General features: G+C 37.6%; 3 protein-coding genes across 3 annotated transcripts in view; 1 reads left to right on the plus strand and 2 right to left on the minus strand.

Annotated features, from left to right (window-relative positions):
- The first annotated feature begins 7016 nt into the window (after window positions 1-7016).
- On the plus strand, window positions 7017-33033 carry LOC140150895 (hephaestin-like protein). The gene is made up of 16 exons (XM_072173057.1): window positions 7017-7225; window positions 10624-10868; window positions 17564-17779; window positions 18466-18606; window positions 20481-20647; window positions 21781-21904; window positions 22609-22783; window positions 24233-24513; window positions 24685-24896; window positions 25675-25825; window positions 26399-26623; window positions 26978-27218; window positions 28003-28613; window positions 29007-29189; window positions 29767-29892; window positions 31336-33033. Exons 1-16 carry the CDS (start codon window positions 7032-7034, stop codon window positions 31410-31412), a joined length of 3369 nt encoding a protein of 1122 aa, XP_072029158.1. The 5' UTR covers window positions 7017-7031; the 3' UTR covers window positions 31413-33033.
- A 2024-nt stretch (window positions 33034-35057) lies between these two features.
- LOC140150191 (hephaestin-like protein) lies at window positions 35058-54037 on the minus strand. Its single transcript, XM_072172196.1, has 17 exons — window positions 53853-54037; window positions 50935-51179; window positions 50196-50408; window positions 49347-49487; window positions 48662-48828; window positions 47496-47619; window positions 46159-46336; window positions 45004-45284; window positions 44361-44554; window positions 43406-43547; window positions 42040-42255; window positions 41545-41758; window positions 40740-41039; window positions 39326-39585; window positions 37776-37958; window positions 36059-36184; window positions 35058-35167 (listed from the first exon to the last, which is right to left on the minus strand). Exons 1-17 carry the CDS (start codon window positions 54035-54037, stop codon window positions 35058-35060), a joined length of 3279 nt encoding a protein of 1092 aa, XP_072028297.1.
- Window positions 54038-56944: 2907 nt separating this feature from the next.
- Window positions 56945-72089, minus strand: part of LOC140150882 (hephaestin-like protein) — a 17177-nt gene continuing 2032 nt past the window's right edge. Inside the window, exons 2-16 of the mRNA XM_072173041.1 lie at window positions 70476-70723; window positions 69918-70130; window positions 68579-68719; window positions 67906-68072; window positions 67540-67663; window positions 66809-66983; window positions 65395-65675; window positions 64979-65190; window positions 62568-62718; window positions 62189-62404; window positions 61633-61837; window positions 59844-60454; window positions 59317-59499; window positions 58414-58539; window positions 56945-57725 (exon numbers count right to left, since the gene is read on the minus strand). Coding sequence (XP_072029142.1) covers window positions 57589-57725; window positions 58414-58539; window positions 59317-59499; window positions 59844-60454; window positions 61633-61837; window positions 62189-62404; window positions 62568-62718; window positions 64979-65190; window positions 65395-65675; window positions 66809-66983; window positions 67540-67663; window positions 67906-68072; window positions 68579-68719; window positions 69918-70130; window positions 70476-70723 — 3190 coding nt within the window. The 3' untranslated portion in view covers window positions 56945-57588. The remainder of the gene's footprint in view (window positions 57726-58413; window positions 58540-59316; window positions 59500-59843; window positions 60455-61632; window positions 61838-62188; window positions 62405-62567; window positions 62719-64978; window positions 65191-65394; window positions 65676-66808; window positions 66984-67539; window positions 67664-67905; window positions 68073-68578; window positions 68720-69917; window positions 70131-70475; window positions 70724-72089) is intronic.

Raw genomic sequence — 72089 nt, forward strand, 5'->3', positions numbered from 1 at the left:
TTGTACTTTGGGGTCAAAAGGTCAAAATGTGTAAAATTTCAAACAGTAAGGTATGGCAAATCTGAGTGCTGCATATGATAGACCTTAAAGAGACAAAACAAAAAGTCAATGGTGACGGTCAAAGTTTAGGGCTCGAAGGTCAAATTTTGAAATTGGTCAAAATTGACCCATTAACGCTATATTTATCGCCGGCGGCTTGTACTCAGAATCTATTGACTCTAGTTGTGAATGCATTCCAAAGCCCAATGCTATTATCTATACATGTCATTAAGCGTGTGTTTCGTTTTGATATTTGATGTAGCCAAACCACGTCCGTGGACAGAGTGAAAAGCGGGTACAAAGAGGGCATATCTTCAAACAATTTTGAGCCGATTTTACTTTTACTTAAAAATTCAATGGTGACGGTCAAACTTTAGAAGTCGAAGGTCAAATTTTGAAATTGGTCAAAATTGACCCATTAACGCTATATTTATCGCCGGCGGCTTGTACTCAGAATCTATTGACTCTAATGCATTCCAAAGCCCAATGCTATTATCTATACATGTCATTAAGCGTGTGTTTCGTTTTGATATTTGATGTAGCCAAACCACGTCCGTGGACAGAGTGAAAAGCGGGTACAAAGAGGGCATATCTTCAAACAATTTTGAGCCGATTGACGTCTCTAAAGATTCATATCGATAAAGTGTGACTAAAGATTCACGTCGATAAAGTATGACGTGTCTAAAAATTCATGGCCATAAAATATGACGAGTCTTAAGTTTCACGTCGAGAAAATATGACATAGGATTCACGTTGATAAAGTTTGCAGAATGAAGTCTTAAAAGATTTGAGTCCCTAGGGATAAGCGTCCCCGGAGATTCATGTCCCAGAGATTCATATCCCTAGAGATTCACGTCCGTTAGAGATTTACACCCCTAGTGGTTAGCGTCTCTCGAGAATAACGTCGCAAGAGATTAACATCTCTAGAAAATAATGTCTCTAGAGATTCATTTAACGCTGTGGTTACATTAACGTCCCTAGCTCTTTATAATGCTCAAAAGATACTTTCAGGGTCATTGGTATTCTACTAAACCAAAATGAGAAAAGCCTGCCATCATTGTACACACATGATGTGCTAAGCAACAAGTTTGCTGAATTCTTTAATGAAAAAGTTGAAAAAATTAGAAGTAGTATAAAGTGTAGTCAAAGAACTAGTGTTAAGGATAGTAGTGTTAAGGACAGTAGTGTTAAGGATAGTGGTAGTAATGTAATATTTTTTTGTCTTTCAAAGCCTGTGAGGGTCTTTATTTTTTTTTTTTTAACTCACAAACATTACATAAAATGCAAATACAATAATATCATAAAGTAATTACAATGTACCTTAATATTTCTATTTGCATACAAAATGAAATAAAAGTAGTAATGTAATTGATATTCCTCCAGGTAATGACTCAGTGTCCTCACTACATAGTGATGCTGTTATTCAAAATCATCTTGATCATTTCAGAGAATTGACTGAAGATGATGTTCATTCTATTATTATGAATTGCGCCAACAAAGCATGTAGTCTTGACAGCCTTCCCACCTGGCTGCTAAAGGAGAATATTGACACTGTTCTTCCATGTGTAACTGACATTATTATCTCTTCTTTAACAAGTAGTATTTTCCCAGGTGATCTCAAACAAGCAATTGTCACCCGTCTCAAACATCGCCTTCATAGGGAAGGTACTTGAGAAGGCTGCAATTATCCAGATCAATGACCATATGCGTGCTAATGAGCTTGATGAATTATGTCAGTCTGTCTATAAAGAAAAACATCCCAACGAGACAGCACTGCTCAAGGTGACCAATGATATTGCTTGGGCCATTGATGATAACAAGGCAGTCTTCTTAATTATGCTTGATCTTTCTGCTGCCTTTGATACCATTGACCATGACAGTTTATTCTCTCGTTATAGAGCATGGCTTTGGTATCAAAGGCACAGTCCTACACTGGTTCAAGTCTTAAAGTGGTCGTCAGTTTAGAGTATTTGTTGGAGGGGTGATGTCTGATAGGCATGTTCTTGAGTGTGGTGTACCTCAGGGCTCTATTATTGGGCCAAGAGTGTTTACAAGATACTCTCAGTATATTGCTAACATTGCTATATTGTTTACATTTTCACATATATCCCGATATTGTTCAAATCTATATGTTTTTCAATCCCAAGATTCCTGGTGATTCAGCATGTGTCATCTTCAACCTATCCATGTGTGTCAAGGACGTACGAGATTGGATACGCTGTAATATGCTCAAGTTAAATAACTCCAAAACCGAGTTTTTCATTACCGCCCCTCCACACAATATGCCCAGTCTCTCCAACATCAATATTAAGATCGGTGATGCTGAAGTAATTCCATCTGCTACCATCAGGAATCTGGGAGTTGTTTTTGATGCTACGATGAACATGTCTAACCATATAACATCTATTTGTAAAACAGTTAACTTTCTCTTGTGGAACTTGTCCAGAATTCGTAGGTATGTCACCGAAGATGCATCCAGTAATGCCATGCGGGCACTAGTGTTATCCAAAATTGATTATGCCAACGCTCTTCTGTCTGGATGCAGAAGCAAAGACGTTGCTCGCTTTATACAAAGACTACAAAACCGCACTGCCCACATTATCTTCCAAGTTCCACGCCGTCACTCATCTTCACCTCTTTTAAACTCGTTACACTGGCCTCCAATAGACAAGAGAATTTGCTTCAAAGTGCTACTCTACATTTACAAGACATTGAACGATCTGGCACCACCCTACCTCTCTGATTGTCTGACCATCCGTGTTCCAACTAAGGAAGGCCTTCGTTCAAGTCAAGATCTTACGCGCCTAGTCATTCCTAAGACCAATAGACTGATGGATCGTTCAGTGTCTTTGGACCCAGAATCTGAAACAATCTTCCTTCATCCATTAGGTCATCTCCCACAGTTACTACTTTCAAACGTAGCCTGAAACCCCATCTTTTTAACCATTACTGATGTTGTTTCTTTTGCATATTTTTGTTTTCTTGTAGTCTTTAGTTTATTTATTATTTATTTATTTATTTATTTATTAGACTTCATCACTGGTACATACATGTATAATATTATTGCACATCAAAATTTTGAAAAATATAATATAAAAGCTTTTTTAAAAAACATGTTAAAAGACCAATAAATAGGCTGGGATAAACAGGTGTAAATTCACCTCTAGAACCATCCCACCTAGGAAAAAACCTAAATAATTTGGAAAAAAGAATGGAAAGCCAGGGGCAAGACCTTAAATGGGCCTACAATTTGGGCAACGGCAAGTGGAAAACCAAGTGCAGGTATCAGAAGGAACAAATTTGGAATAAAATTGAGACTTCAAAAAATCCAGAGCTTGAAATTTGAAAGAAGAAATGGAATTGGATAATCTGGTTTCCAGAGGCAGCTGGTTCCACAAGGGAACAATGCGGTTGAAGTATGATTGTTTGTGGGATTCAGTCTTACACCTCTGAAAAGATAACATAAGAGGATCTGCAGAGAGCCTAGTTGTGGGATGGTTCTGTTGGTTTTTACTTTTAAAAACAACAAACTTATCTACATCTAAATCATATTGCCCCAACTTGCATCTATGAAAAAAGCCGAGATCACCGAGTTCCCTTCTGGATGATAGTGGAAGGAGACCAAGACTGGTTAACCGCTCTTTATAGTCCTTGTCAGGATAGTGCATAATGAATTTGGTAGCCCGTCTTTGGACACCTTCAATAAGCTGGACATTTTGTTTTGAGGTCCCGCTCCAAAGACAGCTACCATACTCAAGGTCACTCCTGACAAGGGCAGTATAAAGAGTCTTGGTCACTTTAACTGGTGCATTAAAACCAACTGTTCGCATGATCATCCCCGTTTTTCGGTTGCTCTTTTTAACCACTTCTTTTACATGAATACTCCAGTCAAGTCTGTCTGAAACATTAACACCAAGATCTTTAATGGCATCAATTTTCTCAAGGGTAATACCATTCATCTTATAGGCAAATTGAACTTGATTTATGCGTCTGGACATGGTAATAACCTGACATTTTGAGGGATGGAAGTTGAGCTCCCACATCAAACTCCAATTATACAAAGCATCCAAGTCTGATTGCAGTAGCTTTATACAATCAGAAGTACTGCTAATATTTTTGTAGCACTTGGAATCATCCGCAAAAAGAGCAACATTTGCATGATTGGCAACGCTGGGCAAGTCGTTAATAAAAAGAACAAAAAGTAAAGGTCCCAAGATCGAACCTTGGGGGACACCAGAAATGACAGGGAGCCAGTCAGAATTCACCCCGTCAACAACCACTCTCTGCTCCCGTCCAGTAAGATAAGCACTAAACCAGTTAAGGAGGTTGGAATGAATGCCAAAGGATTGTATTTTGTGCAAAAGAAGTTTGTGGGAGACGCTATCGAAAGCTTTTGAAAAAGCAAGATAAATCATATCGACTTGCCCAGCATTGTCCATAGCAGCACTAACCTCATGAAAAACGGTAAGGAGTTGAGTAGTAGTTGACCGTCCCTTAATAAAACCATGCTGAAGATCATATAACTTGGACTTTATTTCAGGGAAGATAACATTATAAATGGCCGTTTCCATTACCTTACCGCAAATACATAAAAGTGAAACTGGACGATAATTACCAACTTTTTGCTTATCAGATTTTTTGTAAACTGGAATTACATTGGCCTTCAACCAATCACTGGGTAAATTACCTGAATCAATTGACATATTAAAAATATGACAAAGGGGAGATGCAATCTGGTTAGCACATTCCTTTAGGACACGCGGAGATATGCCATCAGGTCCTACGGCTTTGGTAACATCTAGATTTTTCAAAATGTCAAGCACATTATCAGCCTGAAGTTTAATATTGCCAAGGGATTCATGTTGGAAAATTGGCACATCAGGAAGTGTAATGTTTACCTTAGGCTGGGTAAAAACAGAATAAAAATAATTGTTGAACATTGTAGCCTTGCTTGTGGCAGTAGCAGCACACTCATCACCGCTATAAATTGCTTGGGGCAGAGATTTTGATCTGGTCTTAGATCTAAAAAAGGACCAGAACCTTTTGGGTTCTCCAAGATGGTAGTCCCAAACCCGTCAATGTAATCTTCATACTTGTATGAAATCATGTTCTTTAACTGGTTGCGAAGTTTACGAAAAGTCGCCCAGTGGCTTTCAGAGTTAGTTTTTTGGCCCGCTTCCAGGCAGTGTATTTTTTGTTCCTAAGATGTCTAACATCAGAATCAATCCAAGGAGGTGTAGTACTATCCCTGATTTTAATCTTGGGGATGTGCAAGTCCAAAATACTATTAAATATGTGAATAAATGCTGCCCATGCAGAATCAACTGATATAGCATCATAAACATCACTAAATTTAGCGCACAACAACTCAGATCTAATTAGATCAAAGTTAGCTTTCTTAAAGTTATACACGTAGCGAGGAACTTTTTTGAGTCTTTCAACAGACGTTGCAATGCAAACTCAAGAAGCTTATGGTCAGTTGTGAAGATTTCATCTGACACACCCAAATTAATAACCTTGTCTGTAGATGTTGTAAAAAACAGATCGAGTATGTTATCACATTGCTTACGAGACGGAATAAAATTCAATTGAGTTAGGAAAAATGAATTGATTACATCACAGAACTCCTGCTCAGCTGTGGACAATCTATCCTGGCATGAAATGTTGCACCCTTTTATTGCGGGCAGATTAAAATCACCAACAACATGTAACTGATCATAAACCATTGCAACTTTCGCCAAGGTCGACTGAAAACTATGGACAAATGTATCCACAACACTGTCAGGTGATCTGTAGCAAATAATCAAGGCAATTTTTTTTTTTGCTGGTGGGGTCTGATTTCAATAACCATTATTTTAGAGTCATCATCAGGTTCCAAGTTAGATTTACGAAGAGACATGATGTTATTTTTAATTGCACATAAAATTCCTCCCCCTCTATCTTTCTCAACTATATCTCTGTCCTTACGATAGATACAATATTCAGGATTAGATAATTCGGCATCACTGACGTTACTGTTCAACCAGGATTCGGTAACACATATAATGTCATGTAATTTATTATATAGGATTGCACTAAAGTCTCTGAGTTTGTTAACTTTATTTCGGCGAACAGTTTTAATACTGCGAGCATTAAGATAAAGTAAATTGAGTCCGGATTTCATTTGATCAAAACGAGAATTGGATAAATCTTCACTACCACTGCCATCCACATCGCTAACACTGTCTGATGAAGAGTCGAAGTAGGATTCGCTGAACTGAGGCAACATACACGTTGGACAACACCAGGAATCGGTAGAGTTTGCAAGAGCTTCAAATTCTTCACGAGTCAAGTCAATGCATTTCAGGTGAAACCATGTATCGCAAACGTCACACTGAATTCCTCTTTGGTTTGATCGTACACAGCGAGTGCAGGTCCCACATGGATCTTTAGTAGGGCCTGGGTTCATAGATACATCACCACTTAAAACAAGTACCAGCAGTGCTAGATGATTTTGTAGCTTGATGGGGATCTTAGTCATTTTAGTCTTTGATGCAGGAGGGGAAAGCAACCCCATGTGATGAAAGTACAACATCCTAAAGTTGAGGGGTTTAGTGTAAGTTTTCTGTAAAGTGCAATGATCATTCATTTGAAATTGCGCTATATAAATGCCGTTGTATGTATGTATGTATATATAGCTCCCCAAATTCCATTGGGTTAAAGAAGTTTTTTGATAACCAAACAACTAATCACCGGATATCCCGGAGAAAATCTGCCAGAGGTTTCATGTTTTCAAAAGCGCTCGATAGTAAGCACATATGCTAACTATCGAGTTTTTACGGTATCAGATTTGATCTTCAATAAACCACAAAGTGTGCCTTTAATCCGGATCACGTGCAACAAAATAGTTTTGTCTCATGATCCCCTACGTTTTGTCTCATGATCAGGTATTATTACACACAGTCTTAACGATTCGTCGTGGCGGATCATACATGTGATTATCTCTCAGTGCAATGGCTCTAAGTATGATTTTGAATAACTTAAGCAAACAAGTTACCATGCTAATGATTATTGGATTATTTTTATTATTTCATTCGTGTCAATCGGGGATTGTGAGGAGATATTACATCGCTGCTGAAGATGTGGAATGGGACTATGCACCGACTAATATGAATGTGATTACCGGGAAAAATATAACAGAAGGAAGGTAGGTTAACTTTTATATTTGCTTTTCATTGCACAGGACAATCAATGATGTGCTGAACCAAAACACCTGTAAATCCATCCAAAAGAGGGCTTGCCGCATTATCCTGGTGCTAATTATACTCATCATACATAGATTCCCTTGATCAGTTGGAACTACAAACCTTGAATGATAGAAGACTACATCTCTGTACACAGTTTGCTCAAAAATGTGTCGAATCTGGTACTCAGAATGGTTTCCACACAATATGAGGACCCACAATATGACCCTTATAGACAGTACAATAAGTATCAGGTCCCCAGAACCAAAACAAAAAGATATGGGAACAGCTCAATACCCTATCTCACTCATCTACTTAATTAGTGCATCGCATCATGTTCATATTCAGCTGGTGTGTTTTAACTGTGATTTTATGACAGCATTTTTATCTTGATGTATTCAATTTGTCCCTTATAATTTGGCCGGTCCAATTTATGTGCAATATTTTGTTATGTTATTGATTAATTACTGCTTTATAAAATTAAATTCTTTAGAGCATCTGGGGTGTGTGTGGGGGTGTGTATGGAGGGCTGATAGTTTGGGTGTGGGTGTATGTAAGGTGTGTGTGGGGATATAGGGGTGTGTGAGCTGCATGAGTGTGAGATTTTGCTTCAACAAGTGCAATTAATTTCTTTGAGTAATTTTATGGTGATTTTATGTATATTTTATATGTTTTTTTATGTCTTTTAATGTAAACAATGCAAATGTAATTTTCATGTAATTTGGCCTACGGGCCACGAATTTGAAATAAATTTAATCTGAATGGGAATCTGAAATCTGAATTTACATTTGGCATCTTTGGGGGAACAAATTGCTTTTAAACAACTCCAACTGAAAAACGTGAAAGTAATAATAATAAAAGATTTTTTCTTGTAATAATTTTTCACCAAGGGAGCCAAAATGGGCCACACCTATTTTAACAATTTGGACAAAATGTTCATACTTCACCCACCGTAATTTCACCACTGCTCCACAATTATAATTGGCATCGGACTGTATGCCCAGGACTGTATGTAATGATCATTAAGAGCTCGGATAGCGACGTTTTTTGTGGGACCTGAGAGCTTCAAAAGGTCTTAATACTAAAACTATACCGGACAAAGAAGGTGCACATAACAACGTGTCCTACCCGCGGTAGGAGCTGGTAGGTACGCATCTGCGTCGGCGACAAGACTTGATGCTCGCATCGTGAAAATGTAACATTTTAGGCCCTAATTTATCAGACATATTATTGAACCTACAACTTTTCAAAAATATTTGCAATTAAATTGTATACTTGATTGTTGCTGTACAATACTTCAAAGCTTATAGAGAAACATTAATTCAACCCCCGAATTCAACCATGGCATTAACGTAGCCAGCAGATTTCCTTTATATTAAGTGCTATGGTAAAGGTTGCAGTTCGGGATAGAAATTACGGGGCACAGAATAATAAGAATTATTCAGTGATATTGGAAGCGGTCTCTTAAGATCTGACATATGTGACCGTACAGCACGCATGAGCCGTAAATTCCCTAAATTGTATTCTGAGTTACAGTGTAAAATGTGCATGAAGGTCATATTCATCGATACCGCTAGCTGGCGCGACATCTATCTCATTTTTATAGTCAAACACCAATCAATAATCCTATTGTTGAAGAGGATAATAAGCTTCTACCTTAGATGGCTATAGAATTATTAATAGCTCTTGTCTTTGTTCGCTTTGGCTAAATTCTGTTCAAGTGGTAGGTTACCAGGCATTGTATTTTGTATAAAGAACAATTAACAATAAGAGAACTTTCTTGAACCTTGTTGACTTGGAGATGATTTGAAATAACCGCCAATTATGACTGTTTGATATTTATTGCCAGCAATGTGGAAAAAGAGACACAATCATGTAGAAACGAAAAAAGCTACGATTTTGTTGAAGGAGCAAAGTTCCACAAACCTTAACCCCGCTTCGTTTGAAATCAAATAATATATTTTAAAGCTTATGATGTATATTTTTTCTAAACACGAAATAAAACAAAATCAACCGGGAGGAATTTACGGCTCATTCGCCGTGTACGGTCACATATTTGACTCAATTTCATTCACCATTAAGCATGTTCAAAGGTCAGACGATAGGTTCAACCATTTGTCAGTTGTTTATTTGAACATAGACAGTAACTTTGTATTTCAGACAATTTCCTTTGGGACGTATACCTAAAACACAGGCCTTCAACATAAGTAAATTAACCCGGGAGTGTTCTTTAAATTGACTTGAAAATAATTTGGAGACACCAATCTATATATTTTATTAAAATACGCTGTATCTGTGAGTCTGTCTGGGTTATGCTGGTTTCATACTTTCCTGCCACTTGCAGCTTTGCCGTTCTAAAGATGATTTTACTTCACTGCGCAGTCGCACCAAAACGCTAGCTGTGACCAGCGGCAAGCCGATATATCGATCACTCCACCGCTTTGCCGCAGCGGTAGCACCGCTGGGAGTTGAATTCAAATCAACTCGGAGCGGTGCCGCTCTGACTAGCTCTGACTTATGAGAACAAAATACGATTTTGAACATGTGCTGGGCGGCAAGAGTTGCTTTCAGAGTCATGCCGCTGCCGCTGCCGCTGAGCGGTGTGCCCCTCCCCTTGCATGATGAATTAAGCGTCACGCCGCTCAGCGGCAAGCGTCAGAAAGTATGAAACCAGCATTACGCCCTTATTCCCAGAATTGACAGGTCGCATGCCCATCAAACTTAGTGGATGACTACCCCGGAGACCCCATCCAGTATTTTGCCATGGTCAGTCTCTCTTATTAACACCAATTATTAAACTAACGTATGGTGCTTTGTGGATTGGAGTAACAAAATGAACGACCACCGGAATTTTAAAAAAATGTCAAGGTCATTGGGGATCAAATTGCCACAAATTGTCGCATGCTAATGACATTTGGTTGGAACGACCACCGAAGCTAACGAGACCAAAAATGTCAAGGTCAGTTTAGGGTCATCCGGGTTCAAATCACCACAGATTGACCCAGTACATGAAATTTGGTTAAAGCATAGATGATCTATTGATGATCTATAGCGATCTCTACCCAGTAAACACAAAATGTTTTGACAAAAGGTTATAAATTATAAAAGGCTGTCAGAAAACCTTTAAATGTCGGTATATACATGTGGTATGTAAAGAGTTACTATAAAATATTTTCACGACATTTACAAAATTTACCTAAACCAAAACCCAAAATAATGATAACTTGTTTCAAACGTTTTTAAACATATTTGTGTCTGCTGGGTACAGACAACAGGGATTCTGTTCTTACAAACCTTGAAAGCCGGGTGACCGCCTTGTCTATTATACTATCTTTCTCATTTCGTTATCCTAATATCACAGCATAGAAGGCAAATACCTGATCATCGGACCAAATCGTATAGGTAAGAAATACATGAAATCGCTATTCTTTGGCTACACAGACGAGACCTTCCAGACACGGATCCCGACCCCAGAGTCTCATGGACTACTTGGACCCATCATATATGGCGAAGTGGGAGATACTATAGAGATTCTGTTCATGAATATGGCTTCTAGACCCTACTCACTACACACACATGGAATGCTGTATGACAAAGTATCGGAAGGTTAGTAACAAATGGAGTTTTAAAGCTCTCATAGTGCTGTTTTGTCCACCGCAAATTCACCGTGACCTTTTCAGCCATAAACCCGCTTAGTGACGATTAAACCGAAATATGCAGTACTAAACCATTATAGTAATCGATTGTCCAATGCACATTTCTTACCATGTGATAATATTAATCCAATGAGCGATCGAATTGTCCGCTACGGTCGACTAATCCAGTCGATAATGACGCTATTGACATGTACGGGTGGAGCTCCACTGACTGAGTTTTGTGGATTTTTCACTGGTTTGCTATCATTTACTCATCAAGGTGCTCCACCGTTATTATAAGGACTATCATGCTAATAATTTAAAGATTGACATGTAGAAAATAAACCATACTTGTTTGACAGAAAATACTAAATTTGTACTTATTACGGTTTGGTGGCACTCCTCTTCCAAACGCGACCAAGTCAGGGCGGCCCGGTGAAGCAAAATGTGCATTGGATTAACACGGGAGTTTGGATAAGATGGTAGATTTTCCTTTCTCATACAAATGCATGCTCCCCCGTTATTAAAGCTTGTACCGGATTAAAAATTCAGATATTTGAAAAGAATAAGTAAACATAGAGCAAGAACTAAAATCAGAGCTTTTATACTTTTTGATATATGACGCTAACTAGTTCTCTCCTATACCCACAGCACAGCGCTACTAGTACGGGTCAATTACCTATGTGAGTGCCCCTGTGCTGTGTGCATACATGTAGTTAACAGTAACTGCATGATGTGTATCCACCAGAAATCTTTCTCAAGAGTAAAGACCATCACTAAATGGTCGCAAATTGCTCATCTTGAAGAATCAAGAAACGGTATAGAACTTACCTTCTAAACTGTTTACTTCACTTGTTATGTGCTATGAAAGTCAAATGCCAACAGTGGGCTATGGCCACACAATGGCCTGTGACCTTATTTGCACTCTATCTCAGTAAGTGAACACAGCAGATGGGCAACACTATTCTTTTTTCCCAAATCGGAGTAAGTTGAAATTTGTTCCCATGTACAACCAAAAAATCTGCCAATTAGCCTAAAAATGAGGTTTTTGTAGGATAACTCAACAGGTCGTGGATAACACAAACTATACAATTTGCTAGTCCTTGTCATCAGGCGAGTAATTTAATATATCTTTCAACAAGATCGAAGTATTTTTAGGCTTTTACCCCTGTGTGACCTTTCGTGACCTCTAGCGAAAAACGTACCCTATACTATTGGCGAAAACCGTACCCTATACTATTGGACTATTTGAATCCACTAGCCCCGTAAGAGTGATCTGATATTCATTTTAAAGCCATATTGTAATATTTGCTGGGGAGGACCGCCCTCTAGACTTTAGGTGCTGTAAATCTCAAATTTTTACGACCCGTGCATTGGTATTAAATCGCGATTTTCTTTGTATTGCCTCATCTGTTTGGGCCAAAATCAAGTTAAAAGAGGACATATTTAACAGTGAAAGTTAACATTTTGTGAAAAACAAACAAACAATACAATTCAATTGTGTATAGTCCGCGTAAACAATCTGATACTATATATAGTAAGTGACTTATGTCCGACCACGTGGACACGACTTATGAGACATATGCGATGTATAATGATGGAGATCATTTGATTATGAACAAGTTTATTGTCCCAGGAAAGCACAACCCATACACCTCTGACATAGGCTCCTTTCTCCACTCACCTATATAACCTCCTCTTCCCCTATCCCTCTCTTCCTCTCCAGTTTCTCCAAGGTCTGTCTCCTACTCCCCCTCTGTTCTCCTCCTACACTTGATATCGCCTCTCCTCTACACATTATTCGACTCCACTTTCGATCTCTACTCTCCCCTCCCATCCCTTCCATTTGTCCATCATCTCTCCCCCTCTCTTTCTCTTTCCCCATAACTCCCTTCCCCCATACACACACCATTCTCTCTCGCTCTCCCTCCTCTCGATTAATAAATAACTTGAATAATATATATTGGAAGTAATCTTTAATCGATCCTCCTGTATGCGATAAGCATAATGAATAGACACTCGAGTGTCTAGGTACTCGAGTGTCTAGTCTTTTGTAATTTCGGTGGAAATATTTCGATGGTCTATATTTTTCACAGGTATATAAGCTTAAGAATATTCGGTCACACGATTATATATCAAACTGAAATGAAAATCTTAACTCGGTATCGACGTCAGATAAGAGCTTACGCAGGATAATATAAAACCACGAGACCAAAACCAAATCCAATCCTGAAACTCATAACCTGAAAATACCGAGTGAATCTATTCGTTATATTTGCCAGAGTCAATTAGATAACAACCAATTTAGAATAATATTATGCACTTTCCACTGATACAAAAATCTCCAATTTGAAAGAGAAAATTTGGGATGAGGTTGTCGGCCGTCACATGTCTAGCAAGAGTGTACGTGGCTATCAACAATTTTGCTAATTGATCAAGCACAGGCTTCCAAGGCCTGCAGGCCTATGGATCAATCATACAGTCAAGCATGGGTGTTTCTTGAAGCCTTTGCGTCAGGAGACCAACGAAAATCACGCGCTCTTCATGGAAGAACGCAGTCAACCTGCACCCTTCACCCCTTCTTCAACACGCGAGTGATTGATTGACATACGATGTGTATTTAAAGGAAATTTCCTGAATTTAGCCCCTTTTTAGGGTATGGTTTAATAGATATTGGGCTATTCCAGAAAATAGGTGCACACCCCCTATAGAGGAGTAAATTTTCAATCAAAGAAATGTCCGGATTTCCAAGTTTGCTTTCTGAAAACGACTGGATTTCCAGTTGCCAATGTTACTGGAAAACGCTTGGAAATCCAATCAAATGAAGGAAAAATCACGGAAATGTTGAAAATGAGCTCTCATATTGAGGATTTCTGATTTTAAACTATTTTTCTGCCGGATTTTTTTGCCTTTGGGCACTTTAAAAGTCTGGATTTCCAACAGTCACGACTGGACAAAAAGTCCGGATATCCGAACTCCTCTATAGGGGGTGTGCATCTATTTTCTGGAATAGCCCATTTGCGAAAAGAGCTTTTATCCAAAATTTCATTTGTTATATTGGTTCGGACACTAAATTTCCTAGTTACGCATAATTTCATATGGTTCAATTATGACAGTGTCAACACTCTGAAAATACAAATTGGATGATACCCCAGCAAACACAAACGTTTTTAAAAACGTTTTAAATAAGTTATATTTTGGCTTTTGGTTTAGGTAAAAACGTTTTAATAACATTAAATGTCGGGTTATATAAAGGTCATGAAAACGTTTTAAAACGTTTTGAATGAAAACACACTACAACAATATTTTTAAATATTTTCAAAAAATGTTAGTGTAAACTATTTTTGCAAACATTTTTGCCAAATATTGTGTCAATACTGAAATAACATTATGTTAAAATATTTGAACCCAGCAAACACAGAAATGTTCTTAAAATGTTTTTTTCAAAACCTTTTAATAAAATTTAAATGTCGGGTTATATAAAGGTCATGAAAACGTTTTTAAAACGTTATTGAAAATATTTTGGGCAAACATTTTTCGCAAAATATTTTTTCAACCTCAAAATAACATTCTGTATAGAATGTTTTGTATCAAGTTTTCAAGAATGTTTTTGGAATGTTATTAAAACGTTTTTATACCATACCCTTAATATAACCCGACAGTTAAACGTTTTCTGACAACCTTTTATAACCTTTTGCGAATGATGTTGAAAACGTTTTGTGTTTGCTGGGATCTTTGTCAAACGACCGAATTTGCAAGAAATACACCCAGAAATGCTAGACCCAACTTGACTTTCTGATGGTATAAAAATCTTTTTGGGGCTAAGTTGGGAGGTGGGGATGAAGTTGTGGATCACGAAGTGGCTCTCGTCGATTTGTCATTTAACCCCGGCTTTTAACTTGGTTATTGAGGCATCATGTGAACATTAATGCTTTTACAAACAAATTAAACAGGAAAACGACATGCTCGATGACGTTTTAGAAATCCTATTTAGCGATATCCTATTCCATATACAGGGTGTCTCTGGAAGAGCTGTTACTTTCATTTTTAGGCATTTCAATGTCCGAACCAAAGAGAACTTAAATACTTTTTCATGACTATTTCAGAATCACCATGAAAAATGCGTTAAAATGAGTATAAACATGCCTAGTATTTGGTTCTTGAGATAACTCTTGATATTTCGTGAAAAAGTCTCAACATTTGGATTGCACTGAAATTCGTGAATTTCAAAAAATGAAAATTATTTGATATTAGAAAGACATTCTTCGTATTCAGAATGCAATTCGATATGTCTGATGTGCTCCCATGTCCCACAAAAAATACTGTCGAAACGCTCAAAACGCTCATTCCAGATCCCTTAAGCCTGCGGACACACTATGTAAAGCATTGAGTGATTTGAATTAGTAGATTTATAAGCAATTTCAGGGAGGTGAACTTAAATTAACATCAAAATTGAAAAGAAGGCTGCAAGTAAGAGGCATTCACCTTTAATAGAAACCTCAAGGTCTATTTACAATGCGCATGCGCGAAATGTTCTTATTCAGCCAAGAACATGAGCAATTAAGGAATGTTAGCCAGGGTGGTCTTTGCCAAAATTTCCTGAGTCCACTGAGAATGAAATTTCTACCAAAATATATCCTCAACAGATTTAACTTGCCTGACCTTGAAACTTGTAACTAGCCAACATAGGACGACTTCTATTAAGTTGTTGGATTTAACTAGATAATTGCTAACTAGCCAAATAGCCACCCCCAAACAACAATAATTAAATTCAAAATTAACACCAGAGAAAGACTAGTATTAGGTCACTTGTTTCATACAAGGATAGATTTTAAACACAAAATCAATCAATATGTATCGCCTTTTTATTGGAATTATGAACAGGACACGACAAAAAATACCTGCATCTTTTTCCAAAATTCCTGTGCTGAACTGTTACTACAGATTTTCAAAACGGGCTGTTTCAGTAAAACATGGAATCCACCATTTTAAACAATATTCTATAGAATCTCTTAATATGAAAATAGCTCAACGTCAACAGGCCTTAAAGGGACCTATTTTGCTGTGTATATTTAGGCATATATATTGTTAATAATAATTTATGCAGAACACTTAAAACAAATCCCAAGGCATTGGTAGGGTGTAGGGTCAAAGTTATTTTGAGGTGCATTTATCGTCAACCAGGTGAAGCTGTACTTTATTGGAAGGAAGGAATGTTTATTTTATTGGTTATGTTAGATCAATATTCAGTGTTATGCAACGCTCTGCAGGGTCTATTGTTCTATTGTTTCCGATTAGAGCGCTGACATATTGGAAAATGTTGCCAATCAATATTCATGAGAGTGTACATTCAACGTCCAGTTTGCGAAATTGGGTGAGTTGTGTTTGGTAGGTGTGAAATACATCTGACTGGGCGTTTTAATTACGTAACGAATAAAGGCATTGACATCGTCGAATGGCTGCCCAGTGCTGTTATGTGTTTAGTTATTATATAGGCCTAATAATTATTATTAAATGTATTCATCGTTCCTTTCTTTTCCCTTCTCTGTACTTATTCTTTCCTAGGCCTACATTTTATCACTCCCTCGCTCTCATTGTCCCCTCTCACCCTCCCTCTCTCATTCCCATCATTTTCCTTATATTTCTATTTATCTACTTGTCTTTATTATCCCTTCCTCCCGCCCTCTCTCATTCTCCATATCCCCTCCTCCCCTCTTCCTCCCTCCCCCCTCCCAAGACTTCTCACAGAGGTGAATCTGTCCTTCCCCAACCCCCTCCCCTCTTTGGGTACGCCACTATTTCTATACCAATTTCCTTCTTAAAATAAAATTAAATGGACATTTCTTAAAAACAACCTTTATAGGCCTATACTTATACTTACATGTATACGTATAACGATTACCATTATAGTGTAATATAGATATATGGACTGGAAATGGCAGCCTTCATACATTCTAATGTGTAATCGATCACCAAGAGCATTCAATTTATTTAAATGAAACACCTATCGTCAGGTGGGTGGTAAAGATGATTGCATCGACAGCTAAAGCCTCCTAAGTTATAGTCTTCAGACCCACACAAGCACACATTTGGGATACATTGAGTACAATGGTACCACTTTACACATGACTGCCCTTACACATGACTGTAGTGTGGTCACTTATTGATACTCGCCTGTTGTGTAGAGCGTTAATATGATGCCGGATCAGTGACCAATTTAATGGCGGAACCCTTTATTCGAAACAATGGTACCACTTTTATGAATAGCCTGTCGCAACTTCTAATCGGCATCAAACGAACAAAAGATTATATAATCTATTGCGACTCTATTTCTATTTAAAAGCTCTTTGGTGTTATGTACGTTCAGACACTGTTCTCACATGGCCCAGTTTCAGCCAAACTGGCCATGAAGTCTTTGTCATCCACTCAATTAACACATTTAATCCAGTAGTGGAGAGAGCGAATATTTTATTGCGATTGCTTCTTCCTCAACCCGGAATGGACACGAGAATTCTTGCATCAGAGCCAATCTTTGCTATATGCTGCTCTCTATTTAGAAATGTAGAAATGCGTTTGACTTGATAATGTCCAATCGCTGCCATTTGTTTGTTGTTTTGTATCTTCTACGTATGATTTACAAACATGCTTTGCATTGTTTTCATACAGGTGCTAAATATGCCGACGGTACATCAGGCAGAGACAAAGCCGATGACAGCGTAGACTCTGGTTCCAATCACACTTATGAATGGCGTGTTGAAGACATATCAGGACCTACTGATGAAGAAGAGGAAAACTGTATCGCATGGCCTTATCACAGTCACATAGTAACTGTCCATGACACAAATACCGGGGTTGTTGGTGCTTCCATTATTTGCAGACCAGGTTAGAAATAGTCGTTTTACGCGATACAAGATACATACCGTATTCGACATATTAAAATACGTATAGGCTCACCCTTAATTCTGCTTTACGCATCATTGATTTGTTATGAAGAAAATAGTAAGAATGGGAAAATGATAGCAATTATGTTTTCTGAATAACAGATCAAACCGTACGCTATTGTGTCAGTCATTCTCGGCGGTAATCAGGGACATCGAATATTAAGAACAAAATGGGCCCAGAATATAGCCGCGAGAATGGCTATGGCACTGTTGTACTAGATTAAGATTGCGTTAGTCGGAGAGCTATAACCAAAAATAATAATTTATTTATAGTAGCAGATAACACGTTTAGTGAGCAAGATAAGTAACATACCGTTAAAAACTCGATAGTTAGCATATTTGCTTACTATCGAGCGCTTTTAATAAATGCAAACATGAAGTGCCCCATCCACAAAAGTTTAAAGGGTTTTGAGAATCATCGATACACATAGCCTACTTACGAACAAGTAAACCTGCAAATTTGTGTCTCAACCCCATTAGTTCAATTGGTAAAGCGCCGGACTTTGGTACATTTTTAATGTTTTCAAAAGCGCTCGATAGTAAGCACATTATGTTAACTATCGAGTTCTTACGGTATTGCTGTTATTCCGTGTAATTGCATAAACTGTATTGTTTCTTCTGCTTCAGGTATCCTTAACAACGCTGGTAAACGACAAGATGTAGATAGAGATATAGTTTTATTAGTTACTGTCATAGATGAAAATATCAGCTACTATATCGATAGGAATATCAACGAGTACTGCACGGAACCAGAGAGTGTGGATCCAGGTTAGTGTCATACAATATAGTTGGGAAAATGCCGAATGCATTTGCGACTAAAACCAAGACTGCGTTATCGTCGATGCGTACATTTGGCGCAGTGACGTTTAGACTGACGTCATGCATCTCTCGTCAAAGTTCGCTCTTAGTATAACACAGATTGATTTTAATGCCAAAAAATGTGTGGTGCTTCAGGTCAAAACTCGTAAACGTCACCATGTTGATCCTGTTGATTATAAACTTGGTAACCACAATTTACTTTCTGTTACTAGTCAAAACGATCTTGGTATCATGGTCACTAATAATTTGAATTGGAAAATGCATATTAATCATATGATTTGCAAAGCTAACCGTATTTTGGGCTTGATCCGTCACACTTGCAATGATGTAAAAGGCCCCCTTACTCGTAAAATTCTTTATTTGGCTCATGTCAGACCTATTTTGGAATACGGGTCAGAAATTTGGAATCCATCTACAAAGGGTCTCATTACTGCCATTGAAAGAGTTCAAAGGCGTGCTACCAGATTTATCCTTCAAAGTTCTGCCCCCTATGAAGAGCGTCTTACAGAACTCAACCTTTCTAGTCTTGAGGACCGTCGCAAGTTTAAAGATAACATCCTGCTCTTCAAGGGTTTACATGGCATGTCTTTTATCTCATTGCAAGATAGAGTGAATTTCCGTGGCACTGAATCCATTTCTTTAAGATCTTCTGACTCACCTACAATTATCCCAAATAAGTGCAATACCAATATTTTCAAGCAGACATTTTTTAACCGTGTGTACAACTCCTGGAACAACCTCCCTGCTGACGTTAGGAACGTTCAAATTTTCAAATATTTCAAATCCGAGATCCTAAATTACTACATCTCAAATTCACCTGTCAGTATTCATAAATAATGTCATCGGGTTTGTTCATAATTCACAATTTGCAAATGTTTCTTCTGTACATGTCCGGAAATGCTTCGGTATGGAGGTCTTAGGCATGCCTCGGTGGCGTTCAGAGGAGGAGTGTGAGTGTGATCAGTCAATTTGATATGGTGCTACGGTGTGGTGCGGAGCGTCATTGGGGTGTGTAGGGGATCTTTGTGCCGAGGTGTTCTTGGATTTGTGCGGGGGAACATTTGCAAATTGTGAACTTGTCAGTTTACCTACCTTGTGCAATTTCACTAATGTTTATTGAATTATGCGATGTCTTTACGCTATATTAGGCAACTCAATCTTAGTATTATATTGTATTTTTAATGTATTTTATAGTGTTTTTTAAATATGCTTATAATTATGTACTGTGTAATTTTAGTTCTTTTATTTTGGTGTGTGTATAAGGGCCCCCATCCAGTGGGCCTGCGTGCCTGTTCGGGGTTGCCCTTTTGCACCACACACCGCATTTTGATATTTTGTGCAATAAAGATATTAAACTAAACTAAACTAAGATAACATGCGCAATTAGTAGACGCGCAAGGTTTCAGTCTACGTACCCTGTTGTCACACTTTTCACACGATTAAGTTCACAATGTTAGGGTTAGGGGTTAGGCTTAGGGTTAGGATTAGCGATTAAGATTTACACCTTAATTTCCCCTGTAATTTCGCTATTCTTCAGGTCATGTCCTCTATCGTGTTTTTAAAGCTTGATGGATATTCAACAATAATGTGATTACTATTGGTTTTTTTACGCCGGGATAATTGCTCGCACTTATTTACAATTTTACAATCACGGGCTAACACATGGCTAAAAATGATTCACAGGGCAATATGTATTATGTATTATTTGTTTTATTCATTAAATTTATTTATGATTAATATTTGTTTATTAATTTCATTTTGTTAATTACTATTTTACTACTTATTAATTAATTTATATTTTTCGCCTTTCTATCTACTAACAGAGGACGATGATTTTCGCAACAGTAATTTGATGCACAGTATAAACGGTTATGTATTTGGCAATCTTCCTGGTCTCGATATGTGTCTCGCAGACCGTGTATCGTGGCATATATTCAGCTTAGGATCAGAAATGGATTTACATACATTGTATTTCCATGGAAACATATTGGTAAGATTTTCACTGTCAATCCATTATTTATTAATGTCGGATTCGTAATCATAAAAAGCCTCGCAGTCTATTTTTGGATGTGCATTGTCCTCAATGCTTGCACAAAGTAATAGCGATATAAAAATCAATACAATGCTTCCTACATATTTAAGATTAACTACAGAATAAGTATTACACTCTCACACTTTATACTTAACTTAACCCTAACCCTAACTCTAACCATAACCCCAACCAGGGCCTAACCATACTAATCGTAACATAACCCTAATCACCAGTAAGCTTCGACTATATTTATAAAAACGTATTTATAAATCCGCACGTAGACAGTAAGTCTCGAAGTGACCTTCTACAGAGCGGGTGGTCTTCCTGTACATTTCAATACAAAGGCGGTAAACATACGATACTACTGTAGAGATAAATTGTCTATTTTGTTCAACTCTCTGATTATATTATAAACGTTTCCGTCGATAGATATTTTGTGTAATAAATTTGCTATTCAATTTAATGATGTTTATCTACGGAGTTCCTATCCTTTTCTGCATAGTCCTCAATGGCATGTGGATTTGGTCACGCTTGCTGGTCTTGGTATGCCGTGCTCATGGGTCACGTGCGTATTTATAAATACGTATTTATAAATATAGTCGAAGTGTACTGATTACAAGGTGTGAATGTAGTTATTCCCGACGAAATCGCAATGACTTACTACTTAATTGTAGTGATTCAGCTTACCGACAAATACCAGGTTATACCGCCCCAATAAAACAAGCGAAGTGCCTTTGGCGATTAGACGGAGTACGCAGTAGCGTAGCGTCATAGGTACACGTGCCCCAAATCGATCTCAAATTTCAAAAAAATTGCCCCCCAATCATGGTCGGTGCCCCCATATGATGACCCACGCTACGCCACTGGGAGTTCGAGTACATGTAGCGAATTGGGCAATAATGGCGTTGCGTGTAAAATGAATTCGAGAACTTCGTCGTACTTTGTAGTTATTAATGATAATGACATCCGGGTTCGTATGTATGCGAGAATCACGTCGAATTATAAACTGATGTAAATGTGTTTGTTACTGAAGATGCTACTAAGCAATAACAGACGTGATAAGAATTTCCCGGAAAAATGTCATTTTTCAGAACATCCGTGGTAACCCTCGTGATGCTTTCAGTACTTCACCAGCCTTTTTCCTCTCAGGCGAAATGGATGCTAACAATCCTGGCACGTGGTTATTAACGTCAGAGGTCTTCACACATAGACTTGGTAAGGAAAGGATTTTATTTCACTTTGCTCAGAAGAAATACCGCGCCCTGAAATTTGGCATTTTAATGCTAAATGGGCCAAAAACGTTTTAATTTTGGGTCTAAAATATACCAAACAGAGACTGCATATCGTAAATATTTTCCCTATAGTTTTGTCGACTGAGCATGGGCGAAGTCCAGGGGCCCTGGGGCCCTGAGGGTCCAGGGGCCCCAGGCAAAAGCGAAAAATGAAGTGGGTTGGGAATAGTGCTGATAAAGGAGATGTTAAAAGGGCCCCGTGGCTCTTGCTACGCCCCTGCTGACCTCGTCATTGTAGGCACGATCTGGTCCATGGAGGCCAAGGGCGGCAAATTTAGATAAAGGCAACAATACGGAGCAAAAACACAATGAAATGCATAAGAAAATATATAGAAAAACCTTCATACCTTAAGAACCAAGCATTCTAGAGATTTACCCCCTCTCTCTCAGCCAATCAATGTCAAAATGTCATATTAATCTTACACCTCTCTTTCTCCCTCCCCTCTCTTTCCCCTGTCTCCTCTTTCCCCCGCTCTTTTCCTTTTCCCTCTCATTCTCTCTCTTCCTTCTTTCTCTTTTTCCCTTCCTTGTGGATCTCCAGGGGGTGTCACACTTCCTACAGCCGCCCATGGCGACGACCCTTATTGACCATTCCATTTTTACGGTATGATATGTTCATTACAACAGCTGGAACGCAAGCACTTTACAATGTTCGAGAAGATTGCTATAATTGGGCCTATGTGATTGACACTACTATTACAAATACATGGCAATATTACATCAAAGCTGAGGAGGTGATATGGAATTATGCGCCTAGTGGTTTGGATGGATTTGATCAAACATCGCTTACCGAACCAGACAGGTAAGTGTTACTGAACATGAATATTCATCAGGACTGTTATTGAAAAAAAAGGAGACGAATTTCATAGTTCTAGTCCAAAACAGCACTTACTGTGGACGTTTCGAAATTTGTCAGATTTCTTTATCAACACTGATGTTGTTGTGACGACCTTCTGTATACAACTTGTTCTTGCTTAGCAACAATTATTAATTGTGATGTGAATCTTTGCATGTAATGATATTGACAAAATAATACAGATTTTCCATTAAGTCTGATTAATTATTTGATGACGCAGTGGCGCAGTCGTACAAGCTCTGCTTCATAATCGGAGAGTTGCGGGTTCGGACCCCGGCGGTGCCATTGTGTTGTGCACTTAGACAGGGCCCTACCTCTAGGTATACCTGGGTACCGGCATGTATATAGCGCTGGTAACTAAGGTAAATTAGACTTGTTGTGCGGGAACAGCATCAACAGTCGCTCCAAAGATATGGGCGTAGTGCCTATATTAATGAGTAATTGTGCACTTCATCGTAAGGCTCCAGCACACTTTAACATATTTTCGCTGCCACTGACATTAGAATCATGCCGCTTCTGACATGGCTCAACCGTATAGTGCAGGTTCTGTCAGCACGTATATTGTACAGGTTGCGCCATTAATACACATGTTGGATAAGGCAATCCAAGTTCACAACACATCGGCGCGGCATGGAGGATTCGTACCCAAGACCTTAAATGCCGGCGATTATGAGTTGAAGGCTTCACCGCTGCTCCACCGTCCCCTCGAAAAATGTTTAAAGTATTAAAGTATAGTATAAGACCTAGACATCGGTAAACACGACAATAGATATTTAATCGTTTGTACCATCAAACTTGGTTGAAGCATATTTGTCCTGTGATCATTCAGTCCTCAATCCTACATATCACTACCAAGGCACATAAAATTATTGTTACAGTATCCTCACATGGATACCAGTAAGGGACTCTACTTAATACACTAATGATAGGTACTCTCAAGTGGTTCTCAATATATCCTTATCTCTGTGATCTTCGAGAAGTCAAAAAAGGCATTCACAAAAGCGATAGTTAGCAATTCGCCGGCGTAGTGTAACGTAGTCGATCGTTACCAGGTCAACAGACTGGTTCACAGTATCTGTGTTCTGAACCAAAATCAAAATGATCAAAACACATGGGTAGCTAAAACAGGTGTGCAAGAAACTATTGTATAGCGTATTATCTACGACGGCGAATTAGCCTATAGCAATATTAGTCCATGACTTTTGATCTTGATTGAAGGAATTCTAAATTCTTTTTTTACAGATTATCAATCGCTTATCTAAAGCAATTTTTAGTATTACTTCAGTATCGCGCTGCTCGTTCTTAATTGGCAAACTTGGCTATAAATTCTGTAAATATTTTTTGATAGTATTTAAAGTGCTTTATGCGTATAAAGTGTTTTTCTCTTTCTTAAAGCCCAGGATACCCATTCTTTGTAGACAACCAAGAACGTATCGGCGGCTCTTACAAGAAAGCTTTATTCGTCGAATACACCGACAGTACTTTCTCCACAAAAGTAGTACGAGGCCCAGAGGAAGAGCATCTTGGGTTCCTTGGTCCTGTCATTCGGGCTGAAGTCGGCGATGAAATACTGATTACGTTTTACAATAACGCGAGTAGGAGTTACAGCATTCACGCACATGGTGTGGTGTATGATAAAGCCAATGAAGGATCTGGATACAATGACGGAACAACTGGTATGATCTTTTTTAATTACTTGTATCTCCATATAACATTTCTGCTAAAAAGATGATTAAATATTATCTACTGAGCTACCAAAATATGATACAATCAACTAAATGCTTCAGGCAATCGAACCGACTTTATTCTAGAAATATATTCAGAACAATGACTTATTCGCCATTTAGGAGCAGACAGAGCGGACGACTCAGTCCCACCAGGGAGTGACCACACATACAGATGGATAGTTCCCGAAAACTACGGACCAATAAACCCAGAAGATGACTGTCTGACATGGATGTATTATTCCGCAGTAGATCCCATACGAGATGTGTACTCGGGTCTTGTCGGACAACTTGTTGTTTGTAAACGGGGAACGCTGAATGATGTTGGAAGGCAGGTAAGTCAGGGAATTTAAATAACAATGGGAAGAGAAAGCGGAATGACGTAATTCCTTAATAGTATGTATCTAAACTATAGCTGCCATTTTGATGTAGGAAGGTGAGAGTTCATAGGATAATAGTTAGAATTCTCGCTTCTGGTGCTTAAGGTGCCAGGTTCGATTCCCGACGGTGGAAAACTTACTGAGGTATTGTGTAGGCAAAAAAACAACTTTGAATTTAATTAGCAACATCTGTAGATTAAAATCAGACTGCCGCTCCTCCCCATGTTGTATTTAGGGTTGAGTATATAAACTATGAGAGAATTCCGTCCTTTTGAGGGGACGATAAGGCGTCGTTCCCGTGTTCAGACGAGCCATACCTGTACACGTAGCTCGCAGTCAGTTTCGAGAAGAGTAGGATGTTAGCTCCTGACAGTTCCCAACCGGTTCCGGTGTCCAAATGGACCCATAAGGAAATAAGCTTCATAAGAGGCTTTCTTGGGTTATACAGGGTTGTAAAAACCAAATCAAATCAGTCAGTATGAGCAAACCACAAAACCACAATTATTCTATTCTATTCTATTCTATTCTATTCTATTTTATATTCGAATTTTTATTTTACTTTTGTTTCCTTTGTTCCGAGAAGATGAAGATAAAGGTTTTGTTTTAAGTTTAATTTGAGTAGGGGCCTAAGTGGAGTATAGAATGAAATGTTTATTAAATAACAAGTCAAATTAAATTTGAAATAAAGAGATAATCGTACCGAAAATTAACCTTTTAATTTTCATAACTACAGGACAACGACGTTTCTGAATTTCACCTACTGTTAATGAATGTAGATGAAAATCGAAGTTGGTATATAAATGAGAACATCCAGTCGTTCACGAATTTAAACCCAGACGATGCCTTGAATGATGAAAATTTCTTGGAATCCAATATCATGCATTGTAAGTGTTTTGATCGCTGTTTGCCGGTTTTATTTAATAATTAATTATCAGACTAAGCTACAGAGTGTCCCAAACAAAACATAATCCTCATTGAGCCCTCTTTTTCTCCTATTTTAGACAAGTTGATCAAATATATTTTGGTATGTAAAAGAAACTTTAATCGTTAGCTTTAATACACCCAAACAATGCTTTGAATCGGGTCACAACCTTGGAAGATATGCCCTTTTAAAGAAATGTACCCGTTTTTTTTTTCACTCTGTCCACGGATGAGGTTGAGGTTGGGACGGGTCATGTTGCGGAGTGGCCTGCAAGATCTCAATAAACTTCTTTAAACGGGCATTATCTTCAAAAGTTGTGAGCCGATTGAAATATTTGTTTCGGTTTGTTAAAGCTTACCATCAAAGGTTTCTTTACATACCAAAATATTTGATTAACTTGTCTGAAAACGGAGAAAAGAAGGCTATTATAGACCTGACCCTGATCCTGTCTCCTTCACATGAAAAAAGTGTAAATTACAAGTTACAATCTTTTTTCTTCCATATAATGAAAATAATCAATAATTTTATATTGCAGCTATAAATGGATATTCATTCGCCAATCTTCCCGGTCTGAACCAGACTTGTGTTTTTCAAGATCTTGAAAATGTATTGTGGCATTTAGCAAGCTTAGGAGGTGCAACGGATGAACACACAATTTACTTCCGGGGTCATCCAGTGACACATAATAATCGGCGCACTGATACAGTCATTTTGACTCCTGGTAATTCGGTAACAGTACGCATGACTCCGCAGACATCAGGTATATCGCAAGTTTGATCACGTGTTTCGTCGTTTTTTCATCTGGAATGAAAACTGTTGATAATTATTGTTACTAACTTAATAATGCTTCTACAGCTTATTATATATTTTTGTAATCACATTGTTTTAGGATGTACCTTATTTCATATAGTGATATAGTGGCTCCTTCGCTCTCGTGTCCTTCCCGCACTCGGTGAATCACGTAGGCACTTCACATGTTATGTATTAAAAGGACGGTTTATATTTAACTGTTTTAGCCAATATGCAGAAACAAGTACCGTGATTACGATATGTACCGTGGCTTAGCTTCGTCACATTTCAAATACCATTTTCATCTTCTTTATATCCCTTTAAGGTACTTGGCCTATCGAATGTATGACGGGTGCACATTTCGTGGATGGCATGAAGGCTCTTTACACAGTAGACGCTACTTGTGTACAAGAAGAAGACCCCGAAGAACATGAAGACTCCGAAGAACATGAAGAGCCACTAACAATTAACAGGACTTATTACATCGCTGCTATCGAAGGATTCTGGGACTTTGTCCCGATTAAGCTTGATCATATTAGCAATCAATCTCTGCTGAATCCAGACAGGTAAGTAATCAACATTAATCTATCATGCAAGAGGTGCTTTGGTATTTTGACATTTGTCATCCAAAATGATCTTAAGGATGGCAATATCTTTACCTTAACTTGCACTGTATATCGGTTCATATTTGCAATAAAATGTACGATTGCAAACATTAAACGCGGCACTTGAATGTTTTCTGATGTCAGGATGTCATGAAAGAATTAAAAGCACGTATATAGGAAGAAGAAGGAGAAAGAAGTCGAGAAGAAGAAGAAAATAGCTCTGTGCACAGAAGAAGAGGAACGAAAAGAAAAAAGAAAAGGAAGTTCAATAAATGTAGGCATTTATACAACGCCTTTCACGTGTATCAAAGCGCTTTACTGTAAAGTGTGCTGAGGCTTGTGGATCAACGTGTAGGCGTTGTGCCTGTGCGTAGCGCACTATAAATCACTGCGCATTTTTACTTTTATTCCGCTGTGGTTACATGTAGAATATGTCAGCTGCAACACAATGCCCAATGCATGCTCATTACTTTGAGTGGCGCTCAATTGGCAATATTCATAACAGCTCCCCATTCCGCCCTTGGGTAGAGAGAGACAAGTAAAGTAATGTGCCTTGCCCAAGTGCACAACACGATGACACCCAGGGCTCGAACTCGCAATTAACCGATTGTAAGGCCGGTACTGAGATCATAGAGATCGGAAAATAAGTATTCAAGAACATAGACATGAACACTTTGCGTAACTTCTAACGAATCACTTTAAATTACTTTTGTTTTCTATTTAACACCGTCACATTTATGTAAAGCCGTGGAAACATCTTCGTCAAGCGAGAAGGTCCATTCATCGGGAGTATGTACAAGAAAGCTGCTTTCCGACAATATACGGATGCAAGTTTTACACAACAAGTACATGAAGGGCCCATCACAGAAAGTCTAGGCATTCTAGGACCTATGATCCAGGCAGAGGTTGGTGATCAGATAATAGTTGTCTTCAAAAACAAGGCATCTCGACCTTACTCGATGCATCCGCATGGCCTAATGTACGACTCGAGTTCAGGAGAAACCAGAGATCCGGTCGTGGAACCAGGGAAGATACACACCTACAAATGGCAAGTCACTCCAGAAGTTGGCCCAACAGAAGAGGATAGAAATTGCATTCTGTACGCGTATTATTCTGACGCTGATCGTGTGAAAGACACGCATTCAGGACTTATCGGCCCTCTCGTCATATGCAAAAAAGCTGTACTGGGACCTGACGGAAAAAGAGCCGACGTTGACAGAGAGTTTGTGTTGTTGTTTAGTGTATTTGATGAAAACCAGAGTTGGTATCTTGATGAAAATATTGCAGAGTTTTCTTCAGATCCAAGTCTTGTCAACAAAGAAGATCCAGAATTTGTGGAGAGCAACCTGATGCATGGTAATAATTTGAAATGTTTCTAGTGATGCCCTCATTAAAATGCCTTTCAAAATCTTTAAGAGTGAAAACATAACAAACATCACGCTAGGATTCGCGCTTGTCATACTAACTGTTGTGCTGGACACGGAATAATTATAGTGTGCCATGTACAAATAATTTTTGCTCGATTCTTAGCGACATTTCTCAACCACAAACGATATTTAAAAGCTGAGCTTAAATGCTTTGATCTATACCACATTGGCAATTGATATTCCTAAAGTTACAAAGATTCAATATTGACATCGGCCAACCGGGGTATCTTACCAACCATCAACTGCCGATGGAGTCATTTACGGTGAAATGTTGAACATTATTCATGTCACATGTAACATATTATGTTGTATATCCCGATAGGTATTAATGGTTATGTGTTTGACAATGTAAGACATTTGGAAATGTATCTTGGTGAGACTGTGGAGTGGTACCTAATGTCAATTGGTGAAGAAGTCGATATCCATACTGTACATTTCCATGGACAACCCGTCGTCTACCAGCAATGGACCAAGCACCGGGTGGATGTTATTGAACTGTTTCCCGGTAAATCTTTATTTTCCTTTTATAAACCAAAGAAGCGTAAACATAGCACATGCACACACCCCGACCCACAACAAACACCCCACAACACTCAAGCTAACACGTAGGCTATACATTGCAGTCGCGCAGACTCCTTTCTCTTGACCCAGAGGCTGAGAGTAAATGTTCACTTGATTGTTGGGAGTGGTATTCTTTTCCTTCATCTTTATCTTTAAATCAGTTTCGCTCTTTTATTTCCACATAGGCCAACATGCTTTAGGTTTTTGTAGCCAGGCATGAGCATTTTGCTTGAACTTGGTCTCATAAGGACCTAAGTTTGTTACCGAATGAGGCGACCGTTAAAACAAAAATGACACCCCAAACACACCCCAATTATATCAGTCGGCACCCTCCTCACTGTACAATATCACTAGGAGATATTTTCACGTGACAAATCTGTGACCGTTTTAAAAATCCGTGAAAATCTGTGTTGGATTACAGATTTTTGCATTGATTTTTCAACAGATCTCGGAGTTTTTTTTTATATAGTTACATAATGCTCTTTCATTTTATTATTATTATTATAATTTATTATTTTCAGGTGTATTTTCTACGGTACAAATGAAAATAAAGGAAAAGGGTACGTGGTTACTTCATTGTCACGTGAATGATCACATGACTGCTGGGATGGAAAGTACCTACAGAGTGCTAGATCCTCTTGTTACCGGTGAGTGAATCATAGTATTGGCGTGACGAAGCTACAGAATATTGTCTGTACTCAAAAATGGGTTCAAAGGTCGATAAGATCATCTTAAAGCATTAATGTAGGATCTTTTAAAATTTTAGATTTGTCTTTTTTTTCTTCCAAAATGATAATATGCAATCATTATGAAAGTTCCCGATACATTTGGACGCGAAAAACATTGGGAATTTGCAAAGAAACAACATCATAAACTTCATCTCTATCACTCGAAATATCTCGCACTTTTTGGATTAGGACGCGAGTGCGGCCTCAGAGTTAGTCTCCTACGAAGCCAGTTTGGTTACGCTCCCTCCACATGTGGAGGGAGCGTAACCAAATTGGATTCGTAGGAGACTACGATTTACGATCGTTCAGACATATTATCATAATCTGAAAAATTATGATAATATGTCGGACAGAAAATCATCCCGTTTTACTACAAATAGGGCGAATTTGTGCAAGTATTACAAAAAAACATGTGCAAGTATTACAAATATGCCAAAAATCGGTTTTGAAAAAAATAAAGGTATATATATTCTGAAAAAAATCGTACATTAAGGCTGTAATTAAATAGTTCGTCTCAAAGCCCTTCCCAATTAAAAACCTAATACGGAATGCGGTTTGTTAGAGTTTTCTATTTTTTTCAATCTCTCAAAGAGGTTTCACTAAAATAAAATTAACATTTTTAGTTGATTCTCGTGAAAAAAAGTGTTTTACAATACAGAGAGATTAAAACAATATTACTGTGTTGTGTCATAGGTTGGTTGACAGTTTGGCACATAATCATCATCGGTAGCCTGTCCCAGTCCCCATTGCTGTCCTGAGTCTCATTGATTTCAGCTTTGGAAAGAGTTAATATACGCGTAACAGTCTATATCACTCCAGTAAGCGGCACTAACTTAAGTTCAGCGTATGCTGCGTTGATTTAGCATTACATGGTGCGTGTACATAATTTATGCTCCACTTTGATAAATGATGTTGTCTTTAATAATTATTTTATTGGTGATAATTCTGAACTTTAATATGGGACAGTGTCCGGCAGGACTGATTCGAGTTTGTCAGTTTTAGCCATTTAACTACAAAACCTAAATTCTTAATATTATTATACATTGATCGCAAAGGGATATTAGTCAAGGATGCCAATAATTGTATTTATATTTCCATAGGTCGTTTAGGTCTTGAGTTAAGGCAGAAAATATCCCCTCCCGAGAACAATCGTGGACATGGGGCAGAAATTACACCTTTTAGATACCAAACCTTGGGATCTTCTTTCTAGAACTTGAATCTTTGCTCTTGGGTGTCATCTTTGCTCGTCGCAATATCTGAGCGCAAACACCGCTAAGTTACGCTCCCGCCACCTTTTGAATGTTGTGAATATTCTGTTATACTTAGATGGTAATTCGATTTTTTAAACTTTGATCATTTCAGGAAGAAGACTCTTTGAGATGGAACAATACATACATGGAACGATGCAAGAAGTTAAAGCAATGCTTTGCCATCTCTGAAAGACGTGTTTATGTAGTGATAATCATCTAGAAAATCCCTTATTAAACAGGACAACAACCAAACACTAATTCCAACCGGCACAACCCAACTTGAAAACAAGCAAATGAATATCTGAATCCCATGCCGACACATTCTCTTGCTTTTTTTTCAAGTTGGGTTGTGTTCCGGTCGGAACTTGTGTTTATTTGTTGTCTTGTTTAATTAATCGTTCCCCATTGTTCTTGTACAGCATGCGTAGCCCCATTGCCGACTTTACATGCAATAAACACATTGATGGAAAACGGAACTGGACCAATTTTGAAAGGAAGTGTTCCCAAACCTACGAAATTAACAGCTGTCACTTAAGGGAAGGGGTATGAACGTTTGGACAGTATTTATTGTGGGACATTAGAGCACATCAGACACATCGAATTGTATTCTGAATACGAAGAATGTCCTTCTGATATCAAATAATTTTGATTTTTGAAATTCGCAATGTAATACACATTTTATGGCAAATCATTAAAAATTGATATTTTTGATATTTAACAGTACTCGAAGAAAACTTTATAAATCTGATGATTTACACTTAAAGTGTATGTAGGTGGGATGAAAAGCCGACGATCAATTGAAAATTTTGACCTTTTGTATTGAAGATATTGATTTTTTTTCCCAAAACACACAAAAAATTTGGGCTTTTTGGGAAAAAAATCCATATCTTCAATATAAAAGGTCAAAATTTTCAATTGATCGTCGGCTTTTCCTCCCAGCTACATACACTTTAAGAGTATATCATTAGATTTATAAAATTTACTTCGAGGACTGTTATATATCAAAAATGTGAAAAATATCAAATTTTAATAATTTGTCATAAAATTTGTATTATATCGTGAATTTCAAAAATGAAAATTATTTGATATCAGAAAGACACGATCCGTATTCAGAATGCAATTCGATACGTCTGAGGTGCTCTTATGTCCCACAAAAAATACTGTCGAAACGCCATAAACGCTCATTCCAGATCCCTTAAGTACTACAACCCGCCAATCCTCATAGGCTCTGTTCGGTAATATAGCTTCTCATCCTCCCTGCACAACCATAGAGTCAGCTGAATGCTTCACCGTGTTTGTATAGCCGCGTTGATTCAACTGATACCTTTAAAAGGTCTCCAGCAATCCCAACATTATGCCTTATACATTAGGAAAACTATTATCAAGCACGAATCACATGGTTTTATTTTAAACAAACTCATATTGACAAAAAAACCAGCCGTATCTCAACACGCGATATTCAAACTTCCCGAGGGCCGAAATTGTCTGTTGAATGTTGACGTCCCAGTAATACAATGAAGGCTGGAGACAGTTGAGCACAAATAAACATGACGTCATTGCCCTAGACAATTTCGGCGCGGGAATTCATGAATCTCGTGTTGAAAGACGACTGTTTTTATTGGTTTTTTATTGTCAATATGAGTTTGTTTTAAATAAAACTAGGCGATCCGTGATTGATAATTATTTTGAGGCACTTACCTATATAGATATTGCTTTTGCAACATTGCTGGTGTAGATGTAAATTAAAGCCTTAAGTATTACCATTGTGAATGGACATTGCTAAACCAACAATAAAAATAGAGCTCAATAATGCAAGTGTATGTACTTTCTGTCTTTAGGAATTTAATACAAATTAATCACGTATTGAACCAAAATGGGAATCAACATCTGTGCAAATGATATTCAAATACTGAGTTATTTAGTCTACCCTTAATTGATTTGCTTTACCCATATCCATAATGGGACCCATACAAGTACTTGAGTCCCAACTTTCGTACCCGCGTACCCATGGCCCGTACCCGTACCCATAATGGAACCCGTACCTTTGCAAGTACTCGAGTCCAAACTTCTGTACCCGTACGCGAGTTCAAATTTCTGTACCCATACCCGTACCCGTACCAGTACCCATGGCCCGGACGCGTACCTTTACTCGCACCCTTTTTGCGTTCTGACCCGTACCCATGGCTAGGGACCCGTAACTGCACCCGTAACCATGACCTGGGACACGTATCCGTACATGTACCTATGGCACGGGACCCATACCAGTCAGGGAGGTAAATAACATGTTAACTGGGTGGGAATTTGCCCACCCAGTAAATTATTTTGCCCACCCAGTAAATTAAACGTGCGCATTGCCCAAAAGTGCCTTCCTAGTAAATTATTTTGCCCACAAAAAATTTCCTACGAAGGAGTAATGGTGAGTGATAATTAGTATAAGATTTGTAAATACTTAAGGGTGGTCTGAACCCTGGAATTATGGAAACTTTCGGGCCTCATAACTGCTAAGTTATTAGGCTAAAGAATATAAAAGTATACATTTTTAGAATGGAAATGACTTGCTGAATTCATCTGTGAGGTCAATTTGGGCCAAAATGCTCATTTTGGAGAAAACCCCAAAACGGGTTTTTGGCCCAAATTTTTTCGTGCAACGTAACAAGAAAAATTGTTTGGCCAAAAAATTTTTTGTATTAATTTTTAAAAACTAGATAAAAATATCTAGGGACAGTTTTTTAATTTTTTTAAATTTTGACCAATTTTGAGAAATTGCAACAAAAAAATCATAAAAAAGCCTGATTTTCGCCCAAATTTCAAATTTTTTTGGTGAAGTTGGTCAAGATTTAAAAAAATGAAAAAACGGTCCCTAGATATTTTTATCTAGTTTTTAAAATTAATAAAAAAAAAATTTTGGCCAAACAAATTTTTGTTACGTTACGTATGAAAAAATTTGGGCCAAAAACCTGTTTTTTTTGGATTTTCTCCAAAATGAGCATTTTGGCCCAAATTGACCTCACAGATGAATTCATCAAGTCATTTCCATTCTAAAATTGTCTACTTTTATATTCTTTAGACTAATAATTTAGCAGTTATGAGGCCCGAAAGTTTTCATAATTCCAGGGTTCAGACCAACCTTAAAGTGAAATGGTCACGTTTTACATCAAAGCCAAATTGTACACATAAACAGGTCTAGATTTCTGAAAACCCAAATGCCTGGGTGCCATTAATTATCGCTGCCCACCCAGTAAATTATTTTCCATTATTTGAGGGCAAAAATAAATTAAATTGCCCACCCAGTAGATTATCCTTATTTACCTCCCTGACAGAATGTCCCCTTCTGACCACCTTTCATCTAATCAACCTTGCTTTTGGAAACGTCTGATGTTTAATTAATAGATAGTATAAAACCTCAGATTCGATTGGCCTAAGATTGCTTATTTTGTTTTTGTTTTTGTTTTTGAGATGGAATCAGTTTTTAGCGAGAATAATATTTAACTGACTAAGAATGAGAAAAAACTATATGTATTACTTGTACCGTGTGATAGACCATAGGCATGGCGAATATTTGATCATAGTATCTACTGAGTGTCGTATGGATACCAGGTGCCCTATCAACCCCCGTATCAACCCCTACAAAAATTTGGACTTGCCATTGTCTATCACATCAAAGATACTCAATACAGTATCTTTGATCACATGGTAGAGGACGTAAAAACAAATAATCCTATCGTTTATTCTCTAATAATCATCAATCAATCAATCAATCAATCAATCAATCAATCAATTAGTAGTCAGTCAAGCAATCAAACAATCAATCAATCAATTTGTGGGTTTCTGTTCTTAGAAATTGACCAATGCTATAAATAAATTGGTTAGAAGTAGTACTATGCAGTAACCTGCTGAAGAATTGCCGGCAGTTGTCCATGGCTTTTCCGTCCTTCCGATGGCTTCTGTATGATACAAAAGAAATGAAGACATCAGCATAAATAACAAAGCCGGAGAAAATGCTCTTTGTTTTATCACTCGCCTTAAGGGAACTGGAATGAGCGTTTTGAGTGTTTCGACAGTATTTTTTGTGGGACATGAGAGCACATCAGACATATCGAATTGCATTCGGAATACGAAGAATATCTTTCTGATATCAAAGAATTTTCATTTTATGAAATTTACAATATAATACAAATTTTATGACAAATTAATAAAATTTGATATTTTTCACATTTGTAAGATATAACAGTCCTCGAAGTAAATTTTATAAATTTAATGATATATTCTGAAAGTTTATGTATCTGGGAGGAAAAGCCGACGATCAATTGAAAATTTTGACCTTTCATATTGAAGATATGGGTTTTTTCCCCAAACACCAAAAAAATAGGTCTTTTTGGGAAAAAATCCATATCTTCAATATGAAAGGTCAAAATTTTCAATTGATCTTCGGCTTTTCATCCCACCTACATACACTTCAAATATAAATCATCTGATTTATAAAGTTTACTTCGAGTACTGTTAAATATCAAAAATATCAATTTTTAATGATTTGCCATAAAATGTGCATTACATTGAGAATTTCAAAAAATCAAAATTATTTGATATCAGAAGGACATTCTTCGTATTTAGAATGCAATTCGATATGTCTGAGGTGCTCTAATCTCCCACAATAAATACTGTCCAAACGTTCACACCCCTTTCCTTAACCTCGAAGAGTATAAATGCAACATAGTGGTCCCGTTTTTTTCCATTGTGTATTGTATGTTTACCAAAAGCGCTCTGAACATTTAACCAATATACTGAATCATTAGAGGCTAAATTGAGTAATTTTCTCAAGATAAAAATTCACTCACCTCCAGCAAAAGGATCTAGAACTTTGTAGGTGCCTTCCATCCCGCCAACCATGTGATCATTCACGTGACAATGAAGTAACCACGTACCCTTTTCCTTTACTTTCACTTGTACTGTAGAGAATATACCTTTAATATATTAAATGGGAAAAGTGAAAAAAATTAAACGTATCACAGTGTGGTCTCCCAAATCCCAGATGGTACAGTGTAACATGACTATACGCATATCTTATTATGACCAGGGACAGGCGATTTGAGCGGAACTTTTTTTCCGCGCAATTCCGCGCAATTGGCTATTTTTTTCCCTATGGACAGGGATACATGATTTGCACTGAAAAAAAAAGTTCCGCGCAATTCCGCGCAATTTGCTATTTTTTTCCGCGTAAATCGCCTGTCCCTGATTATGACCCATTCTGGCGTATATAACTAGACCAGCGAAGGCCCATTCACTACTAGGAGAAAAGTCCATTTCAGCTGAACGCTTTACAGTACGTAGTTGCTACCAAAATATACACCCAATATAATATTCCACAATATTCAGACAAAATAAAGAAGTTTACATCACCTATATCCATTTATAAGATCCCTGGTAGTGGCAAGCAACGCACTGAATGGTCTATTGTTCTATTGTGTCCGATTTGAGCGCTGACATATTGGAAAATGTTGCCAATCAATATTCATGGGAGTGTACATTCAACGTCCAATTTTCGAAATTGGGTGACTTGTGCTTGGCAGGTGTAAAATACATCTGACTGGGCGTTTTAAATACGTAACGCATAAAGACATTGACATCATCGAATAGCTGCCTATAGTGCTGTTAGTGTTAGGCCTATGTGTGTGTGTTTGGGGGGGGGGGGCTGTGTTTAGTTTCTATAATAATTATTATAAGGCCAAAATTTATTTGTCATTCCTTTCTTTTCCTTTCTCTGTACTTATTCTTTCCTTGCTAAAGTATCACTCCCTCTTCTTATCACCCTTCCCTTCTCCATCCCCTCTTACTTTTTGTCCCCTCTCATTCCTATCATTTTCCTTACCTTTCTATTTATTTACATCTATTTATTAATTTCTATTAATTTCTTCTTCTTTCTCTCTTCCTCCAGACCCCATCTCATTCTTCATATCCCCTCCTCCACCTCTACCTCCCTCATCCCCTCCCAAGACCTCTCACAGAAGAGCTCCCCCCTTCAGTACGCCGCTGTTTATGACATTCTCCTTCTTAAAATAAAATAAAATGTCAATTTGTGAAACAACTTTTATATAGGCCTATACCGGTATACTTATTATATGTTACAGGTATACGTAGCTATTACCATTATACAGTACTATAGACATGCAGACATGGCAGCCTTGATGTATAATCAATCAGCAAGCGCATTCAATTTATTTAAATGAAGCACCTAAATTCAGCAGGGTGACAACGAACTGTACATCAACGGCTAATGTGTGCCTTTTGTGCTTACGGCTACTCAATCACACCCTTGAGTGGTATGACAACAAAAGGTACTTTTCGTTATAGTAGGCGCTTTCACGCGACGTTCGTTTGATCACTTATTGACAGTAGTCAGCTAGGTAAAGCGTTAATACAATGTCGGGCCAGCTTACCGATTTAATAGCTTGTCAGATTTCAAATCGGCATAAGTTTACAATGCGTTACATAATCTATTGCCTCTCCATCTTTAATAGCTCCATGGTGGCAAGTATACTGGCAAAAAGTACTTACCAGGGAAAAGTTCGATGACATCCACGCTGTGCTTCATCCATTGCTGGTAGACGACGGGCTGCCCATGGAAATGTACAGTATGGATATCGACTTCTTCACCGAATCCAATCAAATTCCATTCCACTGTCTCCCCAAGATACATCTCCAAATGTTTATTATTGTCGAACAGGTAGCCGTTCATTCCTAAGTATAAACATTTAAAGCTTTTATTGAACCAAATGAGACTTTTCATCGCACACATTTCTGGCTAATCATTCTCTGGAGCATATTCCACCAGTGCATTCGAGTATTTATGGAGTCTGTTAACTGGTCATACACGACAAGTGTGACTTTCAAAAATCATTGTGCTTCAAGATTATATAATCGGTCTTAAAAGGACAATATAAATTGATTAAACCAATTGCAACTTATCATCACACATTTCTGACTAATACTCAGAAGCACTTGTCACCAGTCTAATCTCTGTAGTATATTCCTCGGTGCTCTTCCACTTCCATGGTCAGCCGATAGTGTATATAAAGAATGTAAACACATGGCGGGTTGTTAAAGGACCAAAATAGTTTGCTTAAATATCCTGCTTTTATCAGCAATATAATTGGACAGACTGCTTTGCACATTATGACCTAAATAGGGAATTGGTGAACTTGTTCAGTCCAGCTTTCCAGAATGTGACCTTCGCCTTGGTGTGTTGGTGCACATATGGTTGAATGATAGGCTCCCGGGGATAGGCTAGTTAACCAAAAATGCTGGTTTACTCTGTAACATGTTTAGGGCGAGATGGAGTGGTACCCAGGGTTACTTGGTTGGTGCCCAGCACCTTACATAACGGAACGGGATATTTTCAGAAATAATGTCAGTATTACAGCTCTATGTTTGTACGGTACACTATCGAAATGGCTAGAAATATCACTGAATAACGAGATAAGCTTATAATAAAAGCAATATTGAGGTAAGCTTATAGTGCTATGAACCGCAACTATAACTATAAGCCATAAGGGAACAAAAAATTAATTTAAAGATAATTCAATGTTTTGTTTGGTGTTTTTAAAGCCTTTATAACAACGTGTCAAAATTAGACAAGAAATAACCACAAAGTTTGCGTTTGAAATACACTAATGGATAAATCACTCTATCTTGCCCATCAGATGAAAGTTTATAGCCAATGGCTTATAAAACCAGGTCACGATTTTTTTTTCTTTACAGCTTTGTCTTAAAAAAACATGGAAAGCTTTGTATGTTTGTCCTCCCCATTCAATGTTAATGCCATGGGATACCAACCCCTTAGGAATAAGGAAGAGTGTCATTTCTGTTACAACATATGGTATTTCGTTGGTTACGGTAGTTCTTCCAAAATGTTCACAAAATGGAACAGAACAGTACCACATAACTCCGCTCCATCTCGCCTTGAGCAGTCTGCGAACTGATCAGCAGGAAAGTATTCATTCGTCAAGATTATCATATGAGTATTGAATATGTCTTAAAGTCTACAATGCAAGAAGCAAAGTTCAAGCTGGGAGGCCAAGAGGTTCAAATTTTCAGTACAAGCTTACCGTGCATCAGATTGCTCTCCTCAAAATCTGGATCTCCTTTGTCAACAAGACTTGGATCAGGAGAAAACATTGCAATATTGTCATCAAGATACCAACTCAGGTTTTCATCAGATACAGTAAATAATAGCACAAACTCTCTGTCAACATCGATTCTCTTTCCATCAAGTCCCAAGATGCCTTTCTTGCATATGATAAGAGGGCCAATCAGTCCCGAATGCGTGTCTATAACCCGATCAGCGTCAGAATAGTAGGCGTATACACTGAAAATTACAATTAGTCAAATTCGATGAAAAATTTGTCAAACAGGGGATATAAATTTGTCATGTAAGGTAATTTGTCGGTTGACTATAATCACATCTGTTTGACAAATTGTACAAACTACCAGACAAATCATTTTAATCGCGTGACGAATCAAAATTAGTGATCGACAAATTTTAATGATTGACAAATCTGCGTGTACAATATGTATTGGTCATGACGAATCCAGTTCGTCAGGAGATGAAGAATTGACAAGTTAATACACGTATGACGAATCGTACCGACAAACTTTGTTGAACACGACTAATTAAATTTTATAGCTGACAAGTTCCATTGACGAATTAGCTAGAAGCAACGGGTTTTCGAGCCTACGTGCAAGACATCGCGCCGCCATTACCAGAATACATGTACATCATGAGCATGCAGACGATACGTGAATCCCGGTTCGTGAAATTCGTCATCTGATCTATAGCTTGGACAGGTAAGAATTTGTTTTTTGCCATGTTTCAATTGTAATATTTTGCACAGTGACTTTTGTGGCTGGATTTTGGGGCCAAACCATGAAAACATTGACACGATGATTGATGTACGGCACCACACATGCACACCGTATTGCACTTAAGCTTACCATGCACAAAAGTCACTGTGCAAATTATTACAATTGAAACATGGCAAAAACAAATTCTTACCTGTCCAAGGTATAGATCAGATGACGAATTTCACGAACCGGGATTCATGAATAATCGTCTGCATGCTCATGTATCATATGCTGGTAATGGCGGCGTGGTGAGAAATCACTGTCACTAATTTGTTAAGTGACAAATTAAACAAGCAATCATGACAAGTTATTTTTTCAGCATGACAAATTAATTTTCATGCATGACAAATTAATTTTCTTGCATGACAAATTATTTCAGAAATTTGTCGTTTTAGACACTTTTGCATGACAAATCAAAATTAGTCATACGGTGCATGTGCATGACAAATTATAGTTTGTCGTGCATATGCATGACAAATTGCATGACAAATGATAGTTTGTCATTTTAGACATGCCGTATGACAAATTTTTATTTGTCAATTGACTAAAGTATATTTTCAGTGTAGAATACAATTTCTATCTCCTGCAGCTGGGCCAACTTCAGGCGTGACATCCCACGTGTATGTGTGTGTCATCCCTGGGTCTACGACTGGATCTTTGGTATCTCCGGTATTCGACTGGTACACTAAGCCGTGCGGATGCATCGAGTACGGTCGGGATGCCATGTTTTTGAAGACAACAGTGATTTGTTCATATACTTCTCCGTGGATTATAGGTCCAAGAATACCTAGGCTATCCGTGAATGGTCCTTCATGCAGTCTTTGCGTAAATGTTGCATCTGTGTATTCTCTGTAAAGAGCTTTCTTGTAAACACTTCCAATGAATGGACCTTCTTGCTTTACGAAGATGTTCCCAGGGCTTCAAATTAAATGCATAGGGTTGAAAGGAAAATAATATCATCAACATGCTCAATATACAGTATACTTCGACCATATTTATAAATATGTAAATACGCACGTGACTCATGGGCACGACATGTACCGAGACCAGCAAGCGTGACCAAACCATCATGCTATTGATAAGGGTAGGAAATCTTATATCATCAAATTTTTTGTATTAATTTAATAGCAAAATTATTACACATGGGGGATTCCAAATTTGTAATATGTTATCAAAAACAACATTTTAAACTTATTTGCTGATGGAAATCGACGGAAACGTTTGCAATATAATCACAAAGTTGAACAAAATCGACAACTTTTTCTTGTGTTGTTTACCACCTTTGCATTCAAACATGTCAAATGTATAGGAAGACCACCGGCTGCGAGACTTGATGTCTGAAGCTGTTATGGCAGCGCGGATGTGGTAAAATGCGTATTTATAAATATATATGTATATAAATGTCCTTAATTACATTACTTGCCTATTTGGATCCAACAGAGATTGATTAGTAATAGGATCAATCTTAACCGAGGCGTAGTCCCAATATATTTCTTCAGCAGCGATGTAATACGTCCTGTCGTCAGTTATGGATACGTCCTCTTCGGCTTCTTTTGCGCAGCTAGAAATAACTGAGTAAAGAGCTCTCATTCCTTCTACAAAGTGTGCACCTGTCATACATTCGATTGGCCATGTACCTGAAAAATTGAGTAAATTTGAGTTGACTAGCATCTTCATGTACTAATGCCTTCGTTGAGATTTTTGGTCCGGCTATTAGACTCTTTGGACGATGGCAAGGAAACGTTTGACCAACTGCTCAAGGACTTTAAGTTGCAGCTATTGAAAGTGGATTTCTAAAGAAATCTAAATAAAATACAGCGTTCTTGCTTTCTTCATCAACCTTTGATGCATAATACAAGATGATGAAGCCCATTTTAGTAAATATGGTAACGTACACTAAAGATCAAAAATGATGTACCTGATCTTTGTGGAGTCATAGGTACGGTAACCGAATTACCAGGAGCCAAACTGACTGTATCAGTACGCCGATTATTAAACGTCACTGGATGACCCCGGAAGTAAATTCCATGTTCATCCGCGTCACCTCCTAAGCTCGCTAAATGCCACGATACCTCTTGACCAACACAAGTCTGGTCTAATCCGGGAAGATTAGCGAACGAATATCCATTTATAGCTGCAATATTAAGACATTGATAAATGATGTTAGTATACAGTCACTTCCTTGATCCAATGTATTCTAAGAAAAATTATCCACGAATTTTACGTAATATTTCCAAGTAGAAAAAATAGTGAATATTCTCAGTCATCCAGTTGTTAGAATCACAAGATTTTGAATTAGTTCAAATACTGGAACTTTTTTTCGCAACTTGCTATGTTGTGTCTAAAACCATCATACTTCATCAGGCAACTGGCCCGCTGGGCTGGTCATGTGACACTTCAAGGCGGCTAGGGATCGTCACAATCTCATATATAGCTGGACTGTCAGAATGCGTAAAGAAACACCTCAAAGCTTTTGGGATTTCCTCGTCGTTTAAGCCAAAGTAAAGCCCAAGTAAAAGACAACCAATATTTAAAAAAAAAACCGCTGAAACTTAGTGCATGGATTAGTGTGCGGTGACGGTGAATGTTCTGCTGCCTATGTTGGCGAAACAAAACAAGTCTTGAAAGCTAGACTCAACGAACATAGAAGGCCCCGCACAAACGAGGCCCAGAACTCTGCCGTGTACCTCCACCTTAAGGGGGTGTAATACCCTGATTTTCATCAGTACCCCTCTTCTTTTTTTCTTGCAAATTTATGAAGTTCATAAATATGTTCATCACCTCATGTGTCCTGAACTTATAAAATATCTCTACCTACAAAATGCTTTTAAACCATTTTAGTATATCATTTTTGCCCTATATACATTTTTGTTTACCTGTTACTATGGGATTATATACTGCGCCAATAAAGTATCCTTACACTCAAAAAAATAGTCACAATTTCAAAACTGAACAATATTGGAGTAAATTTTCAAGAAGTAAAGTTACAAGCAATTGAATAGACGAAGGTCCAGTTTTAAAAGTGACAAACTGGCCTATACAAGGCGCAAAAGGATTCCAACAAGCGAAACAAAGAGACAGCACAGTTTCTTCAATGAAGCGTTATTTAAAGCATTCATTTCATTTTATTTGTCCGTTCTTTTGTTTTACTTTTCTTTGGTTCCTTTTGTTTTAAATTAAAGCCAAACGCATAAATTAGCCATTCACCACTCTCAAACCAGATGTCTAGTCTGTGGAGTTTTAAAACATCTCATTAGTAAACATAAAGCGATCTGAACACTTACAATGCATGACGTTGGATTCCAAAAAATCTTCATTATTCAAGGCATCGTCTGGGTTTAGATTCGTGTAAGACAGGATGTTCTCATTTATATACCAACTCCGATTTTCATCCACATTCATGAGCAGTAGATGGTAGTCAGTCACCTTGTTGGCGTGCAAATTTAAGATGAAAATGGTGATGTAACAGCATTCAATATTAAGCCTGACTTTTGTGAAACATACATCTCAATATTGATATATTTTCATGACGCATAAATCAGTTTTCAAACAAAAAAACCTTTTAAAAACTATTTTTTGGATCATATTTGAACAAAAATCTCTAAAATATGACACTTTCACCCGAAAATCTAATTTATCATATGAAGTGATGGTGTTGTCCTTGTTCATATGCCATAAAATCTCCACACCAAATATGAACTTTCTACTCTTTTTGAATGGAAAGAAATAAATAGTTTTAGGGACAAAATGAGAAAATAAATCCTTAAATACCGTGACTGTTACCATGTTACGGAATGGAACGCGAACAAAATTGCCAACATGAGAGAAAAGATTCTCCAGACTTTCATGGTCTCCCTACTGATACGCTGAATACCTGAATATAAGGTCCAAAACCCCACCCACACATCCCACACACACCCACCGGCAACTGCGTGCACCCCTCACACACCACCAAACCTCACCCACCCCAACACACCCCTGCCTTCCCCACATACACATGTATATGGATTTGGTCCATTCTTTCATACATGTACGCTTTCACACATGAACCAGAGTTTATCACACTGAATATAATACATTATGGATTGGGCCTGTTTTCTCAAGCGCACAATGAATTTAACAAAGTGACAAATCGATATTCGGTATTCTGTTTAACTCATAACCATTATGCACTGGCCCTCATCCAAATAACAGAAAATTATTACATAATGAAGTAAATTTGCAATTTTAGCTACACACCTTTGTTCCTGGTCTACACACAGCTATTTGTCCAACAAGACCCGAGTACACATCCCGTTCAGGATCCACAGCGGAATAATACACCCACGTGAGGCAGTCTTCGTCGGGATTAATTGGCCCGTAATTTGCAGGAATTAACCACCTGTATGTGTATTGACTTCCCGGTGGAACGCTGTTATCGTCTCTGTCAGCACCTAAACCAGAGAAGTGTCAGAGTTATTACATGATGTGATGTACCTAGAAAAAAAGAATTTGCTGCACTGCCTAATCATAAATTTATATTTGGCATTGTCTCTGTCGTGGGTGGGGTGGGAGTTGAACAGAAAGAACAATAACTAACTACGGTATCTTCATGTCGTGTCAGCAGATGATGAATACGGGTATTGCATTTGCATGATACACATTTTGGCCAAATATTCCAAATTGATTAATATAAACCTGTGTATAGTACATAGGACCGGTGACTTAACATGTCAAGTGTGAAAATGCAAACTTTGGCTAAGGCAAATGTACCGTAATGATAATATTTTGAGATGTCGCCAACAATATCCACAATTCGAAAAGAGGCATTATATTTCTTGTTTATATACAGAAATCTCAATGATAAAGATTGTAAAAGGTCACTTCAAAATAAAGATCCTACCTGTCGTTCCATCGTTATATCCAGATCCTTCACTAGCTTTATCATACAGCACACCATGTGCTTGAATGCTATAATTCCTACTCGCGCCATTGTAAAATGTAACCAGTATTTCATCGCCGACTTCTGCATGAATAACAGGACCTAGGAATCCTAGATGTTCTTCCTCTGGGCCTCGTACTGCTTTCGTGGTGAAAGTACTGTCGGTGTATTCGACAAATACCGCTTTCTTGTAAGAGCCGCCGATACGTTCTTGGTTGTCTACAAAGTATGGGTATCCTGGGCTTTAAAATTGAGAAATAGAAAATGGAGTACGGATAACAGTTTCAACACACTTTGCGTTGCTACAAACTCATCTGTCTTTCACCGGGCGGAACCGGCAAGCAACCGGCGATTGAGGTTTGAAACCGTCACTAGCGAAGTATATAAAAATTCAAAATATTATATGGACATTTTTGAGTAGTAAAAGAGTGTCGTGACATTTTGCTATTTGACCCATTGACGTCTGTAGTAAAATATTGGAAACATGAATAATTCACATTTGGCATTGATTTTGCTTAATATGGCGGGATACCGTATACAATATCAAAATATTCTATGAACGAAATTCTATGTGCGATTTTTTTTTATCACGCTGTAGCCAGGCGGCGGATGACATGATAGAGAGAGAGACGGCAAAACTGCTCAGCTGTACTGAGTGATCGGAGCTTAACCAACACGGCGAGTTTTAAACCGTCACAGCGACTCTCACCCAGTAATAATCAAATTTTACTGTATTTAATTAATTTAAAGGTTAGTTTTGTGGGGTTCATTATCAAACCCCACCGATTTTAGCTTGTATTAATATTATTTATTAACATAGGCCAAGTTGTTTGTAATATAAGCGTTTTTAAATTTCAAAATAATCCCATTCAATAACACGGCTGACAAAGGATATTTACTGAATTTAGAGAATGCATGGCGCTCACCACATGGCTGCAGGCACATTAAATCTCTGTTATGGTGGTTATCTTAACAAGACAATATTTGTGTTTTTCTGATGTTGTTAATAATTTTCAACCTTTTCAAAACAAGCAGATTCTCTTCAATCTCTGCACGAACTCAGCCTCCGCATCTTATTAAAACTATAAACATTTTAAATTCTCATGCAATAATTACCTGTCTGGATCTGTTAGCGGTTTTTGATCGAATCCATCCAAACCACTAGGCGCATAATTCCACAGCACCTCCTCAGCTTTGATGTAATATTGCTTGGTAGCTGTTATAATAGGCTCTATGGCGACATCAGCTGCATTTGCGCAATCGTTGCGGACAGTGTAAAGTGCTTGTGTTCCAGCTATAGTCATGCGCAAAGTAATTATTTTAAAAACACTTTAGAACTTTATGGATTTAATTAGTTCATGTCCGGGTTATATGAGACGATTATACATACCGCAAAACAATTAATGTACCAGTTAATATTCACCCCATATATCCACAACAAAGACAGATACAGGGTACCCCCCAAAAAAACCCAAAAAAAACCCAAACAATAAAAAAAAAAAAAAAAAAAAAAAAAAAAAAAAAAAAAAAAAAAAAAAAAAACAGAACCCTCATGGGGCCTCTTTTTTCCTCTTATCTTAGAAATATTGATCATTATATTTCGGTACATAAAGAAAGCGGTAGCTTTAATGAACCGAAAAAAAATTCAATTGGCTCACAACTTTTTAAGAAATGTGTCCGTTTTTTACTTTGTCCACGAAAGAGGTTTGGCTACTACAAATATTGAAAAGGAGTACACGTACTTAGCATGAATATTAAACATTCCTCAATGACAACTTTATAAAATAACAACTTTAATTAGGGAATGAGCTTTACGGGTGGGTTTATGGGCGAGGTATTTAGTTAAGTGTTATTAATTTGTGTGCAAAATGGATTTGGGATTGGACTTCTTTTGCTATACTTGCAATTGCTTATTTTTTCTTGGTTATTTATATGCCTTTTTGTTTCCTTTTATTTCTTACTTTCTTCCTGTATTGTTTCTTGATTTCTTTTTATTTACAACATAAGTCATTTCTCTTTTTGGGATAAAAGGTACATGTAGCCCTAGAAATGGTTGTTTGGTTTCCAATTGTCTATAGTTCACCTGACGTGAGTTTACTGTGCTGCTCTGTCCTCTAACTGGTTGCCTCCTTGGCGGATACGGGTTTCAGTCCTGGTCTTCAGAGCATCAATACAATGTTGGTGCATACTTGCGAATACAGCAGTAATACGGTTACGAAGATCTTAGGGGCTAACTGGTGGTCGCTTTGGATTTTGCCCCAAAGGTAGAAACCAAGTGGTATGAGTTCTGGTGTCATTTTGATCGAAATTGTAGCCAAACCTCATACGTGAACCGATTGAAATACTTGTTTTGGTTTATAAAGCTAATGATTAAAGGTTTCTTTACAAACCAAACAAATATATTTGATCAAAAGTCATTATCATTGTATTATTATCATTATTGTTATCATTACCAAGTCTATGTGTAAACACCTCTGACGTCAATAACCATGTGCCAGGATTGTTAGCCTCCATCTCGCCCGAGAGAAAATAGGCCGGAGATGTGCTAAAAGCATCACGACGGTTGCCCCGGATGTTCTGAAAACGACAATGTTCTTGTGATATGACATTCAGAGAATAATAGGATTGTTATTGGTTTTAGCTTTTTCAGTAACCGGGTTGTGCAATTTGTAATAGGAGCAACGGTATGAATACTGCCGGCGTGCATATCGTTATGAGTTTAGCAAAATGTCAATATTTTTTTTTGCTTTGTAAAACTCATGTTACGCAAGAATTCTCTAGATGGGCAGGACATCACACGGAGAGGGCAGCATATTAATTATGTAAAAGTGAATCAACTTGATAATTGAGAAAAAGAAGGCATCAAAAAGGAATAGTAAACGGAATACTGTTCTACAAATCAAGAGAACTCACGAACTTAACACGAATCGATATTCGGCATTCTGCCAACTTCATAACGATCTATGTACGTGCCCGAAAATCCCAAATTAAAATCAACGGACCCTAAGGAAGATGCACAGCACTAATTTCTTCGCTCTTTACCCAAACAATTAAAGCCATATCATAACATTTGCTGAGGAGGACGCCCTCACTGATTTTTTAAAATTCATTTTTACACGATTATATTGTACTTTATTAAACCAATATACCCTGCAAAAACCAAGACTCTGGGTGCTGTAGTTTTGTCAAAATCCGAGATTTTGAATAAAACGACGGACCCGGCGTTTTATTATTACAATGGAATTATTAGTCGAACGCATACACGATGCTCATAACACACAGTACGTACACGGCGTGCGGACGGTGATCTACACAACAAAGGGTTGTACCATAACATGACCGAAGGAGTGGTATATATTGGCGACATATGCGCTGGTAGTAAATTCCAATTTTCTTTGCTTTGCCGTAGTTGTTCGGCTCAAAAATAAAAGGGATATATCTGACAGTAAAAACTAACATTTTATGGCAAAGAAATGCAAATCTATTTTGTATGAAAATGTTATAATATGGCTTTAAGCTGGCATTGCTTGTAAAGTATTTACGATGTGTCCCGATCCCCTCCGCCTAATCCCCTAATATATGCCAGTGCCGAGATTGTTCTTAAAATGGGACATCTTACCAGTATGTTTCCATGGAAATACAAAGTATGCAAATCTGTTTCTGTTCCTAAGCTGAATATATGCCAGGCTATACGATCTCCTAGACACATATCGAGACCAGGAAGGTTGCCAAATACATAGCCGTTAATGCTCTGCATCATGTTACTTTCTTGAAAATCTTCATCTTCTAGATGGAGAGAAAAATAAAAGCAAAATATTACACATATATTATTTCATTTATTTGCAATGTTTAAGCCTATCTACAACAACAACAACAACAACAACAACAACAACATGGTCGCATATCCTTTTTTCATTCCATTTTCAAGACCAAAAACATTAGGTCTGTTTGGGAAAAATGTTTATATTCAATATGAAAGGTTTTTCATCCCAGCTACATAGTACATATCATTAGATTTATAATGTTTACTTCGGAACTTTTTGAAAAAAAACTTAAACTATCAAATATTATAATAAAATCAAATTTGAATAATTTATCACAACATTTGTATTACATCGCGAATTTTAAAAAATCTGACTTATTTGATATTAGAAGGACTTTCCTCGTATTCATAATGCAATTCGTAATGTCTGGTGTACTCTCAGTTCCCACAAAAATACCGTGCAAGCGTTAATATCCGATTACTTAACGTACGGACACCAGTATACATGTATATGAATATGAAGTGGCAATCTGATACCAACCTGGATTCACATTGTCTGGGTCCGTGCAGTGAGCCTTGATATTCTTATCGATATAGTAGCTACTGTTTTCATCTATGACAGTAACTAACAACACTACATCTCTATCAACATCTTGTCGTTTTCCCGTGCCGTCAAGAATACCTACAGCAGAAGCAACAATATTCGAATACAATAAACAGTTTTAAAAATGACTTTGACACCCCTCTCTGTAAATGTCACAATAAAGATGTTTCTACAATTAAAAATCTTTTCGGATTCCTCAAGGATCTATTCTGGGTCTTTCATATCTTAAGTTTCTTATTTATGAACAATCTTTGCAAAGTTGATAAAGAAAGTAATATGATGGTTAGGCTTGTTTGGTTGCGTGGTTCAGTTTAGAATATCCAATTTCTGCTTTTAATTTCGTACACCTCAATTTTATGACACTTGGCAGCATTTGCAGATATCAAAGAGTAGACAAGTAGTATCATTTATTTTTCTAGTCTAATTGTTTTTCTTTGTAAAGGAATGTGATACATTAGTATCAATGGAATTTGGGGAGCTGCACAGAAAATTGGTGGATGTTACAATCTAAATGCGGATAGGTGTGCGCCGTTAGGCAGCAACCTAGTTGATGCGATCTGATTGTGATGATTCATCATTGCAGCGAAATTACAGCGCTTTGAGTCCTCTAAGATCTGGAGAAAGGCGCTTTATAAATCCAAAATTTATTATTATTATATTATTATTAGTATAAGGGGTATGAGGTGAAGCTTGTAGGGGTGTGTGGGCGAGGTGTGTGTTTGGGGAGAGTGTGGGGTGCGTGTGTATGCTCTTATTATGAGTCGAGTAAAACGAGATTTTGTTAACCTGGTCTGCAGATAATAGAAGCACCAACAACTCCAGTACTTGTGTCATGATTCGTTAATATGTGACTGTGATAAGGCCAGGCGATGCAGTTAGACTCCTCATCAGTAGGACCCGATATGTCTTCAACACGCCATATGTAAGTGTGGCTTGAACCAGGGTCCACGCTATCATCAACTTTGTCTGCGTCTGATGTACCGTCATTATACTTAGCACCTGGTGCAAATAGCAAAACGGTAAAATGTAAACATGTAAATGATACGTAGATCGATCACTGAATAGCAGAGCATCACTTATAAAGGTTAAACAATTTCATACTGGTGCAAGCAGTCAGTCATTTCCACGTGATTTAATTTTGCAGGAAGCTGGGTTTTGAAGTTGGCTGAAAGAAATTGCATTTTTGCTTCACCAACTGTTAAATTGCCTACAAGATACAAATATTTATGCAGTTAAAGGACCACCATGTGGTATAATTAGTATTTTCAAAATAATGGCCTTTAATGGTGTATCGTCCAAAACTGACAGATTTTACTACTTTGAAATGAAATTCAATAACAACAAAACCCTTTAACACTTTACGAGCAAACGCAGAAAAATTCCTTGTGTACTTAAAAGTACACAAGGATTTTTCTGCGTTTGCTCGTATATGCATGATGTATAGAATAACAGAACAAGATTCCAGAATAAGGTTAGCATGGTTAGATTTGTTTTTTATATAAACTGAAAGATTGTTTAGACTGACCTTCCGATATTTTGTCATACAGCACTCCATGTGTGTGTAATGAGTAGGGTCTAGAAGCCATATTCTTGAACAGAATCTCGATAGTATCTCCCACTTCACCATATATGTTTGGACCAAGTAGTCCATGTGACTCTGAGGTCGGGACACGTGTTTTGAAGGTCTCGTCAGTGTAGCCAAAATATTGTACTTTCGTGTATTTCTTGCCTATACGGTGTGGGCCACTGATCAGGTATTTGCCTTCTATGCTGTAATGTAAAAAAAAGAAGCAAGATAGATTTGATTAGGGGTTAATAACTCATTCAAACATACTCATGGTTAACGCTTCCTGTATGAAACCTGTTACCAACTGTCAACATTTGGACTGAAGTTCTATATACTTTTACCGAACGCCCTATACAAAAAGCGCAAGATACATCGTTCTTGCGAGATTACTTCATAAAACCTTTAGACCATTACCTCTACATTCATCACGTTGGCATGAGCGCTAAGCGTGACGGCGCCTGTATTTGACATACATTTTGATAATGTAAATATGTTTATCATAATGAACTGACGTGTTAGATAACAGAATTTCGCAAATGATTTGTTTTTAATAAAACTAGGTTAATCACTCCAAAATATTGTAATTGTATAGGTGTTATAAACAAAATCGATTCCTGTCCTTAATCCCATGTGCCAGAATCGATGGAAGGCCATTATATGACCTCTAATAACCTAATGAGTTTTACTGAAGCAATTTTTACTGCAAAAAGTAGAAGATAGAGGGGAGAAGAGATTGTGTGTCGTGTGTGTGGGATGTGGGGGTGGGGGTGGTAGTGGGGTAAGGGCAGGGAGAAAGAGAAACAGATGGGAGAGAGCATTGGAAGTGGAAAGAGAAGGGGGGGGGGAGCTCGAGATAGAGGAGATATCGAATGTAGGGGAGGGGGGATAAGACACTTAGGAGGTGGTTAGGTGGGGGAGAGAGGCAGACTGAGGGGAGGTATGGGTTGTGCTTACCGGGGATAATGAACTAACATAATCAAATCATCTCCATGCATCGTTTATGTTTCTTTTATGTTTCATACAAACAAACAAAGCCCCCACCCCACCCCATCCTTAAATATACGCGCATGTATATGATTTCTAGGCCGAGAATGTAATATGCCACCTTCGACAGAGAGCATGAACTGCCGTCCACGGGGATAGATTTCCGATATCAATCATGATAATAATTATGTCAACACAATAGGCTATTGTATACTTCTGGTTATATACCCTATACTGTGTCCTCCCAGCATAATAGTGTTATGGTTGCAGACCAGATTTTTGGTTTCTGAACAAAAGAGAAACCAAAACTAAAGATTTGAAATGAGGGAATGGCAGATTTGGCAGATTTTGTTTGAGACCTCCTTGTCTTTCAAAGAGAGTTACTCAACCAGAATAAGTTATGGTCATAAATTTGGTGTCAATTTTGACTGGAAAAAACAATGTTTGTATTGATACGAAACAATATTTCTGATATAATAGCCGTTTTGTAAAGTTTCCAAACTTTTTTTTGAAGAGTCAAAGGCCCGGTCACACTATGACGGCAGATAACCAACGAAATGTGACGAACGTGAATATCACAAAATGTTGACGGCAAAGCGACGACAAAAAGAGGGGAAAAAATTCGCCAACGAGTTGGAACGACCTTCAGTGACAACACGATGGCAAGGGACGAAAGGCTGTGGTAGGAAACGGAGAATAGCAACCAAAACCGGACGTTGTCTGGGCGGCGAGTGACTATGTCAACAGTCAACATCCGTCACCCTCCGGAAAAAAATTGCAAGTCACTGTCGCACCAAGATCGTCACAATTTCGTTACTTGCCACAATGTGTCGTCAGGATTCGATATATGACGTCACTTGCCGTTGTTTTTCGTCAATGGTCGTTGACAACGACTACCAACGAAATTGTGACGATCTCAAAACGCCTAAAGACGGCCTCGCACGGTATGGAAACGTTAACGAAATCTGAACGGAATCACAACTACTTGTTTTGCCGGCACAAAATTTTCAACATGTTGAAAATTTGCCGACGGACGCGACGAATAATTTCAAAATTGCAATTCGCAGCTTAACGTCGCTTGCGGTTCACCCCTATTCGTCATAGTGTGACTGGGCCTTTAGCTAGCTATAACGCGTCGGGAGAGTTGAACGCGTCGGGAGAGTTGTAACGCGTCGGGAGAGTTGTAACGCGTCCGGAGAGTTGTGATACAGTAATGTAGCTTCGTACTCGGTTGTATAATTGCCTTTGAAATTGCTCTTTGAAAAGAGGGTCCAAAATGTGTCAGTGACTAGATTTCTCCGTAGTGCATTTGCCCATCGTGCATATTCTAGCTATTGCATTTATACCATTTATACATTAAATACCGATTTGTATTTGTATTGACCGCCATTTTGAATCTTTGGGCATAAGGCAGCCATTTTGGATTTTTATAAACAATATAAATGACTGTTTCATGTCCTCAAACATACACCTAAATCACGACCATCGGCCCGAGAGCGCCGTTCAAATAAGTGTAGGGCCACCCCCCGGAAAAAAGCACTTAAAGCACATTTTTAATTAAAGTGGAATACGGTAGCGTGTTCTACGCAAAGTTTCAGTCCAGAAACCTTATCAAACATAAAGTGAACACTATTTCCCATTCGCGCGTGAATGAGAGCCCGACTAAATTATATTCAGATGATTCGCATGTATTGCGCGGGTGAAATGGTGTGACCACTCGCCTAGTTTTAGTGATAAGGGCAAGTACCATATTAGAGCCCATGTGCAAGAGGTCGAACAGTTGTTATTCTGTCCGGCTATTTGTGCGGAATTTTTTTCCATGTTTGAACGAGTTTTTATGGACAAAACTAAAGAACACTCATTGTTAAAAAAAATAATGATTCATCACTTACCTCCCCGCTGTCACAACCTTTCCGGTAATGACATTCATATTGGTCGGTGCATAGTCCCATTCCACATCTTCAGCGGATAGGTAATACTTCCTCACACTCACCGATTGACAAGAATGAATTGATAATATCATCAATCCAATTATCCTGAACAGGGTAAAGCTTCTAGAAATCTTAATAGATACCATCTTTATTTCTTTCTTTTTTTTATTTTCACATAGAAGTAATCGTGCTTTAATAATCCTTCGCTCTGAGTGCACTAGATTGTCTAGATTTTGCACTTTGATCTGTTTGGTATAACCGTGCACTGTTTTCGTAGAGGTCGCTCCAAGTCATAGTAATTATGTACAATTCATAATCTTGTAGTGACCTCTGCATAGGTGTAGATGGGGGGGGCAGGGATAAATCCCCTAATAATATATTTTGATAGGGAATGGTCCATACAATTACACCCCCCCTATGTTGACACATGTAAGTGGGTTTTTGACCAAATTAACCTCATATTTAGCCATTTTAGCCAAAAGTGAACTTATTCTTCAAGAACCCCACCCCCTATATCAAAGAAAAATTTGATCAACTGGATCTCTGAGATGTTATACAGTCTAAACGCAGGACAACCGTTCTTTTGTTCTGCTTAGTCGCGCTAAAAGTCGATCGATACATGTTAAAATCAGCACAATTCCGAGATACACCTTTTTGCTATGAAATTTATTTTCTCGGTCAAATATAAAGCAAATTATTTTTTTTTCTTCAGTAATGTCAAATAAAAACATAGTGCTTGGATGAACATTTTTTTTAAAAATCCTGGTGTTAAAATTAAGCATCAAATTGTGTCTTTTAGTGTGATATTTTTGATTTTTATAGGCCTTTAGTTCGCCCGTGAGCTTTTTGCAGAATTCATTTTTTAGCGTCTCAAACTAATATAGTTTTCAGTCAAAAAATCCACAAGAAATGACTCTTGATACAACTTAGGCCTATATTTAAAAAACAGAAACGGCTGCCTGCATCTGGAACTCTGAACATATCTGAAAGTTTGAAGGTCTTATTTCATACATCAGAATTATCAGCAAGATTGCAAGATGGTTTTAGGTGACCGTGGCCCTATTGGCTAATGCACAAATTTAGATTTTCTTTCTATTTAAATAATACTATAGTATGTTAAAGCTTATGCCCTGTAGATTACATTCGGTTCTTGAGATATGGCCTGTCAAAATGGCGCGAAACCAAAACAAAAATTGGCAACAACTTTCTTTTTATTTTCTATATTTTGACAAGTCCAGTTGCCAGATGATTTTCTAATTACATGCATGAATTATGCAAAGTAAAGATTTCAGATAATCAGATACAATTAAAAGAGCTATGGCACTGAGGCATGGTACATGGGTAGAACACACACTATACTACAAAATAACGGTTGCGTTTTGGCAAATTTCAATTTGCATAATTAATTAGGGCCACTTATTAGAAAAGTTGATTAGGGTTCTAATTAATTATGCAAATGGAAATTTGCCAAAGGCATCCATGGGTTTTATATCTTATTTTGTAGCCGATCTGAACATTTTACTTTGTATAATTCTTGCATATATAATTAGAAAATAAGGCCTACCTGACAACATTATTGCATAACAAAAATAAAAGAAAGTTGTTGCCAACTTCTTGGTTACGTGCCATTTTGACAGGCCATATTTTGGTAACCGAATATCCGATTAAAATAAAATTTTCAGTCTTGTAATCAGGAGAGAATGGGCTCACATATTTCAATCAGACAAACATCTTTATCCAATAGCGTTACCTTAAAGCTAGCATTATAAGTGTCTCCTTAACTAATAACAAAAGGTGCCCACTGGTATCTTGGAGGCATTGTCTTTTTTAAAGACATTTCCTGTTTTTATTATTTTAAAAATATCATTTTATTCCCTAAAACATAGGCGTAGATAAATACCCCCAATATTTTGTCAGAGGGATGGTCCATACAATCATCCTCCCCAATGTTGACACCTGTATGTAAATTTCTGACCAAATTAACCTCATATTTGGTCATTTTAGCCCCAAAAGTACCAATTTGTGCGCACTTCGCGCGAATATATTCCACTTTTATACCATATTTCATCACTAGCTTCAATATGGCAAAAAAAAATTGTATTAATAATTGAAATGGCAGTCAGGTAGGAGGTGTAATAATGCTGTATATTTAAAAATGTATTTCAAAATGACAATGGAATCACCTATTCGAATCGTGTCTGATGTATTATTCTCTGGAATCTATCTTGGAGGACAGTGATTTGATAAGGGCACATATTTGTTGGTATCAAGTGGAACATTTCCGAGGTGCATTTCGCTTATACATTTTACGACACATCGTAAGCCCTAAGCCGTATCGTAACATCATTCCCATAGTATTTAAATGCCAAAGAGTTTTGGAAATAAATTTAATTCTCGAACTTACTTTATGAAAGTTTGCTTCGTTGCGTCTGGAACTACCCTACTTCATCAAGCAACTGACCCCTCTGGACTGGTCACTTGATATCGTTTTGTTGATTGCCACGTCTATAGGGTCAGTTGCCTGATGGAATATGGTGGTTCCAGACGCAGCGTAGCCACGTTTCAGATATTGCTGATCATCACTGATTAACGTTACGATGGGAAGCACATCGCTCATGTTTCAATATACTCTACCAAATCTACCAGACATTTAATATAATGTACCCAATTACATTTTGCTTCACTATTTAATAGAATAGACCCACCAACACACCAATTTTCTTAGTTGTGAGCAGAACGTTTTCATTATTCCCCGCCAGTTTGCAACTCAGTCGGGACAACTAATCACAGAAAATCCCCCTATTTAGGACCCAAATTGCCTTATTTTGGGCCAAAATCGCCCTATTTGGGGGGACCAAAATCGCCCTAAATTGGGGCCAAAATCGCCAATATAAGACTCTTTTACAAGATTTTTTAATCCTGTTTATTTAGGTCTGGGGAGTTACAGCGCACTCAGGTTTACCCCTAATATTGGAAAATGTCCGTTTGCAATACGTCAGCTGTGCGGTATGAAGTGTGACGCCAAGGTCATAGAAACAAAATGAAAACATGTGAAGTGTTTTCGCAAATCGCATCATATATTTATTTTCTTGAGTATAAAATATCACCAAATGCTTTATATTACGAAGATGGTGATAAGTATTTACAAAATAATTTACATACAAAATAAATAGCAACGCCTCTTCAGTGACAACATGGGATAAGAACATTTATAGCAAAAGTGAAACATTAAATTACTGACCAGGATGTCACTTGTTTGAAAATGTTGATTTTTAAGCGATTGTAAGGTACTTTAATAAACTAAAACATGCCTTTAGGTCCCGTATTTGAGACAAAATCTAAAATCTAAAAATAATAAATGAAATAAAAACGTATCAAAACGTCGATCTTAATTAGGCGTTTGATTCATACGATTGAAATATTAGTCAGGCTATTGCCATATGTCTGCCGTTTTGTCTAATCATCACATAGTCTTATACCATTTGGTCTACTAGACAGGCTAACGACCACTTAGTCTAATAACCATTTAATCTAATATCCACTTGGTCTAATACCACTTGGTCCAATGACCACGTCTAACACCCATATAACCATTTAGTCTAATAACCAGTTGGTCTAATAATTATATGATGTCATAACCATTTTGACCGATTGCCAAAACAATTGCCACTTGTTTTAATAATTAGTAAAGCAGATATCACAAATAAAATTCATAGAATTCATATATATTGATTAATGCTATAAACATATTGGTTAAAAGTAGTACTGTGCAATAGCCTGCTGATGAATTCCCGGCAGTTGTCCATGGTTGTGTGCTCGGACTGGGTTCTGGGTCTGAAAAATTTAAATATGGAAATTTTAAATTAATTTTCAGATACTGAAATATCAATTCATAATATCACATGCCGTAAAACCTCGTCTACATGCATATAGAGTGCTTCTGATGAAAGCTAAATTAGTCCAGGTGCCATTTTGGAGTTTGAGCAATTAAATTACAGATCCAAGCATATACAAACAAGTATTATTGTAAGACCAATCTATCGTGTTGACATATTTACGCATGTATCGTAATAGCTTTCATCAAAAACAATATATGCTTGTAGACGAGGTTTTACGGTGTTTTGTTATGCTTTAATAGTGCTTTTTGGTCAATATTTATCCTATTCTGCCAAATGAAACATAACTATATCCCAACCATTCAACTATGGCAAAAAGACAGTAACATTTGTTTCAATCTATTTTAGGTTACTACATTTTCCACGTGAATCCTTTTTAAATAAATGCAATCCGCGGAATAAAGGTGAAACAAAACATCAGAAAAATAGTTTAGAGTCTTAACTGAATAAGCTTCCTTAACCTGACTTCAACATTCAACAAAATACGTCATGTTCGATCAGGGATCATTCAAGCTACTGAACCTTTACCAGAATATATTTTTGGAAGGAATGCAGAAAATATTCTACAGCTTCTTACACAGCCAATATTCTCTCACTCAACGGTAACAACAGAATCTAGTACTCACCGGTAACTAGAGGATCTAGTACTTTGTAAGTACTTTCCATCCCGGCAGTCATATGATCATTCACGTGACAATGAAGTAACCAAGTACCCGTTTCCTTTATGTTCATTTGTACCGTAGAAAATACGCCTGAAAATAATAAATTATAAGCACATGAAGGTAAACAACCTTCACTGCAACTAAATTTAGCAGGGCATCGACTGGTGATTGGTCGGATCTGTATTATCTAGAAAAATATAATGTGTAGGGGTTTGTGTGCGTACGGGGTGTGTGTGGTGGGGGTACACTACGAATCAGCCCCACAGTCTGTCCCCGTCAATTCTGTTATATTTTGTGTTTAGAAAATATATACCATAAGCTTTAAAATGGTATATCATTTGACTTCAAATGATATCCAGAAGCGGGGTTATGGTTTGTTGAACTCTGCTCCTTCAACAAAATAGTACCCTTTTTCGGTTCTACATGTGTGTCTTTTTCCACATTGCTGGTAATAAAGTCATAATTGGCGTTCATTTCAAATCATCCCAAAGTCAACGAGGTTCAGGAATGTCCTATCATTGTTAATTGTTGGTTATACATACATTGTAACCCACCACTTGAACAGGATTTAGCCAAAGCAAACAAAGACTGTAGCTATTTAATAATTCTATAGAAATAGGTAGAAGATTATTATCCTCTTCAGCAATAGGATTATTGATTGGTTTAAACGCTATCAAATGAGAAACATGTCGCGCCTAATTGAGGTACCTATGAATACGACCTTCACGCACATTTTACACTGTATCTCAGTATACAATTTGCCGACTTTACGGCTCATTCGTAGTTTACGCTCACATGGGTAACTGTACATGTGCTATGTTTTTGCTTCTTCAGTTTATAAGTTAGGAAACAAATTAAAGACAGTACCAGGGAACAGTTCGACAACATCTATTCGGTGTTGGGTCCATTGCTGGTAGACGACGGGCTGTCCATGGAAATGTACAGTATGGATATCGACTTCTTCACCAATTCCCATTAAATACCACTCCACAGTCTCACCAAGATACATTTCCAAATGTTTTAGATTGTCAAAGACATAACCGTTCATACCTATATGGATATAAAACATAATATTACAATAGGTTACAGGTGAATAAACAATTTGTCACTTTTCACAAGCTTTATTTAAGGCAGAGGTCACGTAAGCAGTCTATAAAGGTCGATATTTTGATGATTTGCCTCGACCTTTCATTAATGAATGTTTGTAACTTTATGAAAATCAATTGTTAAAGTGGTATAGATCAAAGCCTCTATTAATTGTACATACTATGCCGTACCCAGCATAACGGTTAGTATACATGACAGGCCTTAATCTCATAGCAGTGATGTTTCATTAAGTTTTTATTATTCAAAACTTTTAAAGGGCATTTAGACTCAGAATTTCAAATCATTACCGTGCATCAGATTGCTCTCCTCAAAGTCTGGATCTTCTTTGTCGACAAGACTTGGATCTGGAGAAAACTTTTCAATATTCTCATCAAGATACCAACTCTGGTTTTCATCAGTTACACTAAACAATAGCACAAACTCTCTGTCAACATCGGCTCTTTTTCCATCAGATCCCAGAACGCCTTTTCTGCATATGACAAGAGGGCCGATAAGTCCTGAATGTGTGTCTTTCACACGATCAGCGTCAGAGTAATACGCGTACAGAATGCAATTTCTATCCCCTTCGGTTGGGCCAACTTCTGGAGTAACTTGCCACTTGTAGGTGTGTATCTTTCCTGGTTCCACGACTGGATCTCTGGTTTCTCCTGAACTCGAGTCGTATATTAATCCATGCGGATGCATCGAGTAAGGTCTGGATGCCTCGTTTTTGAAAACGACTATTACTTGTTCACCAACCTCTGCATGAATCATAGGTCCAAGAATGCCCAGGCTTTCTGTGATGGACCCTTCATATAGTTGTTGTTCAAATGTTGCATCCGTATATTGTCTAAATGCAGCTTTTTTGTACACACTCCCGATGAATGGACCTTCCCGCTTGACGAAGATGTTCCCAGGGCTTAACATCAAATGAAAAAAGGTTAAATAGAAAATTACGATGATTTACAATTATAGTAGATTCATTTTCAATCTATTGATCACATGGAATCCTTCTTGAAGCTGTATTCGACATATATATTATCACACTCGCGTGAATTCAAAAGCAGCTAGAACGGCGATGCCGACTCTGGAGTCAAAAATTTGACTGCCAAGAGCAACCGTTGGCGGCGCATCGTATTGTGAAACGCGAGAATTAAACGTTTGCAATAATTCTTGGCTTATTCTTGAGTTATTATTTATGTTCATTTTATTTTTATCCAATTCAATTATTTTATTTAAAGGGGTGGGTCAGAAAGTTATGAGGACCATCTTCTACCAATCTTTGTAATCTACAGCGCAGTGTTCCAAATACAGCCCAGGCAAAAAAAAATAGGCATGAACCATGCCCATGAACATGCCAAGATCTTGCAAAGAACATGCCCTATTTTTGATAGCAACGGGCATGAATTTTCGTGAATTATGGAATTTTTGAAGGGTTGTTCATTCTCCACATATGAATATTCATGCCTTTGCGTGCTTTTTTTTGTGTCATGCGTTTGGTCAGAGCCATGACATGTTCAGAGCATGTTCATGGGTAACTCATGGGTATGAATCGCAGTCAATTCTCTCTACTTCCTTGCCCATGGCATGATTTGCATAGCAACTAGTAGCGAATTTTGGGAATACCCATGATATCATTTTTTGCCTGGGAGGTTTATGTCACACTGTTATCGAAAGAATGTTGACGTACCATGTATCTTATGTAATGCAAATAATCCCTGATAACTACTGCGTCTATGATTAGTTAATTAATTATGCGATGTAATCATGTAAGTGACTAATTATTAAAAGACAGCTTCAGAATTTTTAAGCTCAAATAATCAGCCCTACCACCATTGTTTCCATGTTATACTGATTGGCTCAATAAATCATAATAGTCTTCTTGCAACCAATGAGTAGAATTACTCATTAAGAAAATAAACTCTAATCCGAATCATGTTAAATGAGAACTACAACTTCAAATGACTAATTGCATGCCTGAATACGAATAACTTTAGGACATCTTGCATTCGATTATTCAACCAATGGTTTTGTTGTAAGGGGTCAGAGGGTCGTCATTATACATTTTAAGCAAAAATATACGTGCAGATTGCTTACCTTTCTGGTTCCAACAGAGATCGATTGGTAATAGGATCAATCTTATTTGGGCAAAACTCCCAGAATCCTTCGACAGCAGCGATGTAATAAGTCCTGTTTGTGAGAGGCTCTTCGGGTATTTCTTCGCAATCAGAGTCTACTGAATAAAGAGCTTTCATTCCTTCCACGAAATGGTCACCCGTCATACATTCAATAGGCCATGTACCTTCAATGGATTTATAGAAAAAAATGGTACTTGAACTGTGTTAAAGTAGTAGAGAAAAGTAATTATAAAATGCGATATACTTGAATTGTTGTGATTTTCCGTATTCCGTATGCTAACGAAAGGAATTAAACATAACCCGAAAGTGCCTTTCGATTCGATGAGTGCGGGAATAACTCGAGAGCGAAGGCGTTTGTGCTATTATATTAACCAAAACCCAAAACCAAAATCCAAAACCAAAACCCATGTCAAAAGAATATAATTACAAAACATAATTAAATTATTTAGAAGCATTATATTCCAGTTAGTAATTAGAAGCTTTCATCTCAAATAAAAAATGACACATGAACATACCTGATCTCTGTGGAGTCATGCGTACTGTTACCGAATTACCAGGAGTCAAACTGACTGTATCAGTGCGCCGATTATTAAACGTAACTGGATGACCCCGGAAGTAAATTGTATGCTCATCCGTGTCACCTCCTAAGCTGGCTAAATGCCACAACACATCTTGATCAACACAAGTCTGGTCTAGTCCGGGAAGATTGGCGAATGCATATCCATTTATAGCTGCAATATGAAAGTCTTGACAATTTATTGTACCTTATACGGATTTACGAACTTTTACTAGCAATTAATTTTTTATTAAATAGACTATCCGACTAATAATAAAGGGGACGTTTACACTTTTATGAGCTGAATTAGGTAAACAGCAGTTGATCAAAACACTCACAATGCATTTTGTTGGATTCTAAGAAATCTTCATCATCCAAAGCATCATCTGGGTTTAGATTCGTGAACAACTCGATATTTTCATTTATATACCAACTCCGATTTTCATCCAAAATCATTAGCAATAGGTGAAAGTCGGAAACCTCGTTCTTCTGTAGGTTAAAAAATAAATGACATTTTTTCTTTATCTCTTCATGAAAAAACAAACAAACTTGACATTAAACATTTGATTGTATATATACTTCAGTTAGGCCCTATTCCACAACCTTAAGGGGGCACTACACCCCTGCCCAATTTTATGCCTATTTTTGCATTTTTTCTCAAAAATTATAGGGCATTGGTGACAAGTAAGATATGTATATTATAGGGGCAAGGACTACAACTACTGCACTGGAAATTTTATTTCAGCACAGAAAACAGTTGTGGAGTTATAGTCAAAAGTGAGGGAAACCCAATATTTGATCAATAAATCAATAACTGCTTGACTTGAGTTGCTAAATTTTCAGTGCAGTAGTTGTAGTCCTTGCCCCTATAATATGAATATCTTACTTGTCACCAATGCGCTATAATTTTTGAGAAAAATATAAAAATAGGCACAAAATTGGCCAGGTGTAGTACCCCCTGAATTCAGTCTTTATAATTAACGTATCCACATAGTCTACAAAGCTTAAGAATATTCAGAAAAGATCTAGCACTGAGAACTATTATAGAGATGATCTAGCACTGAGAATTATCTTTGTACATTGTCCAAGTCAGATGGTATATGTGACCAGAGGCTCCAGGGCTCAGATCCATGGCAGATAATAGGACTGCATGGGTTACCCAAATTTTGTTGTTAAAAACGTTTTATACCCTTTATATACCCTTTATATAGCCCGACATTTAAACGTTTTCTGACAACCTTTTATTAGCTTTTAGCGAATGATGTCGAAAACGTTTTGTTTTTGCTGGGAAGAAACAATGTCAAATTCATCCAACTACCTGCATGCACCAATATGTTTGCTATAGGAGCCCAGTTTCTTTCTTTTTTGAGTTACTAAATTACAAACCCTCGTAATTCTGCCACATCTCTTATGTTTCCTTGTTGCCTGCTTCTTTTGATATTGGGTCCTGATCCATGCCGCTTGCCGCTGAGCGGCGCGACGCACACGCAATGCAGACAAACGGGAACAATCAAGGCGTATCATTGGCTGATACACCATGTTACTTGGCGCAGCGGCAAGCGGCATAACAGTATGCAGTATGACAAGGACAGTATGACGCGCGCATTAACCATCATTGTGGGTTTCTCATAATGATGAACCATACACTCATAGAAATGACTTGTTCGCCTTGTTGGCGCAATTCAAAAGGAGTAAGTTTGGACCACTCAAAAATAGTGTAAAAGTTGCCAAAACAAAATTCATTTTAGTTATCCGAACTTTAAAAATACTGCAAAAGCTTAAAAAGTTCCGTCAACTAATCAACTTTGTTGGCATTACTTAAAAAGTGGATGTAAGTCGTTGCGTCAACTTTTTAAGTAATGCCAACTTCTGAATTCAAGTTCAGGGAACTTAGAAAAATAAACAAGGTTCAAAGAACCAATTAGTTGAGTTATTGTAACTCAACATGTAAGTTGATGTAAGTCGTTCATATTAAGTTACTGGTACTTATTGTTTTGAGTTATTCCAATTTGGTACTTTGTTACTTAATTCACGTAATTGGATCATTTTCTGCACAATTAGCAGTATTCAAATATTTAATTTTGTAATCAGTGCAAAATTTTGTATACTATAGCACACCTCTAGAAAATTATGCTAACCTAGGCTAGTTTCATTTTCTTTTCTGAGTTGTAACAACTCTAAATAAAGTAAGTGCAAATGAGTGCGACCAACATAATGATATCGAGTCAGCGTTACTCAAAATTGTACGCGTTGGCATTACTCGGAAAGTGGACGCAACGACTTACATCAACTTACTGAGTAATGCCAACGAACAATTTCTATGAGTGTAGATGTATAAAAACCGTCTGATGACGTTATCAATATTTTGGCAGTGTAAAGCCGTTTTGTCATGGTCGCTTGCTCGGCGACAACATGTATAAGAGCAGATTTATCTGTTGAACCTGTCAATTTGCGCTCCTAAATGTAATTTATGTGATTCATTCGATATTAAATACGGCAAATTGTATTTGAAAAGGCTTGGATAACATTTACAATTGGTTAGTATCTTAGAGAGAGAGTTATGGTCGACCAAGCGTTAGTTTTTAGTCTTAGGGTGGTAGTAGGGTTATTTTTGTAAGGGTAAAGGTCAGGACTTGGGTCAGAGCTCAGATACACAAATCGATTGATCCTAAATACAGTAAACACGAAGTTAAAACAATCATCTCAAATATTTCCCTATACATACATCCCTAAACTTCTTACTACTTACCTGCCTCCCAGCATCATTCAGCGTTCCCTGACTACAAATAACCAATTGTCCAACAAGACCCGAATACACATCTCGTTCGGGATCCACAGCGGAATAATAGACCCACGTTAGACAGTCATCTTTGGGGTTTATTGGTCCGTAGTTTTCGGGTACTATCCATCGGTATGTGTATTCACTCCCTGGTGGGACCGAGTCGTCCGCTTTGTCTGCACCTATAAATGGCGAATAAAATATCGCAAATTCTAGTTTGTAATTGTTTATATTTTTTACAACAAAATCAGTTTGAATCCAGGAAGCATCCAGTTACACGTGCCATCGTTAGGTCGCTCTCAGCAGATAATATGCATCTTTTTTTGCCAGAGATATCGACAATTGATACGAAGAAAAGATTTAAGTAATATTAAAAATGATCTTACCATTTGTTCCGTCATTGTAGCCAGATCCTTCATTAGCTTTATCATACAGTACACCATGTGCTTGAATGCTATAATTCCTACTTGCGTCATTGTAAAACGTAACCAATATTTCATCACCGACTTCAGCTCGAATGATCGGACCAAGGAACCCAAGATGCTCTTCTTCTTGGCCTCGTACTACTTTTGTGGAGAAAGTATTGTCGGTGTATTCGACGAATACCGCCTTCTTGTAAGAGCCGCCGATACGTTGTTGGTTGTCTATGAAGTATGGGTATCCTGGGCTTTACGAAAGAAATTTAAACAAATATAATAGAATTATAGTGTGGAAAAGTAATACATAGAATAAATTACTTTGGGAAATTTGGTGTACTGGGCTTTACGAAAGAAATTTAAACAAATATAATAGAATTATAGTGTGGAAAAGTAATACATAGAATAAATTACTTTGGGAAATTTGGTGTACTAGCTCCTGGTTCAATTCCCGGTAAGTCAAATATAATAAAATCATTTTTTGCTCTCTCCATTACTCCATTGTTATAAGAATTTTGAGTAACGCTAACTCGATATCATTATGTTGGTCGCACTCATTTATTTATAACAGCAAGAATTGACAACACCCAAGGAAGTTATAACAAACATGTAGAAGCAATAATATAGCATTATTGTTGTTATTAACATTTATAAAAGACAGGATCGGTGGCTCAGCGGTAAAGCCTTCGACACATAATCGACAGAAAGCCCATGTTTTATATAGGTTTTGATCATCTACCACGCGGTGTGTTGTGAACTTGGAGAAGGTGTTACTTTGAATACCTCATCCAACATGTGTGTATTAATGGGAAGACCTGATAATTTCAATCTACTTTCAATCTAAGAGGAGCTGCCCTTGATGAAGGAACTGATTATAATGTCAGTTGCAGCGGAACTTGTGCTGGCATCTTTAGTATTACGATGAAGCGCACATAATTTCTTGATTTTGATTTGCTCCGGTTTGAAAACCCTTAACAACCTAAGAAAGTGTCATGTGAAACTCACATCAGTTTGAAGTTCATTTGAACACCAGGTCGGGTTGGCATGGTTGGGAAAGTTAGGGTTTAGCATCCTACAGTTTTCAAAAACTGACTGCGAGCTCTTCTGCATGGCTCCTCTGTACACGGGAACAGCGCCACAACGAAGGACGGAATTCTCTTATTTCTCACTCTAAATGCGCCACGGGGAGAGAGCGGAAGTATGATTGTAATGTAGATGTTACCTTTTGAATCAGACTTTGATTCACCAATAGGGAATTATTACCACCAGAAGCGAGAATTTTAACCACATGAGCCACGTTATTCACTTTAACTTTAAATTTTCATTCTTATTTATCATGACTTGTATTAATCCTGCGAAGAGGAACAATGTAAACACTATTTACCTATCTGGATCGGTAAGCGACGTTTGATCAAATCCATCCACACCACTAGGCGCATAATACCATATCACCTCCTCAGCTTTGATGTAATATTGCCATGTATTTGTAATGGAGGTCTCCAGCACATACGCAACATTATCGCAATCTTTTCGGACAGTGTAAAGTGCTTGTGTTCCAGCTAATATCGTAACGGATAAATCAAGTCGGACATTGTGTTATTTGAAAATACATGTTGTTAATGAAAAATACTCGTTGCTTTATTTTGATCAGGTTTTTTTGGTGTAAAATAAGAAAGAAAAAGGTAAAAAAATACAATAAAAAGAAACAACAGAAAACCAAGGATTCTACTCCTAAAATGGCCAGCTATGCCATTTATGCGTTGCAACAACCGCTATAGTTTCGAAATTTCTTTTACTAACAGATTGTTATTGATGGCTTCAAAACCCACCCAGAGCCAGCCCAGTGATTGGACTTGATTTCTTTTGTTCCAGAACATGGTAAGCCGCCGATGCGCCGGCGGTCGACAGCCGTTAGGGTTTTGAAGTATTTCCTAACTGTTGCTAGACACATGCACCAGGTTTACAATATTGGTAAATGACATGCATAATACCAAAATTCTACCAAATTAATGTCCGCCCGTTTGAACAATACAAAGCTTTTGCGGAGACACACATTAAGCCAAGATGTTTGTCATCTGAGCAAAGTTAGATTAAGTATAATGGTTGTTTCATTACCAAGTCTATGTGTGAAGACCTCTGACGTCAATAACCATGTGCCAGGATTGTTAGCATCCATTTCGCCTGAGAGAAAATAGGCCGGAGAAGTACTGAAAGCATCACGACGGTTACCACGGATGTTCTGAAAATGGAAATTTTATCAAACGTAATACAGATGCTTAATTGGCACATTGCATGATATTTTGGACGACAATGGGTTCTGCGACGGAATAATATCAATTACCACGACCGTTCGCCAAAAGTTACCGTTCTCAAAACAACGCAGAACCATACCTCTTTTGGTCCATTAATCTTCGAAACCTTTTAGTGACTACGAGCCCGAGTTGATAAACCCAAAGGATTGAATGACGTTGAAAATCTTACCAGTATGTTCCCATGGAAATATAATGTGTGTAAATCCGTTTCTGTTCCTAAGCTGAATATATGCCAGGCTATACGATCTCCCAGACACAATTCGAGACCAGGAAGGTTGCCAAATACATAGCCGTTTATACTGTGCATCAAATTACTGTCGTAAAAATCTTCGTCCTCTAATTCGAGAGAAAAGTGTCAGCAAATAAATTATTAAGTAAGTAAATAAGTGAAATTAACAGTGAAGATAGTGAGGTTTTGATAATATTACATCCAAAATAAAAATTAGCTTCCCGTTCGCGACTGAAATGATAATTAAATTAAAAACCTCGTATCCTTTGTAGTTCTTTATTTTGAAACTGTTTTGAAAAAGTCTCACCATTTAAAGAAATAAATTTACATTTGATTTAGTAGAAATGAACCGACCAAATTATCAAAGAATGCTAAATTCACATTATAAGATTTGTCTTACATAAAGCGCATTAATAAAAATAAGTCTTCCAGTAATTGACCATTTCGGTAATTCCCGAATTGCGTTCGTCATCGTGGATGTTGGATGCGCACGTGGCTACTGCGAAATTCAACATGCGCATTCGCGATGCAGTGACGATCTGCGCATCGACTTGCAGCGGATTCTGGTAAAGTACCAAAAAGGTCAATTATGAAATGCAACTATGACCCTTACCTGGATCCACGCTGTCTGGCTCCGTGCAGTAGTCTTTAATATTCCTATCGATGTAGTGGCTAATATTTTCATCTATGACAGTAACTAATAAAACAATATCTCTATCAACATCCTGTCGCTTCCCAGTGTCGTCAAGAATACCTGAAACAGAAGCAAAATAGTTCATATACACACATCACAAAAGTAAATATCCTTTTTTGGAATACAATACCTCAAAATTTAAATTGCCAAAAGACGGACATATCCTGTGTATAATTTTGGTTCATTTTTATGGACACATTTTCAAGATATGACCAAGCTTATAAATCTTGTACAAAATGAAACCTCCAATCAACATCAACACCTCTCTGGGGTTCATTCTATTCTGGGTAAAGGGGCGTTTACTCCTTCCCGGTAAAAATCATGCACATGGACGGAAATACGCCTCACTGTCTTTGTTGACATGGAACATCGCATCTCTCCATCAAGTGGCTGCAGCAACAACCTCTACAAAATACACACCACCTGCGCCCTCCAGATCTGAAAGCACTGCTACCAAAAGCCATGTGTAGCCCATTATTTGCAGTCAGTCAAAAGAGCTACCCGCTCCATCCAGCTCATGTCCATGCCTTACCACGCTCTAACAGGTCAGTTTCTAGAACTTTATCTACTGGCAGGACCTTCATCCACACTGCAGTTCACGTTTGGAATAGCCTATCAGATGGAGTAGTCAGAGACATATCTGACAACGGTGCACAATCCTTTAACAACAGTTAAAGTGCATAAGCATCTTATAACTCGTGTCTTATGCTTAAGGCGACACGATCTTTTGTTGGTCGAAGCAACCAAAATGTCTAAATCAATATATTATTGAAAATAACACTTTGATATTTTGCAAAAGGTCATTCTACAAATTATATACTTTGAAAACTTGCTTGATTTATTGTTGTTAATGAGTTATGTACGTTTTACAAAGTGTTGTTGTTTCAGCCCTCTTTACAACATAACTCAAGAACCACAGGACCTACAAAATATATCTGCGATATTTGAATTCTTCTACACGCTCGCTATGAACATGATGAAATGATCAATGCAATTTTGCCAAAACTCACTACCATTCGCAAGATGCTGTGAACTACCAATTGCAACAGTTTAAAATAGTTGCTAAAGTAACTGTACCCCTTTACTCTTGTTGTTCCTAAGCTTATTATAGTTTTCCCATTCTTATATTTTTCTTAATAATAAATCAATAATACTATGAATGAATTCGCTGAAATGCGTGCGTACTTTACACTTTACGAGGGTATTTGCGTATCATGCGCATTTGTAGATTGAATCGTGTGAAGCAGTATTTCTTTACCTGGTCTGCAAATGATTGAAGCACCAACAACCCCCGTGTTTGTGTCATGTGCCGTTAGTACGTGACTATGATAAGGCCATGCGATACAGTTAGACTCTTCATCAGTAGGTCCTGATATGTCTTCAACACGCCATTCATAAGTGTGATTGGAACCAGGGTCTATGCTGTCATCAACTTTGTCTTTGGCTGATGTACCATCAGCATATTTGGCACCTGTATAGAAACAATGTTTAAAACAGCCAGGTAGGCTGTAAATGATATGTACTAAAAAAAACAAAAAAAAAAACGAAAACAAAACCCAAAACGGTGGCAATTGTTGACATCATTGGCAATACCAAATCAAACACATCTTAACATTTATTCAAGATGTCTTTGAGCACTGCCTTTAAATTGCGTGTCAATTGCAGCTAGTGGATGAAAAAGACTTGGCGGTCAGTTTGGCAAAAAATATAATTCATTTGGTAATGTTAACGCACCTGTCCTGGACACGATGGTCTTTACTCTTGAGAGGAGATTTCTGATGAAGACATGGGCTTTGAAGACATCTTTTTCACTAACCTTCAGATATTTTGTCATACAGCATTCCATGCGTGTGTAGTGAGTAGTAGGGCATTGAAGCCATATTCTTGAACAGAATCTTTATAGTGTCTCCCACTTCGCCATATATGATGGGTCCAAGTAGTCCATGAGACTCTGGGGTCGGAACTCGTGTCTGAAAGGTCTCGTCTGTGTAGCCGAAGTATGACGATTTCCTGTATTTCTTGCCTATACGATCTGGTCCGTTGATCAGGTATTTGCCTTCTATGCTGTGATTTTATGAGAAGGAAATAAGAAGTTAGGATATTGGTGCAAGTATTGGGTAAATATGATAACAGATAAGTAGCATAACCCATTATTTCTGCTATGGCGACCTTTGCAAAAAAAAACAAAAACAAAACAAAGGAGTTTTATGTATTTTTTAATTATAAAGAAATATATGAAATCTAACTTTTGGTAGGGTTAAGTGCGGTCATGAGGATGTCAACCGTGTGCGCCGTGCCTTTATCATGTTTATTCGCAGATCCTGGAAACCTACTTTATTGCAGGGAGAACTTATGAAATGGATATGGTGCAGTAGACCTGGCACTTTCACAGTACAGGGAATTCGGTGAGAGCAAAATAAAAAATGTGTGAAGGAGGGACCGTTTGGACCTAAATTAGGAGCATTGGGTCAGAAAATGATATTTTTTTTAAATGTGATCTTTCGGTGAGAGCCAAAACAGTCCCATAGAAGCCTCGAACATTGAATTTCTAGTTCTAAATAGTTTCAAATGGCTTTGTTAATGAGCAGCAAAAGTTGTTGTTGAAAATTGAAAAATAAGGGCTGCGACAAACCGAACGCATAAAATGGGTCTTTGTGCGACAAACTATGGGATCTTTGGGGCAGCGATGCTGAAAAGGTTGGTTTTAACAGCCCTACCTATTATGTGTCACCATTAAAGTAGGCTTAGTGCATTGGAGTGCCCCTGGGCATACTATTTATGTTAAAATGTTACCACCAAGGAGCTTATATAGAAAGGAGAGGAAATAGATTACATAACGCCTATTGTTCCTTTGTGCCAATTGGAGTTCCGGACACGCTATTCATCGAGAGGTACCTTTTGTTCGAGACAAAGGGCTTCCGCCATTAAATCGGTAACTGACCTGACAGCGTATTAATGCTATAATAGGCAGGCTACTGTCAATAAGTGATGAAATGAAAGTCACGTGAAAGCACCTATACAAACGAGAGATACCTTTTGTACTAGTCCACCCCAAGGGTGTGCGTGAGTTGTCGCATGCACACAAAACAGAGGTTCACCTAACAATACAAACCTATTGGAGCGCCCAAATTGGTTTTCTGAGAGATATTGGCTTTGGGACTCGATGGCTTCAACACATCACTTAGGTTTGCCTACTCCATAGAGTTGTACACATTTTTGATTTCGCATGTATAATGACCTGTTTACAACTCTATGGAGAATGCAAACTTCTCACTGATGTGTTGAAGTCATCGAGTCCCACAGCCAATATCTCTCAGAAATGTTGTCCAAGGACATATTTTCAACATACCTGAAGTTGATGGTGGTGGATCAAAATGTCTGACATTGGTATTCAAGAGGGTCAAAATGTACAAAATATGTACAATTGGGG

Source organism: Amphiura filiformis, chromosome 4 (assembly GCF_039555335.1).
Source record: "Amphiura filiformis chromosome 4, Afil_fr2py, whole genome shotgun sequence".
NCBI lineage: Eukaryota > Metazoa > Echinodermata > Ophiuroidea > Amphilepidida > Amphiuridae > Amphiura > Amphiura filiformis.

What these genes read in the sequence shown, in the direction of transcription:
- LOC140150895 (XM_072173057.1), top strand. Translation starts at nt 7,032, where the DNA reads ATGGCTCTAAGTATGATTTTGAATAACTTAAGCAAACAAGTTACCATG. An exon ending in TCTCTGCTGAATCCAGACAG is followed by an intron (nt 27,219 to 28,002) that starts GTAAGTAATCAA and finishes ATTTATGTAAAG; the next exon opens with CCGTGGAAACATCTTCGTCA. An exon ending in GCTAGATCCTCTTGTTACCG is followed by an intron (nt 29,893 to 31,335) that starts GTGAGTGAATCA and finishes TGATCATTTCAG; the next exon opens with GAAGAAGACTCTTTGAGATG.
- LOC140150191 (XM_072172196.1), bottom strand. Translation starts at nt 54,037, where the DNA reads ATGGTATCTATTAAGATTTCTAGAAGCTTTACCCTGTTCAGGATAATT. An exon ending in GGTGTTTACACATAGACTTG is followed by an intron (nt 46,337 to 47,495) that starts GTAATGATAACA and finishes GCATGACTATAG; the next exon opens with CTGGAACACAAGCACTTTAC. An exon ending in GGAATCCAACGTCATGCATT is followed by an intron (nt 42,256 to 43,405) that starts GTAAGTGTTCAG and finishes TTAATATTGCAG; the next exon opens with CTATAAATGGATATTCGTTC.